Raw genomic sequence first — 72089 nt, forward strand, 5'->3', positions numbered from 1 at the left:
CTGTAGAACTCCCTTGGGAGCTAGAAGAATGGAGAGCATGTATTGCGTGATGGCCTGGAGGACAGCTTTGGTGAGGACCAATCGACCTGCGAAGTTAAGGTCTCTATGTGTCCAATGATGACATTTTTTTTCCAGGCTATCTAAAAGCTTTTCCCAGTGCAATTTCTGCCAGGGATTGTCAGTCAGCAGAACGCCAAGGTATCTCGAAGGGAGGTTGCATCTTCTGAAGCCTAGGATGGTAGAGAAATTTTTCTAAACAACTAGGTGCGTATTAAAAAGGAAGATAGAGGATTTTGAGAGATTAATCTCCATACCTGAAGCTTTGCTGAAGAGATTGAGAATACTTTTGTATCCCCTAGCTTCTTTAATTGAGGGTGTGCCATGCAGCATTTTATCATCTACAAACTGTTGATGAGTTGTTGCTGAATTTGAGGGAAAGGGTTGAAGTCCTTCAATGATTCCTTCCTCTTTAGCTTTTCTGATTAGTCTGCTTAAACCTTCCATTAAAATTACGAAAAGGGAGGGGGATAAGGGATCACCCTACCTCAAACCCCGCGAAGGAGAGAACTGGGTTGTTGGGGCTCCATTAACCAGTGTTGAAAATCTTGTGGATTTGAGCAAAGCTAGGATCCAGATTATCCATTGCTTAGAAAAACCGAAGGCTTCCAAAATAGATTCCAAATAGTGCCAGTTTACCCTATCATAAGCCTTTGATAGGTCTAGCTGCATCATCATACCTGCTTTCTTCTGCGATTGAAGTGTGTGAATCATCTCTTGTGCTAGTAAGATGTTGTCCAAAATCTGTCTCTCCTCTACATAGCCTGATTGCTCTTCCGAAATTATACCTGGAAGAATGGGTTTCATTCTATTGGCTATGAATTTGGAAATAATCTTGTACAGGACATTGCATAACGCAATCAGTCAAAAATTTGAGGGCGTGTTAGCCTCCTCCTCCTTTGGAATAAGGGCAAGGAAAGTAGAATTGAGGGACTTGAGGATTGAAGAGGAGCGCCGTGAATCCTCCACTGTTTCCCATACTTCTAACTTGACTATCTCCCAACAAGCTTTGTAAAAGTCAATGGTAAATCCATCAAGCCCTGGTGCTTTACCATTTGGCATCTCTTTTACAGCCTCTTCCACCTCTTCCAAGGAGATTTCTCTATTTAAAGCTATGTTTTGCTCCTCCATGATTAGCTTGGGGATGGAGGATATAATCCTCTATGGCCTCCTCTCTGTCGATCCCAGGTTCTTGAGCAATCCCGGTGAAGTGGGTTTTCAGAAGGTTGGAGATTTCTTGATGTGTCTGTATAGTGGTTCCTTGTTCGTCTTTGAGGCTGAGAATTTTGTTAGCCCCTCTGTGGTCAATGGCAGATCTATGAAAGAATTTTGTGTTCTGTTCGCCTTCCTTAAGCCATTGGATTCGAGATTTTTGCTTCCAAAGTGTTTCCTCTTGTTGGCATCGTAGTTGCCAGTCCTGCATTAGCTTCTGTTCTCTATTCACAGTTTCTTGGTCTATGTTACCTTGAATCCATCCTTCATGAATTTGTTCCATTTGCTCCTCCAGTTTCTTTTTTTCCTTGAATATATTCCCAAAGACTTCATGATTCCAGACTTTGATTTTGGCTTTGATGTGTTTTAGCTTAGCCTGCAAAAGATACATTTTGGTACCTCTTAAGCCCAACGGTTCTTTCCACCATTGCTCAATTTTCTGAATGAACTCAGGATGAGTGAGCCAGAACTTTTCAAATCTGAAAGGCTTATTTCTAGGAGTACCTTGGATTGTTGCAGTCATTGTGATGGGCCAATGGTCCGACCCTCCACTGGGAAGAATTTTCGATTCAACAATAATACCTTCCAGGAGAATGCTTTCTGTCACTCAAAATCTGTCCAGATGAGAGGCTATTTGCCTTTCACCTCCCCTTTTGTTGTTCCACGTGAAAGCGCCGCTCTTGGGGAAAAAATCTACCAAATTGGCCGATCTAATGAAGTCTAGGAAGGCTTCAGAGTCTCTGTTGAGTTTTCTGATACCTCCTCTCTTCTCTGTGAGTGAAGTGATCATGTTGAAATCACCTCCAAAGATCGCCTTTTCTTGAGGATATCTTAGCTGTAGGTTAAAAAGAGTTCTTAGAAATAGCAGTTTAGCCTCTAGCTTCTGTGGGCCATAGACATTGGTGCAAAGATAAGTTTTTGAGTTCCCTACTACTTGGATTTCTATAGATATGTAAGATTTTGCTGCCTCCGAGAAAAGGAGCTGGATTACCTGTGGATTCCACATAATGACCAAGCCACCCTCCCATCCATTGCTTGCTGTCTCCAAGTATTCCATGCGTTTACCTAATTTTTTGTTGATATTGACCACCATATTGCTTGAGCACTTAGTTTCTTGCATAAAGACTATGTCTTATTGTTCCTTTTGGACCTTCTTCTTTAATAAACACTGTTTTGTTTGGCTATTTAGCCCTCTAGCATTCCAAGAAAGAACTTTCATTTTAAACAGAGTTTAAGAAGGTAGTGAGAACGCCTCAAGGGCTTTCATCTTACCTAAATTTAAGAGCATCTGTCCCAGTTCTTGTAATGCCTCATTGTTAGTCCTTCTTCCTCTTTTTTTCCGGTGTTTGGAATTGGTGGAGGTTTGATGCAATCCCTGCGTGCGAACCCCTAGTCCCTTTGTTGTTCCCAAGCACTTGCTCTGCAACTCCATCTCTGCCTGTTGCTGTGTTATGAATATGTCATTGATTCTCTTTACCTCTTCTTCTGATATATGCTCCATTCCCTTCTTTTTCCAGTTTTCAACCATATTTGGTAGATCCATACCTTCTTGCTCTAGTATGTCGCTTAATTCCATATCTTCGAGTCCCATTTCGTTGGTGAACATCTCTGAATCCTCTTCTCCCCCCTCCATGGTTTCTTGAATCCGAAGGATGATATTTGAAGGGTTTACCTCCGGATCCTTCATTTCTGGTGTTGTTGTAGGCCTGCTCATTTTCGTGGTTTCTTGTTCTTCATTATTGTCCTCTGCTTCCGTTTCTGTCTCTAATACTTCAAATGCATTGCTTGTATTGCCATGTGAAGTGCTTGCTTTATTTTGGCGTTTTTTATTTGCTCTCTATTTGGCTTTCTGTCTTGTGAAGACTTCCTTGTTCTTCTCTCCTTTGTTTTCCTTGTTTTCCTCTGCCGCTTTGTTCAGTGGGCACTCTCTGATTAAATGACCATGCTCATGACACTTTCTGCAACGGAACGAGATTTGCTCATAGTCTATGGCTTGGAAATAGTCTTCGTCTTTGTATTCCAGCCATAGGCCCTCATGCAATGCTCTTGAAACATCCATCTCCACACAGATTCTAGTACAAGAGGTATATCTTTTTTGTAATGTCGTTTCTAAGGCCTTAATGAAGGTCCCTAACTTGTTGCTTATCTGTTTCAGAGTTGCATGTCCCCAATAATCAATTGGAAGAGAAAAAAGGCGTATCCATACTGGTACCTGCTTGAAAGTTTCCTTTTCTGGTATGAAGTTGGGTTTCATGGCCTTATGTAAAGACCTGTGGAGGCAAAGAAATATTGTCCTTCATCGCATATCTGATCCTTGTCTTCCAGATTTGAGAAAACAACAGTAAATAAACCCTTGGCTCTTAAGTGCAACCTTACATCACCTCTGGGTTTCCATTGTTGCTTTATCCACTAGCACAGTGCTCGCTCTGTTGGCCAGAAACCCATGAACCTGCAGATCATTGCGTGTTCAACCATGTGGTCGTGGTACGACTGAATTTCGGATCAGAAATCACAACCCTAAGGCATGGACCCTGGATTTTGTCCCAGTGGGTGCTGACATTGTTCCTCCCTGTTCCTCTTTATCTTGATTTATAACCTCTTCCTCTACCACTGCCTGTTCCTTCTCCGGCTTGTTTCCTTGTGAAAACTATCCTTGGGAAGGATTCTTGCTGTCTTTGTGCTTTGTACTTTTGCTTTCACATTTTCCTTCAGTTTTTTGGTATCTTTACCTTCATTATTCCTCTTCCCCCTTGCTGGATGGATTCTCCTGATCTAACTTCTCATACCCTATTATCTGCACCCCGTCCTGTGTTGTCTTCTTGTTCGTCATGATCTGTTTGAAAGATGGGGTCCCAATGGACCCCGCGTTTTCCATCTGTCGAGTCAGAGTTTGCCCCCTTCTGTGAAGCTCTGCCACTCTGGCCCTGCTCTTCTCCAGAGTTAGTACTTAGTTTGTTGTAGAAACTGTGATCTTCAAACCCTAGTTCCCACCAAAGCTCCCGCCTTCATCTCTCTTCAAAATACTCAACCATCCTATGTATAAAATTGTTATTGATACATGTTTATTTGTTTGTTTTTGTTTTTTATTTTCTTTTGTAAATGGAGGAATCAACAAATGGTTTGATTTCATTTTCACGTGACACAAGATCGATTCAACCACTATGACTATAACCTCAATATGTCTACATATGCCCCTTCCGCAAACATGGGTTAATCAAGGAGATTTGAACTGTGGATCTCAGAGTTTACATAACACTTCATGACATGGCATTGCCAATTGAATTGCCCCCTGGGGACTTTATTTATACATGTTGAATAAACACTTTAATATTTATTTTTCTCATTGTTGTGATGATGAATGCTAAAGTAACAACAAATTAACCTTGTATAAAACTAACTTTCTTTTTATCTACAAATTTGATAAGAATCCTACATAAATTTCAATTACGATCAAAGTTCTACCATGATATAACTTTCATACAAGGAGCAACAATACCTCAATAGTTCTACCCAATTATAAATCAACTTATATCCTTAAAAACTCCATTAAAACTTGTAATTGGAATTTTAACTTTTTATTAGAGATTTTTTTAAGGATTCAAATATTATACCTATATATAATACACTAGGTGACTATTCTCATTTGAAAAATCATACACATAGAATGTAGGATAGAAAAACATTTAATTTATTATTAAAACTAATAATATTTTGAAGTATTATCAATATAATCATATTTATGTAAATAATAGGCAAATTTTTAACTATATATATATTTTTCAAGAAAATCACCATAATGATGAAATTTTGCCCCTACAAAAATCCATGTTTTTTTATAAGCGAAAGAAATATATAGCAAACTAACACAAACAAATACCACCAACAAATCACGAATTCTATGTCCCACTTACATATGGATCAAAAAAGAACTACCAACAAAATCTAACCCCAAAGCTAACAACTTTATGTCCCACCAACATATGGATTAAACAAAGAACTACCACCAAAATCTCACTCCAAAACTAACAACTATTAACAAAATCTATCTCCCACTAAAACAATCCAAATGAACAACTAGCAACAAAATCTAATTTGACAAATCATTTGATCAAACAAACTTAAGGTAGATGTTTTAAGGTCAACGCTTTTGGCACTACTTTACTTTTGATATCACTTTTTGTGGTTCATCATTAGGACTAAGATGATGGACCACAATAAGTGGTTCAAAACAATCGACTTTAAAACATCTATTTAATTTATTGAGAAAAGACTTTGTATATAAAGAAGAGCAACAAGATGGTAATAAAGAAGAGGAAACAAACTCTTCAGTACGAAATCAGGAAGCAAGGTCAGTATGGGAAAGTGGAGACAAAGACTCAAATGTGAGTCTTGCATGTCAAAATAAATAACAATCAAGTCATACCTAGGTTTCCTTAAGATTAATTTGTTGGAACTGCAGAGGTTACCCATGGAGACGAGGACCTGGGTTAGGGCCTATTGCAGAAGATAGAGTCATAATTTGCCTCATAGAAACACATGAGCATGAAGGGTGCAAGACACCTCTGTTTGAAGGATACTGGAAGATGGCAGTGTGGAACAAGGCAACAGGGAATGACAAAGCGCACAGGGGTATCGTGGTTTTAGTAAGGGAGAAAGAAGGTCATCTCATTCAGTTAGAAAAAGAAGACTCAAATAAGTAATTCGTTTGGTTTAAAATATTAGAAAATGGGAACCGCATTAGAATTGCAACATGCTATTTTGCGATGCAAGTTTCAAAAATCTAAAAAGGTAGAGGGCTTGACCACAAAGATCCATTTGCAGCCTTAAAAGCGAATATTGCAACTTATTCACAGCTAGGTGAAGTCCTTGTAGTGGGTGATTTTAATGCTAGGACTGCAAGTGAGCAAGCTAGCATTCTTTGTTGTAAAGATGATTCCGACCCTATTTGGCTTACAGAAGAGAGTAATCATTAGTGGGAAATAATTTTAGAGGACAAGGGCTACAATCTCTTTGGTGAACAATTGCTTACTCTATGTGGGGCCTTTGATTTATTCATTTGTAATGGCTTGACTAGATGGGCAAAGTCTGGTAATTTCACTTGCAATACCTACAATGGAGCAAGTGTAGTAGATTATGTAATTTGCTTGCGTGGTTTGTGTGAAAAAATGGAGGAATTTTGATTGGAGATCAGTTGTGGGACTTCAAATCAGATCACAAGCCAATTTATTTATGTTTCTCTTGGACTAGAAAGAAACAAGTAGAGTAAAAAATTCAGCATGTCCAACAAAACCTCCCACAGTGCAGAATTCTTTTGACCCTAGAAAATTGTAATACCTTCAAAATGACGCTAGAGAGGCTCTTCGAGAAGGAGAAAATCACAATTCACAGCCTTCATAGTCATGAATTAACACATTTAATTCAATGCGCACTTGCAAAGTGCAAAAGAGCAAAAATTAAGAAGTCTGAAACAAATTGCTTTCTGGTTAATGCTTGGTTTGACGAGGAATGCAAAAAGGCAAGGAGAATGTGGAAAGAGTCAAACAAGGATAACATAAAGCTCAAAGCTTACAAGCAGTTATTAAGCAAGAAAAAGATCGATTTCATGGTTTCAAGGAGGGAAGAACTAATCTTCCTTGGGAAAAATAATCCCAAATTATTTTGGAAGGAGCTCCAACTGGAAATAGTATTACAACTTCTAAATGGTTTGACTATGCAAGACAACTCTATGAGTAGGATCCCAAGGGTGACCCTCCCCCCTTGGTCAACACTGATACTAAACTCTTCACGGTGCAAGAGGTAGAGATGGGTATCAAGAAGTTGGGTGTTGGAAGTAAAAGACTTAGCTGAACTCCAAGGAGAATATCTAAAGTGGGGCTCAAAGATTCTTGGACCTCACATTACAAAAATTTTCAACAACATCATAAAACAGGGGCTCCCCACAGATTGGACAACTAGTCTGGCAATACCTCTTTTCAAGAGCGGTGACGTCAATAATCCCTCCAATTATAGGTCCATCGTGATAAACCCTTTGTTTGCAAAGCTATTTGGAAGCATTCTAGAAAACAAAATTAGCAAGTGGGTAGAAGAAAGAGATAAGCGTGCTAAAGGGAAAGCAGGTTTTAGACCTAAACATTCCAGAGTTATCATTGTATAACTTTAAGGCACATCATTGAAAAAGTTTGGGAGAAAAAGGAAGAAGCCTTTTGTTGCTTTGTTGATTTCAGAAAAGCATTTGACTCAGTTCCTAGAGATCAGCTTTGGCACATAATGGAGGAACTTGGGATTCCTAAACATTTGAGAGGAGCTGTGCATAGGTTGTATGAAGAGGAGAAAGTCAAAATTAGAACTTCAGCAGGCATTTCTAAAAGTTTCAGAAGCGATATCGGGGTCAAGCAAGGTTGCCCATTGTCTGCTACCCTTTTTGGTTTACATATCAACAAGATTGAGGAGTGGTCAAATTCACAAGGGAGTGATGGTATCTATTTGGGCAAGTTTGTTATAAGTCTTCTTTTGTATGTAGATGACCTTATTCTGATTGCTAAATCAGCTCTTGGTTTGCAAGAGCACTTACTATCCCTTGAGCATTTTTGTAGAAATGTGGGGATGCAAGTCAATATCGGCAAAACGAAAGTAGTGGTTTTCTATAAGAAAAGAAAACATAACCAACATAAGTTCTACTTTGAAGGCAACATTCTAGAAGAAGTTGCGGATTACAAATATCTCGGAATTGACTTCAACAATAATTTAACCTAGAATGGTTGTAGAAAGAAAAGAACTTTGGGGGTTGGAAAACATTTTATGCCCTTCAAAATAGGTGTAGAGAGACAGAGTTATGGAACTGGAAAACCACTCAAATTCTTTTTGGGCTTCTAGTAATTCTGACAATTCTCTATGGTTGTGAACTATGGGCCAGCAATACATCCGACGTGCAGTGGAGACAAATTGAGAATATTCAGAAGCGTTTGATTACAAACAAATTCAAGATTAAAAGTGCCTCTTGTTAAGTGAAACAGGGACTGCTCCTATTGAAGCAATTGTTATGGTGCGAGTCATAAGGTATTTAAAAAAATTGAGCAAATGGAAGATGGTAGATGACCTAAAGTTGTCTTTAATGACAAATTGTGCAAGAGAAAAAATAATTGGAAGCAACAAAATAACAAATGGTTTAGTAAATGGGGTATTTGCTTGAACGCGTGTCCCATAAACAACAAAGAGATAAAATCTTTTGTTATGGAAAAGTTCCACAAGCGTACTTGGGATAAGGAGCTAGGAAGAAAAAAAAGGTACTATATTGAAGTGTTTAATCCCACTCATAGTTATCAACCAAAAGCATACATAGACACCAATATCTCTTGGAGAGCCAAAATTCTTATTGCTCAGTTAAGGACTAATTCTCATCAACTCCGTTGTGAAACAGGGCGTTGGAAAAGGCCAAAAGAAGTGTGGGAGGAAAGAGTATGCATTTTTGTTCTTCCGGAAAAGTGGAAACAAAAAAACATTTCATTTTAGAATGTGACGCCTTCAAAGACAACAAGGAAAATTATGCAGATATGTTGGCAGCTGGCTCTTGGGATAATCTATTTAGCGAGGGGTTTGTCGAGAAGTTGAGAGTATTTATTTTGAAGCTTCACAGGAAAAAGGCCGAATACATCAAGCAAATGAAAAAGCAATCTGTCCCATAGATAAACGTTAAAATAATTTCTTTCTTTCTATATCATAAATCACATAAACCTAAATTCAAAAACTTAAAATAATTTAACTTTGCTAATTTTGATTTTTTTCAAACCTATTTTCTTAATTTAAATACAATCTTACTCTTCCACATTTTAATCATCCTTTTTCCATAAAATCCTTTTTGATTTATACAATCTACACTATTCTAATATTCTAAAATTTGAAATGTTACATCCATTATGCATTCAAAACATTTTAAACCCCGGAAAAAGACAATGACGGCCACAATTTTATCAGCGCAATATGGTACTTAGAATGCGTTATAAACTTAACCGGAGTTAACCGGAGTTGTGGGGGAGGTTTACAGGCGGCGGCCGCCCATTGGTTTGATCGTAGATGGTATAACACGTCAAGTTCCTGGAATTATTGCCCTTCCTTTCGAGTAACCTCGTTTTCGGTCCTGTCGGCTCTCTTGAAAACTAAATTTTGCAGAGATCTAGTGTCTCAGAAATCAGCGGGAACGGCAGATTATATTTGCTTTTGTTCGTTCACTCGACGTTTACAGAGCATTTACAGTTTAAATCATGGGCTTGCCAAGGGATGCTCGAGACTTCTGGGCAGCCAAGAGACAGTCCTTCCTTGTTCCATCACCGCACGAAAATAATAATAATGCCTTACAAAGACAGTTAACTTTCGAGGAGGAGAAAGTCTCGCGGGCGAAGCGCTGCACCGATGGTAATTCATATTGTTAATCCTTACTATTTTTGTTATCTTTCTTCACCATTATTTCATCTCGAAAATATAAATTGTTCGGGGCACTGGTCCGATTGCACTATTTTTTTTGAATATTGGATTTAAATTGTGCAGTTTGCCTGTTGAGTGGAACCATGATTTATAAAAACCCTAATTTTACTTTGTTTTGTAATTGATGGCCTCCTTGTGCTTTAGTAGAGGAATAATATCTCCGTTGTCTTGGTCGAGCTCTTACCAGGATGACAGACACTTTCATTTACCAATTTACAACTAAAGAAAGCAATCACGGGTCCACTTTGCACTGCACTATAGAGAGAGAGGGGTAGGGTTGAAATAGGGACATATATGTTGTGTTATAAATCAAGTGGTTTTTTTACAGAGACACTCCATCCTCATAACATCCCTGGCATTCTATTTTCTTATTTGGTTTTTTTGGTGATTATAAAAAAATGTAATGTAGTGAAATTTTTGTGAAACATTTTATTTTGAATCTGAACACTTTAAACTTTGGAAGGGCAAAAGCCAAGGAGAACATGCATAAGCATGAATTTTGTAAAATGACTAAAGAGCCTTTGGCCCTCTTTTGATTTAATTTGTATAGTGTGGATGATTGTGTAATCCAGAGACCTGTCCATATGCTCTCAGTGTAAAGAATTCCAAGACCATTGGCCAAATTTATTTAATAAATAATGAAATATTTGTTGTGGTTGATTCTGCTGAAGCGTAGGCGTTTTGTTTTTGTGGTATATCTCTTCTTGTTTTTTTTATTTTAATTGCAGAACTGCGTGGTTATTTCTGTGGAATGGTTTATTATTTTGGTACATTTACATTTTTTTCAATTGAATGACAGAGAGTGGCTGTTGCCTGTTTGGTGCTGGAATTTCATGTGTACAACAATTGTGAAGAAATTCTGCTGTGTGAGAGAGATATTGCAGGCTATATTTCATTGCTAATTTAACATAATCTGTTTGTCCAGGCACTGTATTTGGACGGATTAAGGCCAGGCGCAAGTTCTGGTTGATATTGACATAACAGAGACCCCTTCATTGTGACATCTAAGCCCAGTGTAGAACCCACTTTTCAAACCAAACAAATAGCCATTTACATCTATATATATATATATATATATATTCTGCTGTGTGAGAGATATTGCAGGGGCTATATTTCATTGTTACTTTAACCTAATCTATTTGCTAGGCATTGTATTTGGACGGATCAAGGCCAGGTGCAAGCCCAGTGTAGAACCCACTTTTCAAACAGAACAAAACAAATGGCCATATATATATATATATATATATATATCCCCGTTGTGTTGAGATCCGAGAATTGGATTACTTAGCCTGGGTTCTTGAGTCCTTTGCAAGTAAGATAGCCGTTTCCTGACCCTACAATGAGAGGAGAAAAAAATTAGCAAAACTAATATGGAACAGCCAAAATTGCTTGCTTTCTTTCTTTTAATTAAAAAAAATAATACCTTTTGTGGCTGGTAACCCCACGGGACTTTGACTGTATATATAAAAGCACACATAGATACTTCATACTACATAGGCCTCATATCTAACCGAAGATTTAAACATGGCTTGTAGGAGAGCACCGGAATGGATTTTCTGATAAACTTATTTTAGTTTATTTCATGTGTGGCTTAATAGACTGTCACAAACAGTCCTGATTTTAACTAGTCTTTTCATTTCAGAATACAGTTATTTAATTCTAGTAATTTGCTTAATGTAGGTTATTACCAAGTTGACACTCGGACAAAAATTAGCTAGATTTAATGAAGTTTAACCTGAACGATATTCGATTCATTGGTAGTTGTTTGTTGTTTAATATATGAATCGACCTATCTGTGTTTCAAGATGACAATGGAATAGGTAAAATTATTATTTTCATTATTATTTGTTTGTAGGCGACTGATAGTAATGGCAGGAATGCAGAAGGAGTAAGGGAAGGGGTTAAGGCAGCTGGAATAGCATGTGTAGCAAGCGCTATACCTACGGTGAGCTTAACTGCAGTAATTATGGCTCGTAGGTAATATTTTTGTGTTGGATTAACTGAGGTTTATTTTTGCACCCTTTAATGTACCACAAATCATAGATGAGCTTTATTTCATTATTTTGTTGAAGATAGATAGTAAAAATTTGAAGCCCATGCAAGAGTCTGGAAAAAGAAAATCCATTTGTTTATAATTTTATGTAAGAGCAATTTAATTGGGATCAGTGGGGCTGTGGGTGTTTTAGCAGGTAGTTTGCACTCCCTGGTACATTGCTTTTTGTTGAACAGAGGTAGACCTGAAAAAAATCAAAAGAGAAACAATTCTATTTGTAAAGGATGTTTGAGTATCAAAGATTCAGTACATGGCATATGAGCATAATGTTTATAGCTACTGCAATCCTTCTTTTAAGAATTTGAAGTATGCTAGTGCCTTGTGGATATTCAAAGCATGGTATAATTGTTTGACATCTGTTTTGCAGTTAATTGGCGTGCGTGTCATTCCTTGGGCAAAGGCAAATCTTAACTATACTGCTCAGGCTTTAATTATATCTGCAGGTGCGTCTCTAGTTTTTTTTCCATTCTAAAAGGCCTTAGGCAGATAATAGTCTGGTTTTTCAATCTATTGTCTGCCTATCTTTCTATTTGTTTGCCTCTCAATTTTTTTTGTCTATCTCGATTCTCTTTGTCTATTTATCTAGTGATATAATTTTATTTCTATATCTATTTTACAAGTCATAATTTTCCATATATGAAACTGTGAATGCAACTGCAGATAATATTTTTAAACATATACAAATACACCCCTCGTGGAAACTCAATGGATGCTTCCCCACATTGTAGATGGCATCCCTAGTAAACCATTCGGCGAAGACTAGTGTGCCTCACCCAGGGGGGATTCAAAACGGGCACTTGCTGGCAAGGAACTAGCCATCTACAGCAACATTGACAACTCTCAATTTGACTTGATGGCAGATATACAGTCCGGCAGACTTCCTTATCTCTGTTCAAAACACATTGCAGTACCTTGGAACATCACTGGACAGACCAGCAGCCTATAGGCCTTCACCTGCTGTTGGCCTTGGTTTCTTCTCACCTTGGCTCTACAATTATTCAAAGTTTGAAGAGAGAGGGCACTGTATACATGAGAAGGGGTACATAAAGTTGATATTTATTCAAAATTATAGTTTGTTCTTTTCGATTTGCAATTGTAAACATTTGATAGTTTAGTCTTGGCCTCTGCAACTCAATGTTGCATTAATCGTTATCGGGATTAAATCGGCGCGAGGAAAAAATCGGAATTATCTGGAAATTATTGGAAAAAATCGGTAAAAAATCATTTGGTACAATTTTTTTTTTTTTTTTTTTTTAATATCTTAACCATCTACAACATAAAATAAATACATTGACACATAAATATGATAATAAAAACTAATATATAAGATGTTTAATATCATTTCTAGCGCTAAAATCACACATAACATTGAATCATGTCCTGAATAGTAAGTCCTGACTCCTGAGTCCCAACTTAGCCTCAAAATATCAACAAAAAATATGATAATGTATCTCATCATGTCATAATGTCATATACAATAAAATGAAAGTCTAATCCTATTGATTTCCTCTGCCCCTCTTGCGAGAAAATGCCACATCTTTGGTGCCCGTGCTGGTGGAGATGGCAGTGGAGTCTGATGTGTTCTAGAAGCTGAAGAACTAGAAGTAGGAGCTATAGGAGGTAGACCACGTCCTCTACTGGTGGCAGTGGTAGCCCGGGCAGGCGGTGTCACCTCCTCCTCCTGTTCCTCCTCCACCTCCTCCTCCTCCTGCTCCTGCTCCTCCTCCCCCTCCACTACATCCTGCACTAACCAATCATCAGCAGAATCCATGAGAGGCCTCTCGGCCTCAACCCTCCATGCAGCAGTGGTGTCAATCCCATCCAATGAGATGGCATCCACATCAGGTGTCCTCTCAAGTTGCCTCACCCACAATTGAAGATTGTAGTAGATGTAGACCATGTCATTAAGTCGCTGGTACTCCAACTTGTACAAAGATCATGAAATAATAATTAATAATTATAGAAAAAAGATTGTTTAATGAATTTAAAAATTTATTTGGAAATTTGCAATATTTTAAATGTTTAAGTGTTAATCTGTTGCGCTTCTTGTTGTGTATTTTTTCAAATACACTCTAGTTGCGCTCACATCCTGAGGAGCTGCATGTTTGGCTGAGGATGTGAATGGCAAGCTTTTGCAGAAGGGGTACCCTGCCACCATACATTTTCCACCATGCATCTACAACAAAATTTCAAATAAAATTTTAAATAAACATAAGAAAAAAATGGAATTTTAAGAGACAATGAAATTTGAAACAAAGTTACAAACTAAAAAATACCTAGCATTCTAATCGTCCTATCATTGAAAGCCATCTCAAAGCCAAATGTGCCACCTGCCATCCTATATGTCTCAATTTGTTTAGAGATCTCTATACGTTGTTCTGGAGATCGCACCATCTTCTGGACACAGGATAAGAATCCATCCATGATATCAGCATCAAAATCAAACCCACATGCATAAGAAAATGCAGGGTTCAGGAAAAGTCCAGCAGCGTGAATGGGACGATGGAGTGTGTTGTTCCATCGCTCATCAATCACTCCCCATAGAAGGAGTTGTTTCTGAAACCCATCATCTCCCTTATCATCATAGTAGGCCCGAATGGCTTATTTGGCCCTGTCCATGGCTTCATACAAATAGCCCATTGCGGGCTTCTCACCATCAACCAACCGAAGAACCTTTACCAAAGGTTCAGTAACGGCGCACACCTCCTGCACTCCCGCCCAGAACTCTTCCTGGTATGAAACTAGTCTACATACGACATCTCCTTCTGGTTTGCGGCTCATTGGCAAAGCACGCCACTCCTTTGAAAGAAACATTCTCTTCACATCCCACATAGAAATCAAGAGGGATTGAAGAGATATGAAACTGGTGGAAAACCGTGTAATGGCGAGGCACACCAACTCTTTGTTGTTGGTGAATCTTCTCATCAAGTTAAGCACAGATGTATGATTATATATAAATTTTGTAATGCTTTTTGATGAGTCAACAATATCTTTGACAAAGGGAATTTTCCCTATGTCCTCTAACATCAAATCAATACAATGGGCAGCACAAGGTGTCCAAAATAAAGTAGGATGCCTGTCCATAAGCATCCTACCAGCAACAACATAATTTGCAGCATTGTCCGTTATGACTTGGACAACATGTTGTTCACCCAACTCCAAAATAAACACATCCAACAAATCACATAAAGTTCTTGCATCTTTGATTTGTGCAGATGCATCAACAGATTTGATAAACATAGTCCCCTTGGGACAACTAACCAAGAAGTTTATAAGGGTTCTCTCCTTTTGGTCAGTCCAACCATCTGACATAACAGTGCATCCTGTTTGTGCCCATGATGCCCTAAAATCCTCCAATCTTTGGGTGCAGTCACGCTTTTTATTTTGAAGAATCCGGCCTCTGAAATCATGATAAGAAGGGATTTTGTACCCCGGGCCAACACTGGCAATAGCATCAACAGTAGGTTGGAAAAATGGATTATTCCTTACAACGTTGAAAGGAATATCACTCTAGAGGAGAAATTTTGCCAGCAACTTGTCAGCTTGTTCTTTCTCAGTTCTTTTTAGCATTGAACCGATAAATGGCTGTGAACCAGGTGTGGTTTGAAGAACAAAAAATGATGATGCAGCTATCGGATTGGCTGATGCTGCAGTAGAACCAGTGCCACTTGGCCCACTTCCTTCAGTTGACCTTTTTAGTTGCCTTTTGAGTTTTTATTTGGCCACTCTATTCTGCTCTAAAGTTTCCAATGCTTTCATGGCTCTTTGGATAAGTCCAGGAGTTGTATTTATACAAGGCTCCACATCATGTCCAGGGATTTTTGCAAGGTGAAACTTTAACCTGTACACCCCCTCGGACATAGGGTGGCCACACAACTTGCAACTCAAGTTTACTCTATCATTCAGAGCATCAGGTACACCATATTCCCAGAAAGGATCCAATTTCCTTGGCATGTTTGTTTTTGAACTTTGAAGTTGCAAAATTGAAGTCTTGAATGGTGTTTTGGTGCAGTTGTGAACCTATGGGAAAATAAGGATTAGGATTACAATTTAGCATTTACAAAATTACAAGTTACAAATTTACAAATTACAATTTAGTATTTTAATTTTTAATTTTTACATTGATGATTGTACAATGAAAATCCAAGTTACCCGTAACCCAACCTAAAACAACCATTCCAAAGTTCAAAGTTTCAAACACAAATTACCCAACCATTTCAAACCCAAGTTACCCAACCAAATGGCAAAAACAATGAAAAAAAAAATTGGTTCCCATAGTCATACCAAGTTACCCAACCCAAAACAATGAATAAATACAACAAAATCTTTAAAAACAATGAAAACAAAAGAAAAATGGTGCCCATACCAAGTTTCCCAACCAAAAACAATGAAAAACATACAAAAACAATGTTTTTAAACAATGAAAACAAAAAAAAAATAATCCACATACCGTTTCTATGGAGAAATCAGTGGTCTCCTCTTGATTTCCTCCTCTAAGCACTTAGATTTGGCAAAAAACCCTCTTCAGCTTGGTCTCCAAGAGCTCCTCCTCCCTCTGCGCGCGACTGTCCAAATGAGCGCATGAAAAAACCCAAAAAAACGTTATAAAACTATGCTGTCACGACCCAAAAAAAAAATCCGGCGATTTTTTCGTTTAATTATCGCGATTTTATCGGCAGAGGGAAAAAATCGTGATTTTTTCATTTTATCGCGATTTTCACAACACTGCTGCAACTCGACCACTCTGCCAAATTTGACCCAACACTTACCAATTTCAACATCTCTGTGCCAATTATGCGCTGAAATAGACTTCATATTTCTCAACCAATTACTTAGTCCATCTTTGTATTTGTCACTATCATGAGGCTTTTATCTCCACTTTATCTTTGACTCTAAAAGGGTTTCTAGGTCATCTTCTCGATGAAAGGTTCTTTCCATATCCTGTTTTGGATTCTCTTTTTTTCTCCCTTTCTCCTCTATCTTTATGCTTGTCAGCGAACACTTGAACTAAATCCTTCTACTCACATCTTTAAATTATTGAATCTAAGTTTGTCTTCATTGATCTCATTTTCTTTACTATCTTGGTTTAATTTGGATCATGACTATGGATAATTCCAATCAACAATGGCTCGACACTTGGGGAATATCCAAGTCTTGTTTTTACGAGACTCACCTTAAGAAAACAACAATTAGACTTTGATACCAAATTGCTCTATTTTCTGGTGGGCGAGTCACATCCACCCATGTATATAAACCTTGGATTTTGTTTAAATCAGAGACTATGCCTTGTTAATATAATAGTCTAGATATCTTTCCCTATTAAACATCAACAAAACATAGAAAAAACAACCATACACAACATTCATCATAGAGTATAACAATATTTTGAATGAGAACCCAATTGGGGAAGAAACACCAATTTATTAATAGTCTAAGAGTCTGTGAACCATCGATTCTTTACAATTGCAAAGGTACACAACCTTTGGGATTCCACTTCCATGTGATTACATTTACAATCTTGGGCATTCTTGGTGTTCAAATTCATGGCCTTTCCTTTCCTCAGGTAAAATCCTTTTGCTCCTCTTCAATATCCCTTTTTGTTGAATGTGATCCCTGATCAAATATCTTAGTCAATTGCTCAAATTTCAAATTCAATAACTATTTTTGTTGAATGTGACCCCTTGATCAAATATCTTAGTCATTTGGTCAATTTCAAATGGGCTAACCATTTCTCTTTTGATTGGCCAACCTTGATCCCATCTTGCAGTTGCTTTTCTCATTGGCCATCTTTAAATGTTAGTTACAAACTATTTTGTTGAATGTGACCCCTTGATAAAATATCTTAGCAATTTGCTCAATTTCAAATGGGCTAACCTTTTCTCTTTTGATTGGCCAACCTTGATCCCATCTTGCAGTTGCTCTTCTCATTGGCCATCTTTAAATGCTAGTTACAATTGTTCATCTTTTTCTTTTGCGCTTTTAGTTACTCCACTTTTGGCAATGGACACCAACTCTCTTGTTCACATGTTTCTAATCCATGAATGCTACATAGACATTTTGGTCGTTGACTCCTCTATACACTGATGCAAAATTGTTGATAAGGCTTGTCAAAAATTGTTGTTGTTCATCTTATCTAATTGGTCTTCTATCCTATCATCAAGTTATGCACACTGGTTAAATCCAGTGTTAACCAGTGTAGTCAATGACAAAGGAGGTTTATATTGTCTCTTTTGGTTTTCCTTCAATTAATCAACTTGGCCTAATCAAGCTTCCTCAATAGACTATCTCTAATATTTATTTATTAGACCAAATATTTTTATTAGACTATCTCTAATGTAATTTTTTCAATGTCCAACTAGTGGTAAAAAAGATTGGTCAATGGGACTAAAATTACATTCACTGGCAAGAACTTGTGGAAGTGTGCAAGGCTACTCCACTACTCCAAGAGCATAAAGTAAGATAACCTAACAAATACATGAACCATGAACATGAGTGGAAAGAAATGAAATAGAGTAAGGGCAAGGCAAATATTGAGGTGAAGGACCTAGATCAACATTAACATCAAAAATAGAAATAACAGTAAAGGTGGATTTAGAAGGGGCATGCCTATTTTCATCTATCACTGTAGAGGTACATATGTAAGGTTCGATGATGTTGTTTGGAGGACACTTAGAGTTGAGGGGGTGTTGTTGTGCATTCTTGTGGGGAGCCCTAGATTGAAGCGATCTGTCTCACGGTTCACCTAGCATCAAAGGTTGAGGGGAATAATCTTCAAAGGGAGTACTTGCAACTTGGTAGGATCTTGTATGGAGTGAATGTAGCTCTAGGGATTCACAGAGTCAAGATGTTTGATAATTAGGTGGGACTTATGCTAATATTTGGAATAGGAGCTCCTCAAAAGTCCCCTGGATTTTAGTTGACTCTATGGGAGGGAGGGTGTTTGATAACAAGTTCAAGGTATTGATCTAGAATTTGAAGTGATATGAGCCTTAATGTGTTGCTTGCTACAACCAATGGACATGACAATAGGGAAGAAAGAGGTGCTTTGCTTGATGAGATATGGATGTGGAGGCCTTTCTAGGATTTGAGATTTTTTTTGAGCACATACCTCAAAAGAGCTAGGCGTCATTGGTTTGGATATCAAAAGTAGTTGTAGACAACTTGTTGAGTATTGGTAGTGGCAATGAAATCTCCCTCTAATCTCATAATAGATTTGGCATTTGAAAATGAAGTGCTACTTAGACTTAGCCTTATGTAAGTGATATAACTGTGAAGTCCTATTTGGAATGGGATTTGGTGATTTGTCTTAACCTAAAGTTGATGAGAACACACTTTGAATTGGCTAAGGGGGATCTTGAAGTCGTGTATCCTATGTCTCCTCGTAAACTCAAGTATGTCATTAACATTGTCTCTCAATGGTTGAAGGTGCTTGGAGTAGAATGCCATTGTAGCGTTGAGGCCTTCGAGTGGGTGATCTAAATAACCTAGATTTATTGTCTATAGATATTCTCTCTATTGAACTTGTTCAAGTCTTTCATCCCATGTCTCCTTTTAAACTCAAGTATGTCATTAACACTATTTCTTAGTTGCTAAAGTTGCTTGGAATAGAATGCCATCATAGTGTTAGGGCCCTTGGGTGGGTGATCTAAATAACCTAGATGATCTATAGGCATCCTCTCTATTCACTTGGTTCGAATCTTTCTTAGATGATAGGGGGTGATTGGGAGCATCCAAATAGTACATGAAAAGGGGATTCAATTGTAGATGTCAATTGGCGAAAGCAACATGGAAGTCTATGCAAGGCAACAATGCCTCGTTGTTATGGGGCATGTAAGCAATATCCTCAAAGGAACAAAGAATTGGGTAGGAGTATCTCATCCTCTTTGAAGCCAAGTCCTCTATAACTTGGATCCTATGAGGCAAGAATACAAGTCTATATATAGTCTTTGAGGTGTAAAGGATGGGGATCAAATTCTATTGAAACAATGGCTTGAGGAATTGTCTGTTGGTAATGGATCACACTTTGCAGTAGAAGAGTTTGGTTTCTTAGTGTTAGCTAGTCAGTCCTAACTCCTAAGTAAAGTAAGTCCCCTAACCTTGGAGACATAAAGAACAATGGGCTTGATGATTGTTTCCAAGAGGTGCATATTGGATGAGATATTTTGGAAGTGATGTTGAAAGCGCTATCTCTCGAGCACGATAAGGGAACCATATGCCTTGTTAAGTTGGGGATGGAAAGCATGCCTGAAGTTGAATTGTGGCCGTGAAAACTAAAACCCCAAGTATGTGTAGGCTATCGTGATCTTGATCTCTATCTTGTTTCCTCAAAAGTTAAGTGATAGCTTGAGAGAGTACTCTTAGACACATTGAAGATCATAACATTAGTTTTATCGTGGATAGCCACCTATTGTTGAAGGTTACAAAAATGGGATAATGCTTTAATTTGTCTCCAAAGCTTCTAAGGGATGAAGCTAAGAGGATCACTTCACCAACAAGAAAAGGCAAGGAGATCAAGTTATGATGTAGAAGATAATTGTCACTGTACTATATGTGTTCCTTGAGAAAGGATCTTGACTCAGCAAGATAATACTTAACAAGTTTAGGGCTTAGGGCTGACAACAAAGGACAACGTTGCTTGACTCCTATGGTGTGCACCTACTGAAATATGAGAGACAATGAGTGGTACGAAGTTGATCACGAACCAACTCATATAGTCTGATGATGGCAACCAAAAGGGTCTCTAAAATGGCAATGCCTAGGAAGTATGTCTAGAATTACATGTGGTGAAGGCTAGAAGGAAGCTAGAGAGACAAAGGAAGACAACATAAACAATTGGGAAAGAAAAATGGGGAGAAGGTGGATTTTGTGGACTTGGAAGGGGATTAAGAAACAAAAACTTTAAAAAGATGATATTTTGCCATATTTTCAACACGGAGGGGTATAAATCCCATCGTTGTTTGGTAGAGCCAAATAATGCCAATAATAAGCTTAATTGCATAAGGAGAAGACCTACCTAACCTATTTGTTGATTTGGGGTAGCATCGGATGTGCTCTAGCCATGAAAATTGGTGGAGAGGCTAAAGCACATGAGATCTCCAAGACCCAAAAATGGTTAGAAGGTTCCAAAAGTCATGGGTCAAGCCAAATCTAATCTTAGCCATTGATTAGAGATTTAATCTCGGCTATTGAAGGACCAACAAGAAAAGTATAAGAGGAGGCTTGAGGGTCAGTTGGAGAATATACCAGAGTGATCAGTCATTCATTTTGCTAGAGCGGGGTTGCTAAGCAAAAGTGAATCAGTGATCAGCAGCGAGGGGTAGTGAGTATTGGACAGAGAGGCAGAGACAATACTGAGAGACCAGCGCAGAAGTAGGGAGAGCGAGAGCAGCAACCAGTTCAGGCCACACAGAGCTCAACAGAGACAACGCAGAGGCCAGAGGGGCTGCGTCATCCACGCAGACGCTGTTGGAGTGACGCAGAGGGTCCCTTAGGCTGTGCAGTGCCTCAGAGGGCTGTCGTAGAGGGTCCTGGGGTTGATGCAGGTCAGCAGGATGCTGACACAAAGGCTAGAAGGGCCAACGCTGAGCTTTAGAGTCGCCGGAGAGGCTTTTGTGGGACATGTTTTCTAAATACCTGTTTCCAAATATAGAGGTATTGTTGCCTTGTATTTTTCTCTGTTGGGTGAGCCGGTTAGGCACCCAATTATACTCAAGGAAATACTGCATAATAATAAACCCTCAGAATAGCTGCACTGGTTTTCCCGCATTGGGTTTTTCTGGGGACATTTGTCCAAAAATAACGGTGTCACTTGTGTGTTGTTTTCTTTCAGCTGATGATCTATAGATGTTGTGACTGTATTGTGTTTATTTCAGTATTTAAATGTTTTAAATAACTTGTTCATAATTTACAAGTAGAAGAAATAAACCAACAGAATACAGATTAATTTTCTAATGGATAGACTTAGAAAATTCAACACTATTGTGGGAATTGAAATCAATATATGGGATTTTAATGTTGCTTATGAGAAACAAGGAGTTTCGACAAGTACACTGGAGAAGGAATACTGCGTTTATGACCCACCGCGAATGCCATGGAAATTGTGTATGGTTATCATCGATAGTTGATTTTCAAACATTTTGTTAAGTACTAAGATAATTCATGAGTTGAATTTTATTGAGATTACTACTTTGAATCTATATGAAATTTCATGGTTGCAAAGGTTGACAACTTATTGGTGAATTATTCATGATTGCCTCTTTCAGTATTGGCCAAAATAAAGACCAATCTTATATGATGTGGTTTTTATGCGTGTTTTCCATTTATTCCTTGATAGCTCATGGGAGTCTCTCAAGAAGGGTTTGCATGATGGAGAGGCTTATATGTGTGAGGTGTGGTTTAGCAAGTAAAAGCACTCGTTTAAGCCCTCGAGGGAAGAGGACAAACTGTTTATGTGTAGCTTATTGGTAGTGTACTTTGGGATGAATGATTTTTAACAAAATGCTACAACAAGGTTTGTTAGCGAATGTTCCCAAAGGATTTTAAAGTCATAATAAAATTAGATGTGCTAGTCCCAAAGTTATCACAAGGATATGCAATCCTTATGCCACCATAACTACTAATATGTTCACCACGCAAGTGTGGAATTATGCACTACATCCATCTAATTAGAGGATTGGAGATTCATGATTCATTAACCTACAAATTGAGTATATGAATGAATTAGGGGATGAAGATGTAGATTAAGGAGGAGTTGGATAGAATATTAATTAGGGAAGGCATGATTCCTTGTTTGGTGCCAACTTTGTTAGTGCTAAAGGAAATTAAGTGGTGAATATTTGTTGACTTTAGAGCTTTGAATAAAATTACATTCTAGTATTATTATCTATTGTTTTGAATAGATGATATGTTGGAATATTTGTTAAGTGGAAGCATATTCTTTGAAATCGTTCTCTAAACTAGCTCATATTCTTGGAGGGTGTGTTGAGTGGGAAGACGAGATTTAAGTTTAATGATGGTTTTTATGAATGGCTTGTGAGGTCATCTAGGCTTTCAAATGCAATGGGAGAACATTAGTAAGTTGCGAGAGTATGATAATATCTTGATTTCTAGTTGGACAATTGAAGAGAATTTACAACACCTTGTTGTTAATCCTTGAGGTGTTAAAGAACAAAAGGTTAGTTGTTAGAGAAGAGCAACCTTTGCAATGATATATTAGTGTCCTGTGGGATTTGTGATATCTTTTGAATGGTTGAGCATGGATAAAAACAAGGTGAAGGTGATACTTTACTTGCCTACACCTTAAATCGCTACAAAAGTACAGATCATTCATGAATTGTGATCTTGTTGAAACTTGAAATTAGTAATGCCCTCAAGTGTAGTGTTACTGCATGTTGCCCTTACAATCAGATGCTCTTTCATACAAATTGTACATGTACATATTGTGATTCACTAATAGTTGAATGGAGCATTTTATACCAAAAGGGTTGCCAATAATATAGACCTCCCTATAATTTTGATTTTTGAAGTTTGAGAACTCACTTCAGGTTAAACGTGCAACAAGTGACTACAAAAGTAGGTCAATGGGACTAAGAGTACACCACGTGTGTAATAGAAAGCAATTCCAAGACCTATGACCCTTGACCAAGACTCCTCCAAGACCAAGTCAAACTTCTCTTCTTCTTGCAATGGCAAACCAAGTCAATCTTGTCTTGTAGCAGCAACACTTCCTCCTTTGACCTTGACTTTGGACTTGCAACCTTGAACTGCAGTTTCGACTTGCAATTTTCGTCGTCGTGCATGCAACTTCACACGTGTGAGGAGTTGAAGGCAGATTTAGGAGGCTTCTTTCCTTCGCTTGCTTCAAATCTCTGTCCTTATGAATTCGGCTTGCTCTTATGATTGTTTAGATGTTGATTTCGTCTCTTCTTGAAGTATGCAATTATTCACTTTAGAAAACCCTAATTAGAGTTACACCTGTGAGAGATTTTTCACCCAACACTGTTAGGATATTCCGACACATAGGATATAGTTAAGTTCAACTTGGTCTAGTATAGAGTTAGGTTAGAGTTAGGTAAAGTGTGTTTCTTTACCGTTGTACATTTTGTAACTTACAATCCGACGGTCACGATATGTAGTGATCCGACGGTTCACTCTCACCTCGGTATTACCGACACTTGATCCGTGGCTTGACACCCGATTGGTCCATGAGTTCTATTTAAAGCGCATGGAGGGTCATTGTTCGGGTAATCCGTGCATGAGAGAAGCTTATGTAAATTTTCATTCTTTGATTAATAAATTGCCTGTAGTACCCACGTTGGGACAGGCCGTGGACTGTTTCTCTCCTTGCACTCTGAGGGTTTTAACCACGTCAAAAATACTGGTGTATTGATTTGAGATCTGGTTGTGAGCGGTGTCCTTTTGGTATTCTTTCTGTGGAACTTACCATGTAAATTCCTACATGGTATCAGAGCTATTTGAGGGCCGCGTCCGTTGGTGATCCAAATCTGAAGCCGGTAGAACTGCATGCGGCTGTCGTTTCCTAGATCTGCTGTTTCTGACTGCTTTCGGGCCGAGAGGACTGCTCTGTTGCGTTCGGAGCATCTGTTCCAGTGAGGGACCCCTTTCGTTTCACGCGAAAAGGTTTCCGGTAGCCCTAGCTGCGTCATTTTTCAGATCGGGATGTATATAGTGTTTCTTTTGCAGTTTATTGTTATTTTCTCTCTGCTTATTTCGGTCTCAGTTTATTTAGCCTTTTTTTTTAACCGGATCTATACCTTTCATTTCTGCGTATGCTCTTTGCCCTGCGACTCTGTGCGATCTGGGCAAATCAGAAACAGAAAGGAAGGATTTTTCTCATGCGTATGCTCTTTTCCCTGCACCTTAGTGTGATCTCGGAAAATCAGAAACATTGAGAAAAATATTTAGTTTTTCGGCTAAAGCTAACTTTGAGATTTTTTTTAAAAATTTCTAGTTTTTTGGCTAAAGCTAACTTCGAGCCGCAAGGTTTGTTTTTCTTTGCATATTCGTGTTGGGTTTTGTGTTTTGTAGGGAAAAAAAACTTTCTCAAGGCAAGCACGCAAACCAAGGCCCCCCCCCCCCTCTCTCTCTCTCTCTCTCAAATTTTTTGTATAGATCAATTGGTTCAAAGCTATTTTAAGAGAGTAGAGGTCTTGGGTTCAAGTCTCCATTTTGTGGGGGCGGATTTTTTCATTCCCGCACATTCGCGCACTTTGCTGGCAACGTCAACAATTTTTTTTCAAAAAGCCATAACTTCTTCATCCGGAAGCCTTTTTTTTTAAAACCGCCTATTTTTTCGAGATCTATCCGTTGGAACACTTACTTTCAGCATCTTCAGCTTCAGTTTTTTTTAAAAATGGAAAGTCCATGCCAAGTCATTCTTGACAGCACTAACTACTTCCAATGGGTAGAATACATGGAAGATTTACTTAGAAGTAAAGGTCTCTTCAGAATAGCCACAAACCAAGAGAAGAAACCAAAAGATGAAGACAAGGCGGCAAAATGGGAAAATAGACAAGATCAAGCACGTGGTTTGATAGGGATGTCTATTTCTCCTGATCTTAGATTCCACATTGCAGGACTTGAAACTCCTCATGAAGCATTAGAAAAACTTGCTAAAGTTTTTGGGATTAAAAATGAAATTAGAGCCCATCAACTTGAAAATGAGCTGCTTACTTTGGATCCTAATAATTTTTCTTGCATTGAAGATTTCTTGTCCAAATTCAAGACCCTTAGATATCTCTTGGAAGGTGTTAAAGTTAAGAAAGAAGATGGTAACCTTATTTATTCCATCCTTATTAAGTTGGGACCAGCCTACTCTGTATTTGTTTCCACTTTCCATTCTACAAGGGAAGCTTTCATTTGTCAAGGACAAGACTACAAGGCCCCTTCCTTTGACTCCTTTTGTGATTCCTTAATAAGAGAACAAGAAAAACTCTTACACCTTGGTCTTCTTAATCTTGGAAACTCTTCCACGAAAGCGTTAGCCGCCCAGCAGCAACCAAATTCAAAGAATCCTAAGAAGTCATATCCTCAAAAGAATGGTCCTAAACCATCTCAGCCTCAAAATGAAAGATCATTTCAGCAAAATGATAAGACCAATAAAAACAAATGGAAGAAGACTGATAGACATTGTAACTTTTGTAATCGAGATGGCCACTTAGAAGAAGAAGCCTTGGAAGCCGCAATGAAGAAACATAACATCCATGTGGAGCCTACTTCAACTTCAACTTCCGGAATGGCACTTTCTGCATCTCATTGTCAATCATCTCGGTCTGGTTATGCATTAAATGTATCTTCTTCTTCTTCTCATTCTCATGAGTGGCTCATTGATTCTGGAGCCTCTTGTCACATGGCCAAAAACCAAGCCATGTTTTCTTCTTTAAATGATTGTAACACCAAAAATATATATATTGGTGATGATAGATCTCTTAATGTTGTAGGGACTGGAACTGTTCATCTAGACAATGGTCAGTTTAATGATGTATTATGTGTTCCAACCTTATCCTGCAACCTTCTATCTGTCTATCAGATAACTCACTCAGGTGAAGGTAAAATTGTTGAATTTTCACCTCATGATGTTGTAATCAAGGATCTAAAAGATCCTAAACAGATTCTAGCTACTGGTCTTGCTGATGATTCCAAAAGGTTGTATAAGTTTCACAACTTTGGGTCATCCAATCTTCCCTCAGTATTTGTTGCTCATAATGATGAAGTGAGCAAACTTTGGCATGAGCGATTTGGTCACTTAAACTATCGCTCCCTTCAGCATCTATGTAAAGAAAATATGGTGACAGGTCTTCCTATGGTATCTTGCAGAGATGGTGTTTGTTCCGGATGTGTACTCGGAAAACATCATCGGGACAGTTTTGACAAACGTGCCTCTTGGCACGCCTCAGCCCCTTTACAGCTTGTGCACAGTGATTTATGTGGTCCTCTTCCTGTTGCTTCATTCTCTGGCTGCAAGTACTTCTTGACTTTCATTGATGATTTCTCCAGACGCACTTGGGTATACTTCTTAAAACTCAAGAGCGAAGTATTTAACACTTTTTTGGCCTTCAAAGCCTTTGTTGAAAAACAATCTGGACATCAAATTCTTAAGCTAAGAACTGATAATGGTGGAGAATATGTTAAAAACACATTCATCAACTTTTGCACCGAAAATGGAATTCAAATGCAACATACTGTTCCATACACTCCACAACAAAATGGTGTAGCTGAAAGGAAAAATCGCACCTTAAAGGAAATGGCTAATTGTATGCTGCAATCTAAAGGACTCAGTCTTAGTTTTTGGGCCGAAGTAATTAATTGTGCAAATTATATAATCAATCGCACTCCTACTAAGGTTCTAGAGAATATCACTCCAGAAGAAGCTTGGAGTTCCATTAAACCAGATGTAAGTCACTTTCGTGTGTTTGGAAGTGAAGCATGGGCCCATATTCCAGATGAAAAGCATAAAGCTTTAGAACCTAAGAGTGAGAAATGTACTTTTTTTGGATATTCTGAAGATGTAAAAGGTTATAGACTTATTCCATTTAAGTCCAAAAATGTTATCATTAGAAGAGATGTAAAATTTGATGAAAATAAATCGGCCTGCGAGCCTAGTCCGGCGGATGTGCCACCTCTTCCTATCTCTTCTACTTTTGAAAACCTTTCTTCTTCAGATGATGAAAGCGAGGATGATAATCCTCCCCCACCTTCTCAGGATCCTCAACTTCCAAGATGGGTCCGTGCTACTCGGGATGCAGCAGGTGATCTTGCCGGTGATCCTACAGATCAGCGTCGTACACGTTCTCAGTTTGAAAGAGCCTCTTCTTTACTGGCTCAAGCTCCAGTAAATCATGATCCTGACACTTTTGCAGAAGCTTCAGGCCATCCACATTGGGAAGCAGCTATGAATGAAGAATATCATTCATTAATGACAAATGATACATGGGATCTTGTTCCTCTACCAAAGGGACGCAAACTTGTTAGATGTAAATGGGTTTACAGAACCAAGTATGGACAAGATGGGAAAGTTGATAAACATAAAGCTCGTCTCGTTGCTAAGGGCTTTTCACAGGTTGAAGGCATTGACTACACTGAAACCTTCTCCCCTGTTGCCAAAATGAACTCTATCCGCCTTGTTCTTTCCCTTGCTGCCTCTTTAAAATGGGAAGTCCATCAGATGGATGTTAAATCTGCCTTCTTGCATGGGGACTTGCAGGAAGAAATCTATATGGAACAACCCATTGGCTTCATACAAACAGACTCCAGCCTTGTTTGTCGACTTAAGAAATCCCTTTATGGCCTCAAGCAAGCTCCTCGGGCTTGGTATGCCAAAATGGATAACTTTCTTTTAGAATCTGGCTTTTCTAGGTGTCATTCTGACAATACTGTCTACACCAAGAAAGTGGGCAACTCTCTTATCATCCTTGTTCTTTATGTTGATGATCTTATTCTTACTGGTAGTGATCCCAACCTTATAAACCATGTGAAGTCCAGCCTTAAAAAGAAATTTGAAATGACAGACTTAGGACATTTACACTATTTTCTCGGTCTTCAAGTCTTGCAATCCCAAGAGGGTATTTTCCTTTCCCAGTCCAAGTATGCTTGTGATATTCTTCGTCATTTTCACATGGAAGACTGTAAGCCAACCCCTTCTCCCTTTCAGTCTGGAGTCAAACTTTCAGTCTCTTGTACTTCTCCTGAAGTTGATGCTACCTTATACCGTCAACTTGTCGGAAAACTCTTGTATTTAACCCATACTCGTCCTGATCTTTCCTTTGTTGTTGGCCTTGTTGCTCGTTTTATGCAAAACCCCCGTGAAAGTCATTGGAAAGCAGCTAAAAGAATACTTCGTTATGTTCGAGGTACAATACAGTTTGGGATTCATTACAGTGCCAAAGCAGCTCCTCTGTTAGTTGGTTTCACTGATTCTGATTGGGCTGGTGACCCTGATGATCGGAAGTCTACTGCCGGTTATGTCTTCACTCTTGGTTCAGGACCTATTACATGGGCTTGTAAGAAACAGGCTGCCATTTCTCTTTCGTCAGCAGAAGCAGAGTATCGTGGTGCCGTGGAAGCTAGTAAGGAAGCCTTGTGGCTTCGTCAGATCCTATCAGAGTTTGGCTTTGAGCAGCAACATCCAACCACACTTTGGTGTGATAATCAAAGTGCCATTCAGCTATGCAAAGATCCAGTCCAGCATCAGCGCAGCAAACACATTGAACTACACATGCACTTCATCAGAAAGCTCATTCATGACCATGTTCTTGAAGTGCAATATTGTCCAACAGATGATCAGGTTGCAGACATCTTCACAAAGGCTCTCACAGAGGCGAAGTTCACTAAACTTCGATATATGCTTGGAGTTCAGGAAGTTGTCACTAAGGGGGGATAGGCTCTAGTGCCTCCTTCCTTCTCCTATTGTGTCATATTTGTAAATCCTTCAATCCTATCCCAAGTTGTTCTTAAGGGGGGATGTTAGGATATTCCGACACATAGGATATAGTTAAGTTCAACTTGGTCTAGTATAGAGTTAGGTTAGAGTTAGGTAAAGTGTGTTTCTTTACCGTTGTACATTTTGTAACTTACAATCCGACGGTCACGATATGTAGTGATCCGACGGTTCACTCTCACCTCGGTATTACCGACACTTGATCCGTGGCTTGACACCCGATTGGTCCATGAGTTCTATTTAAAGCGCATGGAGGGTCATTGTTCGGGTAATCCGTGCATGAGAGAAGCTTATGTAAATTTTCATTTTTTGATTAATAAATTGCCTGTAGTACCCACGTTGGGATAGGCCTTGGACTGTTTCCCTCCTTGCACTCTGAGGGTTTTAACCACGTCAAAAATACTGGTGTATTGATTTGAGATCTGGTTGTGAGCGGTGTCCTTTTGGTATTCTTTCTGTGGAACTTACCCTGTAAATTCCTACAAAAACAACCTTCTAAACCTTTGATCTTCCTTTCCTTTCTCTCGTCTTTCGTGTTGATTATTCCTTGTCTTCTTATGCCCTTATCGAACTTCTTGCTTGATGTACATTGTTCAAAATGAGGCCGAGGTCTATCTTATATATATATGCTTCTTGAAGTGGTCGAGTAGCCCTACTAATAGACCGACTTGTCACTTAGAGAGCTGACTTGATCTCGTTTGAAGGCCGACTTGTGTTTGCACTATGACGAGGTCTTGGAGGGCCTTTTGACTCTAGATTGGACTCAAATAAATTTTCTTTACAATATGTAACATGCTAAAAAATGGTCTTCCATACATGACGATGATTCAATTGACTTGTAGACTCAATGACAAGTGCTAACCCATGCCTCAAGAATGACAATAATAAATTTATTTTTTCTCTTTAGAATAAATACATAAATGATTACATATATCATTATGAAGAGTGATCCTAGTTACATATTTGAACACTCCCTCTTAGCTAGGGAGGTATTCATAATCCATACAAGGTACTTGGACATTCTCAAACTGAAGAATTCTCATAAGAAGAGTCCGATTGGTAAGCCATCTCATAAGCTAATTCCTTAGCTTATGCCAAAGCATCTCATCATATCAACCAATATTGTCACATAGCAATGCCTTGACTAACAACTCTATCTCTACCTAAGATCAAAGCACAATACTGGAAAGACCAATGACTGACAAACAACATCATCATTGTCTCTCAAGGCACATACCCTACCTGAGTGTTCATAGGGTATGTCCTTTTAGGATAGTTCCTATCTTGGAATAACACATCCTCAAGGAATTTCCTCTTCGACTACACTTACATCTTGGATGCCCTACCACATCCTCAAGGAGTATAATAATCAATCTCAAATGCTTACCCAATCCTCCATTCTTTCTTCACAATATGAAGACAAGAATGACGTGTCTATCTCTCCCTCTCAACTAGGGAAGATATACTCATTCCTATAAAAAGAATATACCTAAGCTCCCTCTTATCTAGGGACTTGTTCAAGTTCCCTCTTAACTAGGGACTTGTTTTCGACAACAACTTTCTGCTCTTTGGTGGAGATCATGATAATTTCAGTTGCTCGCAGGGTTTCTCCTTTCAATATCATGAATTTCATCTTCATCTTTTTGGAACCTTCATCTTCTAGATTTTTCTTTGTTGGGCATAGACTATCCATCACTTTCCTTCAACGAACCATACAGTTGAACCATCAGTCATGTCATCCTTCTTTCCATCGAAAGTGATCTTCTAGTCGACATCTAACTTTTCTTCCTTTAGCTACCTCTCAAGTTATGTCACTTTTAGGATCTTCCATCCATTCTCATGAGTACTAATTGTAGGTGACATCTACAACTCTCTTTCGGTAGCCCTGTATCAACCCAACCAAATGTTGTTCAAAAATCAAAATGAATATCAAATCAAAGTTACCTTTTATGATGGCCTTTCATCATGACATCTGCTTTGCACATTCATGAACACATCTCCAAGACATTCAATGTCAAGGGTCTCCTTCCTTTGCAGACTTCATCAGAGTCTTTGTAATTTCTCTATGGAGATGTCATAGCCAATTCTTCTAGTCATAGGATGTTGATCACTTATCTTATGTGACTATAGTTGCATCTTTCACGAACTCTTCTTCCTTTCTTCACATATTTCTCCCCAGGAATTTCTATACATAGTTTCTCCATACTTCATATTCCATATGACGACATATTATGTTGATTTCATCTTGTCAATATGTGAACTAGTTCAAGACATATGCCTTCATGCATCTTTTCAAGGAAGAGATCATGCTTATGAGATAGAGCATTCACCCATGCTATCTGCAACTATATGATAACATAGCTTTATCAAGTACATACATACCTCTTTTTTCGTTATGGTCATCTAGACTTCCTTCGGCAACTTCCTTTCCTTGCTTGAAAGTTCTTCAACCACCTTGACATGCTGCACTCCTTTGTCATCATACCATCATCTTTCTAAACCATAGATCCCATACAAGGTGGAATGTAAACTATCAACAAGACCATTTCTTTTTCCAAGTATAGGTGAACCTTCTAATGAAGATTCCAATAGAGGATCCTGCAAATGCTCTTTCCTAATGATGATGATGTATGATGAAATCTTTCAATCTTCTATCATGCTAGATGACTTTCTTCCAACCATATGTACTACTTATGCTTTCAATGAGGTTACCATGAGCTACTTCCTTTTTATGATGACTGCTACAACCATGTAGACTTCTACTTTAGCTATCCTTTCAAGCTTCTCTAATGATGTCAGGAGCTCTTGCTTCAATTATATGCTTTTAATATGATGCATTCTCCTAATATGATTCATCTATCTTGCTTACAATGCTCTCTACCATGATAGCTATTTTTCACAAAAACTGAAAAGAACTTAGTGAAGGGGATTATCTCAGTCATAGTAGAGATCTTTCACTTCCTCCTTCTTTGATTTCTTCTTCTTAGGTTCTTCTACTTCTTTGGTGACATGGGCTTCATTCCTTTCTTTCCTTTTCTTGTTTTCCTTCTTGAGTTTCAAACAATCTCTCGTGAAATGCTATTTCCTGGCAACCATAACATTGGATCTTTGACATATCGATCTTCTTCTTTTTTTGAGGACCAAACTTCCCAAACTTTCCTTTTCTCTTAGCCATGGTATCAAATGCTTGAACTTGTTTGCTTGGTCCTAGATCACTTTTTGCCTTCAACCTGGTTTCTTCAATTTTACACAATGACCAGAGTTCCCTAAATGGGGTGGCTTCCTTCTTTCCATAGATGCTTGATATAAGTTTCCCCATTCATCAGGTAGTGCATTGAGCACCACAATGGTATCTCTTTGTCGGACATTATTTCTCCCAACTCTTGCAGATGGTCTCGTATTTGTGATACCTTCATAAGATATGAGGCTATCCTTTCTTCCTTTGATACCTCCATCTTATATATCTTGGTTCTCAAAGACATTACTTCTCCTGCAATGCTTATGTAGAATAATTCTACCAGCTTGTCATAGATGTCTTTTGACTTCTCCATTTTGCTACATAAGGGATGAGAGAATCCTTGATTAATTTTATAAGGATTCTTTGAGCCCTTATTTCCCTCTTCATATACTTCGCTAGAGCTTGACCTTCTTCTAGAGATGTCCTTCAAATATGCTTGTGATGAGATTCTTGACTCAAATAGAGGGAGAACACCTTGATTCCTTTCATGCTGATGGCAATGCCTCCTTGAAATGGAGACTTCAAGAAGCTTCAAATGTGTAGTCTTTTTTTGAGTGGAGGTAGGGTCTTTGAGGTCTTTCTTTTCCTTGTATGATCTTTCCAAGAATGCTTCGAGTGTAGAACCCTTCTTGAATGAGTTAGGGTTTTGAGGCCTTCTTAGTTCCTTCAAGATGATGAGTGAGTTAGTCTTTCTTGATGGTTTCCTTGTACTCGACCCTTGTGTATCCCTTCTTGATGGTACGATGTCCTATTTGATGTCTTGACTCTTGACCTTTCTTGGCACTTCTTTTGATGGTCCTTCTTCAAGCTGCCTTTCCTTGTCTTGTCACCTTAGCTCTGATACCATGTTGAGAAAGTCACCTTAGCTTTGAAGGACATCTCTAGAAGAAGCATTGTCATCTTCAAGAAGGCATCAAGTTGAAGATATCACCATCGAAGGAGCATCTTCACTTGACAAGTATCCTTATATCTATGACTGAATCTACTATCAAAATGACTTCATTCTGCAAGGAGAGCAATAAATTAGTTGGGTCATCAATTTTGGAAGAAGAGGACAAATTTGATCCTCATAGAAAATGAAGTCATTGGACATGTTAAGGGTTTAATTGTCGAACCACCAAAAGAAGCTCAAGCTCTAGCGAAGTATATGAAGGGGGGAATAAGGGCTCAAAGAATCCTTATAGAATCAATCAAGGATTCTTTCATCCCTTATGTAGCAAAATTGGAGAAGTCAAAAGACATCTATGACACGCTGGTAGAATTATTCTACGTAAGCATAAAAATCTAGGAGCAAAAAATTAGATGATTTCTCTAACTTTGATAACTGTTTGATGTATTTTTATTTAACTTGATTACAATCTTCTTTCGCTTGATTATAATTAGTGTTCTTATCATCAAACAACTACCAAAACAATAAAGAACAATGAGACAAGAGGACACAAGATATAGGCGATCAACCAGGGCCAAAACCTCTCCACTTGAGATGAAAACCCATAAGAACTCTTCTCTTCTTATAGAACTTGAAATGACGAATTCCAAGACCTATGACCCTTTACCAAGACTCCTCCAAGACCGAGTCAAACTTCTCTTCTTCTTGCAAAGTCAAACCAAGTCAATCTTGTCTTGTAGCAGCAATGCTTCCTCATTTGACCTATACTTCGAACCTTCAACCTTAAATTGCAGTTCGACTTGCAACTTTTGTCCTCCTAGAATGACCGCAATTTCGCACATGTGAGGAGTTGAAAGCAGATTTAGGAGCCTCTTTCCTTTGCTTGCTTTGGATCTCTCTCCTTATGAATTCGGCTTGCTCTTATGATCATTTGGATGCTGATTTCGTCTCCTCTTGAAATATGTAATTATTCACTTCCTCTGGGATATATATATATATATATATATATATATATATATATATATATATGTCCTCCTTGTCATGTTCCGGGGGGGTCATTGTGGCACGTGTTGAATACTCATAATTTTGTGTCCTCCACGTCTCGTGTCCTCCGGTCACTTGACTTAGTCCTCCACAAATGTGCCCTTTAATGGTGTACAAGGATGGCCACATTAAATAGGTGAAATAAAAACAAAATATTTTGAGTTGTGCTCTAGGAGAGTGTGCCGATAATAGTTCTATCTCCTTGATAAATGTGCAAAACAGGAGCACTCTCTTGGATGAGGTAGTTAACTACCTTGAGATCCCAAAACAATGCCAAAGATAGCAAAGTTAGTTAGGGTGTTTTCTCCAATGCAATAACTAACTTCTCCCTAAAGAAAACACCATAGAAATGTGTGCAAAGGTTCACTTTGGTTTTTATACCCACCCAAGAGAGGGATGACCTAGGAGCATGTTCAAAGGCATAGATCCATGTGCAAACAACCAATCCTTGTCAAACCATGAGCCTTAAGTGGGATGGCCTAGGAGAATGTGCATCTAGAGAATGTTCTATTAATAAAGTAATCAAAACCATGTATGTTAAGGAGAAACCATGTGCCAAAACCATGTATGTTAAGGAGAAACCATGTGCCAAAACCATCGATTGATTGTTATAACCATGGGCACAATCAATTGTGCAAGTGAATTAAACTTCCACCATCCAAAGTGTAGTCATTTGTCTACAAGGTATGTGTCCCATGGAATTGTGTACAAGAGGGATGAGAGTGCACCGCCTCATGAAAAAAAACATGTTTATCATAGTACACCATGCGAACAAGCGAAGGAGCAACTAATAAACAATGAAACTTGGGGAGACCCTAAGTTGATGGGTTTCTCTCTCCATACACAAAGGGTTGATGAAATGTGTGCTATGCTAAGCAAACTGCTTATGAAACTCCTCCAAATGCTAGATACAAGTCTCCAAAATAAATGATGATGCCACAAGGTGATGTTTTGTGAAAAATATGTATTAAACCAACATATATGCATACATATTCCCAGCACAACCTGCATGGGTAGGGTCTATAATAAGAAATAATTCTTATGGTATATGATGGGGTGACACTTGGTTCCATATGGGGGGACAAGCGCTCTTTGTGAAAAGTGTATGAAAACCTTAGATTTCTGTTACACCTGCTGAAATGTTACAAAGGAAACATGTGGCAGGATAGGTCAAGACTCTCACCCTGAAACTCATGTAGTTCACATGCTCAACTTACAAAATCTTTTAAATTTGGCTTTACAAAGAAGGGATAAGCGAAAAAGCCAGAGGGAACATGAAATAAACAACTACAGCTACTCTATTGCTCATGATATTGATCTTATTGTTCCTATCCTACTCTAAACTAGGAAGAAGTAAAATGGCAGGTGAAATCATATAACCAATGCAAACGTGCTAGCATCTTCTCAAGGCTGAAAAGTTTTCCCTTGTTTTTCTGGTAATGAACTTACCAGAACAAGTCTACATCAAGTATCATCATATGTAAGATGGATTCTCCATCATAACATGGCTGAAAAATGGAGAAGTCATGTAAATGGAAATGAATATAAACAACATCATAAGGGGAACATGTGCCACTACATGCTTGCTCTATCCATTGGTGGATAGTGTTGATATAAAATCTGCAATGTGAATATGGAAGCCAATCAATGAAACATCTCCGTGATCCACAAATGCACCTCTCGAAAGGTTGATGATCTATATACTCGAACAGTTGTCCCTTTTTGGCTGCCATGAAAATCATCCACCATACCCTCAAGCGTTCAGGTGGCTCCAATAAAAGTCTGCAGCCACTATCTTTGCTGACTTGCAAAATTTTTCATCTGAATTTTTTAGCTCATGATTTAGGTCTTGCTGCGTTCTTTTTGACTCCTTGAAATTTCTGCAATCAACCACAATCTGAAAATATTGCTGTCCCATCTAATTTACAGCCCCAAAAGCACATGCTTCAGCAAATGTTTTGCACTTCTTTGATTATCACAAAGATGTTGTGGGCTGATTTTTTTTGCATTATTCATGAAAGAATATCTGTTTATTATTCATGCAAGGTTGCCCAAGAGACAAAATATCTGCTGTTTTAGCTGCTGATGTTATTAGCTCGGACAGGTGCTTCTGCATAGATTAGGTGTCAAGAATGAAGAAGATGTCAGAATGTCATGGACCCACTTCTCTAAAAGTGGAGGTGTTGATCCTTGCATGTATATATAGCACCATGATTGAGACATGATACATGAAGATTGAATGGTCCACAAAGATGATGCTGAGGAAAAATTGGCCTGAACTTGGTGAAATGGCATAATATTGAACTGAAGAAATGTGGAAACCTCTATGTATCCAGATGCTGGTACCACCATGATGAGGAAAAATGAATCTCGTATTTAACACTAGTTCTAGAGTGCAATTCTGGAAGTCAACAGCAAGGTAATTTTCAAGGTCCTTTTATAAATCCTTAGCAACATTGACCATATAAGTTCCCATGTAGCCTTGTAGGGTTCACAGGGCAAACCGCCAAAACCTATGGCTTTACCCTTGGCCATATTATGATATTTTAAGGTGTTATAGAGTTTTTATCGACATGTTTCATATCTTCTAGGGAAAGTTTACAGGGGTTTGCTTGAAAGGACCAGCTCATTCTTCTTCAGAGGCAATGAGGACATTTTTGTAATGGCCCACAAACTTAAAATTTGAGTGTGTTTCAATTTTCATGGACTCCGTGTGTTCAGATTTATGTTTTTGTTTGAGAACTTAAGAAAAAAAATATACCATTGGTTTTCCTAGTTTCAAAGTTCCCTAGAATATGCTTATCTTGGGCAAATTATGAATGTTCATTTTGCGGATCATTATGCATTCATTCCAAAGTTTACTTGAGGTTCTGTTGAAGAAACTTTATGTTGCATGGACACTTTTCCTAGAGCAATAGGAGTCTTGGTGAGTGATGAAAATATAATTACTTTTATTATTGGACAAGATGCCTCTCTTAGATGGCTGGACAGAAAATGGACGATTATCCAACCAGGATAGATAATAATTTATTTGGAAATTCCTCTTTGAATTGTTGGGACTAGATCTTCAACAAATTTGGAGGGAAGCTTAAAATCGACCTCTCCCAGGATCAAGGATGGTTTTGGTTTCTTGGTGTAGCAGGGAGCAGAATTCAGTAGCACTGAGCTTTGCAGAAGTAGAGTATATGGCGGCAGGGACAACCACATGCGAAGCTATATGGCTTCGGAAGTTGCTAGTAAGCTTGTTCAGGTAGAGGATGGAGGCAACCAGTGTCTACTATGATAATAAGAGTTGCATTAAGCTCTCTGAGAATTTAGTGTTTCATGATAGGTCGAAACACATAGATATTCAGTGTCATTTCATCAGAGATTGTGTACAACATGGAGAGATCCAGCGATTGTATGTTCCCACGGAAGAGCAGGTTGTAGATATACTCACAAAAGCTCTAGGGAGAGATAAGTTCGTCTATTTAAGAGAACAAATGGGTATGGTGGAGAACCCGTTTCAGTGGTAAGGACAAATCATTTCAGATGCTTCTCAGTTGCTGTAGTTGCAAATGCAACAACAACAATGAGAGGGAGTTGCAGTGTTGGCAGCAGTATGGCAGTGTCAGCAACAACACAGTTGTAGCCATCAGAGCTGTGTAGTGGTTGGTGGGTAGTATGGCTAGACATCAGCAGTGTGATAGGAGGTGATACCGAGACAGGGTGTTGTGGCAGGATGTGTAGCACTAGAAAGAACACAATCCTTGCTAAGAGGGAGTGTTAGTTTCTGTAGCATCGGATGTGTTCTAGCCACAAAATTAGGTGAAGAGGCTAGAATACATGAGATCTCCAAACCCCATAAACTGTTTATGGAAATTTCACCTAGAGATGACCTAATTAGATTATTAACCAATTTTTTTAATATTTCCTAAGTCTAAACTTAGTAAAACTGGTTAATTAATCAAAATTAATTAAGTCAAGGTGAAAATTCTCTAGAAACTCACACGGATCAATTCAGAAATGATCTGAGCTGTCAATTAAGATTTAATCTTGGCCGTTATAGTCCCAACAAGAAGATATAAGAAGGGATCGATGTGGTGATGAGTGTAGATACTTAGTTGCCCAGGCAGTTCGATTTTCTCAGTAACAGAGACTTAACAGAGAAGATAGAGCGGGAGGGTGAGTAGCAGGTGGTAGAGGAGGTCAACAACATTCCAGGAGGAAGTATTCCAGTTCCGGGAGAGGCAGTGAGAGGTAGGCCGAAATTCCTAGAGGTTTTGTGCAAGCACTGTGTAGAGGTTGACGCAGAAGGATCTACGTGTGGCTAGGGAGGCAGTTTTAGGGGCAAAAATTAGCTGTGGGGTGAGAGAAAATTCTCACAATAATTTTGCTAGTATTTTTCCTCAGATTAGATTGCCAGTAGAGCATCTAAATTATTGTACTCAAATTTGTTGCTGGAGAATAATAATAAAACTCTCATTTGCTGCACTGGTTTTCCCAAGTTGGGTTTTTTTCTGGGGGCAATTGTCCAAAAACAATTGTGTTGAATTTTTGTGTTTGCTAGAATTTCTTAGTTTCCAGTATTTTATTTTTCTGCAATATATTTATGGTGAAAATTGTAGTAGTGATTTATTCATTGTTTGCTGTAGCAAATAAACTGCATAATTAAATTTACAACTAGGAGAATAATTTCCAGTTACTGCAGTAGATGAAATTTTTACACTTTGGAAGAGGCCTTTTTCATGTAATTTCAACCATATAAATCTGCATCATCTTTAGTTTTCTGCATGTTTGTAACAACAATAACTAGACTCCTTTATCATCCATTTTAGCGCTCTTGATTCTCGTATTGACTCCATTTTCCCAACTTGGATAGGCACTAGTCTCAATTCTCCATCAACTAATATTTTCTATGCTACAATCTTATGTTTTTCTAGAGCTAACTCTTCACTTCACCTTGAGCCCTCATTGCCTAGTCTTAGTGATGCTAAATTTAATCTCAGGGATACCCCTCTTGGGCTTCCTCAAATACTTTGCAACTTGTTTCTGCCCTCTCAGAAGATAACAATATAAGTTGGTTTTGATACCTCATTAAATATGCAAGTAACATATGCATATATATATATATAAAGATTTTTAATGTGAATATATAAAGATGTCTCATGTGTTAAAGTAAAAATTAGATTATAATGGTCAATTAAATATTATTCATCGACATTAATAAAGTTACTTCAACTGTAGGTTATTTTGTGTTTTTATGCTTCATTTCAATTTAGTGTGTTTTTTGGTCTATCCCAAATTCATAAATTGAATTGACTCGACTAGCTTGTGACCCTTTATGAGAAAGCTTTCTCATTATGTATGTAATCTTGATTTTTCCCCTATGTTTTCATGTTAATGTCATAATGTATTAGAGTTTAGCATTCTCAAAGTTGTATCAAGAGTTTTGGGCCTTTGAAATTCTCCACTCTTGTGACTTCAATGAAAGAGAAAGTTCTCCACTCTTGCAACTTCAATGAAGGAGAACATTCTCCACTCTTGTGACTTCAATAGTATGGGTTCCATGAAATTCGTGTGACTGTAAAGACCTAGGGATTGCTGCTAGTATATATAGATTGAGCAATCACTAGCATGACACATAAATGACCAAAGGCTTTTAGATCATTAGAAACCAAGATTGATTGATTTTTGGTTCTAAAAGGTAGATCTATTAAAATTTTGCATATTTTCCAATGATACGTGGTTACTATGACTATTTAGAGCTAGTATCCAGGTGTTCTTACTTCGGAATTCGAGGGAGGGAAAATGAACATTTTCATCTTTTTACTCTATTTTAGTGTATTTTTTTTCCTTTTTAAGTTCTATCCATGGCCTCTTTACCTAGCATTATGCTAGAAGGTAGGTAGAGGTTTCGTAGCAAGAACTACTATATGTTAAAGCATCGTATGTCGGTCATATTTCAGGTTAGGTGCTTAGCTATTGTCGTCCTAGCTAACGGTACCCAACCATAAGTTATGAGTAGAGATTGGGACAAGTTTGATAAATGAGATAGGGAAAAAATACTATTGCTTAAATTATTTATGATAGGTGAAATGCTTCTTGAGGTCTCGAGAAGGAAGACTTTAGTAGACATTTGGAAGCATTTGAAAAAAATTGCACGAGACTTCTGACAAGGGCATAGGCTTTTTCTTGAAGAATATGTTGTTTTCAATCACAATGGATGAGAGTGCAGCATAAGAGCACATACTCAAGATCAAGGATATCAGAGAAAAATTGTCTACCATTTGTTAGAAGATGGAAGAGGACACTGTGGTAATCACATTGCAAAGCTTACCCTGTCTATATAAGCACTTTTACATCACCATTACAAATGTTAACTTGAAGATCGATGAGATATGCAATTTGCTATTACAGTAGGATATGGAAGAAATAATTTGGTAATAGTAGTGAGATAAAGGGTTCATAATAGACCTTTGCAGCCAATTTCAAGGGCAAAGGAAAATGGGAGAAGAAGAAAGGTCAAGGTAGTGGTGAAGATGCGGTTAGGGGTTAGAAGAACATCACATGTCACCATTGTGGCAAGTTGGGCCATATGAAGAAAAATTATAAAAAGAGGTTCGCTAATTAGAAAACCAACCATGGAGGGCTTCAACAAAAGTCTTATGTTGCATAGCATATAGAGAAGCAATCAACCTTTTATGCGTTCATGTCCAAGCGAACAACATATCAAATCAAGTCGTTTGCCTGGCACATCGATTTAGGTGCATAACAAGACTTCACCAACAAGAAAGATTGGTTCATGGAGTATATTTCTTGTTCTTTATGGAGTATGCTGTTTGTCCTTCCAAGGATTCAATGATATTCAATGGTGGGTGTTATCATATTTTTTACTCTGTAAATTTATTTTTTGAAAAAACATTGACAATGGCACTGTCAGCGGTAAATTTGTAATAAATAGGGAAAAGCATTGATAATGGGAATATTAGCATTATGGTTGTTTTGAAAGTTTAAAAAATGCACTGATAATGGGAATATTAGCGTTATGGTTGTTTTGAAAGTTTAAAAAATGCACTGACAATGGGCTTGCCAGCGTTATCGTGAATTTCAAAATAGAAGCAGGAAATTGCGTGGACAATTAGGCTATTAGCACCAAACGATGAAAATTCAAAATTTGTTTTATATTGCACTGACACCATCCACGTCAACGACAGAGCAATCATTTAGCAAACATGTGTTGATGATTCGAATGAGTGAGGTCACGTGATCTGTTGATGGTTATCGCTGTCGAGAGATAATATGGGTAAGATTCATGATTACTAGTGAGATTTTTCATAGATTTTATGTCAGTTCGTTATTATAACGTACTTTGCCATGTCCTGTGATTTTTACCCAATTTGGTAACATTCGTTAACCCACCTCTTGATTGATTTTATTCCTTACGCCTTATGAGTGTAAGTTGTTAGTCTTCCTTGGAGATCAAGTGATCGAATCGCAAGCTCGAATCTTGTGTTCTCGTTTAGCAGTGGAAAATATGGGAAGAAGTGGGAAACTGAACAGGAGCGAACCCAAGGCTCCCGATTTGCTTGAGATATATCCGGAGATCCAGCAGCGATTTCAGGCGGCAGGATGGGTATAATTTTTCAAGTAGTGTAGCGATTTCCATGACGAAGTTGCCAGAGCATTTGCTTAAGGATTCAACGGCCAACAGGTGGTCGTAGGAGGAATTACCTTTCAGGTAACAAAGGAATTGATTGCTGAGGTTACAGGTTTGCCTACAGATAGGGAGAAAGCCTTTAGAAGCCATGTCTTAGCTGGAGTTGATGTACCTTTCTTTTTGAAAGACGAATTTAAAGAAGCTAACTGGAGAGCAAGGGTGCATAGATCGTGGTTAAAAGATGAATGACATTGTTTGCTTCGAATCACCCAGTCCTATTTCACCTTGTGAGGGATGCTACAACCGGGTCAACTTGTACCACTTCAGATTCTTGGCTCATATTACAGGTCAGTTAAGAATTAACACCCCTTATTTTCTATTGGAGAGTTTAAAACACGTCTGCTAGAGTCCGAGCTAGGATGGATGCATCATCTCATTTCATATACCACAAGAGCTTGATAAAATTATTAATTGAAAGTCAATTAAGGAGGGCTCAAAGAACTTGGGAGCACTTTTTGTTTTGGGGAGGGTTTCAATCTCAGCTTGCGAAATCAATGAGAGGTAGAAAAAAGGGCAGTAAGAAGAAAACTAGCCAAACACAACCTTGAAGCAAAAACTTCCTCCCATTGGACCTCCTCTGTACAAACAAGGAGTCAGAAAAAGACTGAAACAACCCCTCCTTTGGTTCCTCAGTTACCCATGGTTTACACCAGGAAGCGTGATAGGCTCAAGAAAAAGCAGGAGACCCCTCCATCTATTGAAAACCTCCTAACAAGTAGTCAACTGAGTGAGAAAGCTAAGGATAAAATAATTGAGCCTGAAGCCGGACAAACCTCTTTAAACAAGCTAAGATTAAACATAAAATTAAAGCAGAACCTTGAACTAGCCAAGGAATTCATAGATGTGGATAAGACTCCTCTGAAGGACATGATCATAAACAAGGAGAAGGCTACCAAATCAAAAAGGCCAAAGAAAGCGGAAGATTCAAAGAAGGGAGCTACTATGGAGACTTGGAGGAGTAAAAGACAGAGGATGGTCAATGTGGATATTTGGTAGAGGCATCTAACACCCGGAGCTAAGTTGATGTTTGTTTCTTCAGTTTTGATCTTTCGTTGTCGAAATGAAATTTTGATCTATAGACTGACAACCCACTTATCAACATTTTTCACGACATAATTAAAAGGGCGTTGACAGTTTCATTGTCATCGCATTTTTGACAAGTAGATAGATAAAAGCACTGACAGTTGGCCCATTAGCGAAATTGTCCTTCTCCGGTTTGAAAAAGATAGCAACGAGACTATCAACGCTATCAAAATGGAAAGCCCAAAAGGAGGAACCGTTCAATAGAGCAACGTTTTTGAAGGAGTGATAGAGCACAAATTCTAGCAAAGAAGGCATAATGTGATATTCCCACTTAGCAATATTGCTAAGGGAAATATCAATCTTGCCCAATTTTGTCTTATTTCATGTTTGCACTTAGCAGATGTAGGTTCAGAGGTCCTACATGAATTTTGGGATTAAGTGGGAGCCTAAACATTAGAAAGGAAGGGAAATATTGCGTCTCTAATGGAGTGTGGGGGCTACCCCATGGAGAATTACGGTCCACATGTGGAAGACACTCTCATTGGAGCGAAGTTGGTGGGGAAAGTCGAGCTGGGCCCACATGGGCATCTTGGAGGCTCTTTGATAAATAGAGCAAGAGGCACTCATTTTGGTTATTCATTCATCTATTCAAAAACTTGTATTTGACATGGCACGCTTGAGCGGAAGCCAAGTTTGCAAGTGCTGTTTAGCACACAAGTGTCTCCAAGCGAAGATCTCAACCCTTGCTTCGGTGGATTTCGAGTGCCAACCCAAGGAGGGAGTTTCATCATTTTCCGATTGTTGTAGCAGTGGGAGTGTGATTTTGCGTGGAGGAGTCACTAGCAGCATCGTGGGGACTGCCCAGTGCTTGGAGGAGACACACTTGGGAGTTGAGGGGTGAAGGGAGTTCGGGTCTAAAACTTGAGGTGGAGTCTAGGGAAGTGTTGTGGGGGCTTTTGCAACATTTTGGTGGAGCAACACACGCAACCTCTGCTATTGGCTACATCTTTTGCTTGTGGAGGAGTGGCAAGCATTTGGGGTCAATTTTGGAGCGTGAAAACTAGGACAAACTCTTTTTGGGTTTTTGACAAGGACCTCAGAAATAATTTGGCAAAATTTTCTAGGTAGATTTGAGGGGTCAAACAGGGGTCCCAATTCAGGTAACAACTGGAGGAGCTGGGGGAAACTTGGCCGAAATTTTGAGGTCAGCATTTGGCCAATTCCTTCTTGGGTTTTTGTGGGTTATTGGTGGATAGGTTGGGGTTAATTTCCCAGAATTTTCTGAGCACCAGAGGAGGCCCTAACAACAGATCTTCACATCCAACAACGTATTTCTGGGGAGTTTAGCGCAGATCCAGGAGATAGAGTAGCGACATATTTGAGGGGGACTTCTTATTCATTTGGGCTTAGCTAGCTTGCCTTGAGCAAGCCCAGGTGCACTCTTTCCAGCACCTCATTGTATCCTCTTCATATTATAATAAGATGGTTCAACAACACAATTTTTGGCATTAATATGGTGTTTTGATGCTTAAGTATTTTTCTTTGTTTTTGGCTATGTTTCCTTTGTTTATCATTGTATATTTCCATTAGGAATAATACACAAAAGATCAGTCACTATTTTTGAACCTATTTTCCAGCTGCATTTGAAGTACATTGTTATATCCAAGGTTACTTGGGAGCGGGAGCGGGAGTGACATTTTCAGAAGCTCTCGGTTTGGGAGCAATTCTGGGAGCGTTTTTTATATAATATATATATTTTTATATTTTGATGCATATAAAGCATGTAGAATGATGAATTAGATATAAAAAACATAGATTGAACCATATAACAACGATCATCTAGAAGTTATAATTTTCATCAACCACGTCCACAAGTTAGTAACATAGTAACATACAACATATTGAGTCTCATGATTCATCAATCTTAAAGTTTCAAGCTTTCAAAATTCAATATATAACATTTATCATTATTGATCACCAAAGTGGTAATTGTAAGCTAAGTGTAACCATTACAACAAATAATATCTAACATGAAATGAAATGTTATAAAATGAAATGAAATGAAACAACTTTCAACTTTCACGAACCATCATATTCATAATTCATTACTAATGAGTTATAATTGCCAACTTCAAACTTCAAACTTAAATTTTCATATATTGTTTACAAAAAATATCATAATAAATATGAAAGCCAATAGTTATAAAAACTACTAGAAACTAGAAAAGACAAGCAAATCTATTATCTATTGCTAATGCTTGGGCCTCTTGCCGCCACGAGAAATGTCTAATTTTTTAGTCTTGTTGCAAAATCATGATCTTTGTCGTTAATATCACCCTCTAAGCATTAATATCCAGAGGTATCTTTGTCATTACCTCTGGATCTGTATATTGATCTTTGTCATTAATATCACCCTCTAAGCATTAACATAAGATAGAACAAGCATAGCATGTCAAGTCAAGATTTTGTTTGAGTGATTGGTACATTTTTAGGAGGGTCATGATAGATTAGTTCGACAACCAATGTCAGTAACATCAAGATACATAGAGGGATTGGTGCTCTTGATTAAATATGAGTTCCATACCCTAATACATGACAAAGTCCAATGGAAACATTGCGATCCCCCCAATCCTGAAATCTTGAAAAATTGACAAGTCTGCTGAATTTTGAATGAAATCTAAAATTCTACTTTCTCCATATGAAATCCACTGAGGTCGGAACCACTCTCAAACACCCTGAGTCATTTCGTGGTAATGTTAAAAATTTAAGTAAAATGATGAAAATGAAGATTAATATGAATCACATATCAATACTAGGCCCATAGGCTTGATCATTAGGCTGCCCCACTCAAAACTTATTTGTTTCTTTGAAAAAAATTTGCATTTGGAATATTACTGCAATATTTTTTTGCAGAAAAGACTAAACGCTCCCGAAAAACCAGGGAGCATTTTTTTTTGCCGGGAGCACGCTCCCAACTAGCTCCTAAGTCATTCCCGCTTGGAGCGCGAATTGGGAGTGGGGGCGTGAAGGGGGGGGTGGACCTTGGTTATATCTAGATACAGATAGGTTTGGAAGATTTTTCATATGCATGTATTTGATCAAATACACTGTTATTTTTAGATTTTGTAATTAAGATATGCTAGAAACATGTTGTAAGTTGCAGTGTTTCCTATAAAGACAGTTTCTAAAGAATGAGAAAGGGTTGGAAATTTTTTGACAGAACTTTGATATTTTGTGTACAGTTTGACATTAATATAAGCTACTGTGACCGGTGTTATTTGTTCAGAAATTCAGAGATTCTTGTGTGATGGTTTTCCGGTCTGTCTTCTAGTAATTGTTATCTCTTTTGTTTCATAATCTTTTCCCATATGTCTTCTACATTTTGGAAATTAAGTTATTAAAGCTGAACTCTGTTTACCAGCTCAATTTTACTAATACCAAACTACTATATGTTTTCCACTTAGATATCTTAAACAAAATTCATTAATTGCTCCGTTTTTTGGTATTTATCCCTACTTGCTTCTATCACAGCTAAATGATAAATTGTCTAAGAAAGTTGTTGTTACCTTGCTTCTGTATTCTGTTCATATAGCTTGTAAGCAGTAACTTCTTGTCAAACAGACTTCATGCCTGATGGTTTTTTCTGTCCTTTTCCATACCAACGTTGCTCAAACCCAATTAGATATAGTCAAAGTGATGAATACATAACCAGTCATTTTGACTGAGTTATAGAAGGGATCCCTCTTTGAATTGAAAGGGCTAACTTTCAATCCAAAAGAGTGGTCAGAGGTTACCTTATAGTTTTTCCAGCAGCCAGGGTTTTCTCTAAGTGATAACAGTGGGGAAGAGTACATTGTAGTTGGAAAGGGAATGTTCAAATTTCCTTTGGAGGGAAAATGTTGATTTTCCTAAATGTGGACTATTTTCTAGGTATAGAACTGAATCTACTATCCGTTAGTTATACTATGAGATGCTACCCTCAGCTAAATGTTAACTTTAGCAATCACAAATGCTACATGGGTGACACAGAGACCGTGTTCTATTTTCAATCCCTGAGATGGACTTAAAAGACTAGGAAAACTTAGAGCACACATAGGAGGGTGCTCAAAAGGCAAGTGACTCTTACCTTAATTCATTCATTTTTTTCCAACATAAAATATCTTCGGTTATGTTATAAAGGTTCCTAGTTAAGAGTTTCTTCAATCTTCTTCAAAGATACATCATACTCATCTTTCTTTTTTAATTTTTTCTTAATTGAGTCATGATATTTACAATATGTGTGACTCCTTTTGTGGCACATTGTTCTATTATGATTAGCTACTACTATATCTGTCTATGACTTATGTATACTGTAGTTTGGCTTAGCTATATGTATTGAATTGGACTTTTGCGATTTGATCAAATTACCATAACACATTTGCTGTAATTGTAGTCTCCTTGGGACTATTGGTTCGGGCAATTTGGCAAAAATACTCACATACTGCTATTACCATTCTTTTGGATAAGAGAGTTTCATAAAGTAAAGAACAGTAGGAGTTATGTTACTAGGGCCGACCACCACACTTTCATGAAATACACATTGACTATGTTGTGGATGAAGAGCACGCATGGTAGTTGAGAGTCGAGACACACCTTAAACAGATGGTAAGATGGAGTTGGATGTCATGTGATTGGTTAGACATATTAAAGTTGAACAACTGGACATAGGCTTGCAGTAAAAATTGGATATACAGGTTAGTTAAGCTAACAAAATATTGGGGAACCATTGAAGAGTAGACATGACCATTGTGTAAAGGAGCCTCAAAGCCATTAACGAGGGCATCTACGATTGTGTGGTGTCTAGTGTCTACTATACAACATAGGCTATTGGCATTTAAACCATGTCTTACAAGACGATATAATCCGAATTGGATTAATCCTCACACATGGAAAATCCAGTGAGTAGGAAGAGATCTTAAAACTTACTTGGGGGTTTGCTGATCATCTAGCAAATTGGTGGTCTAAATTGGGAGATTTGGGTAGACTTCCAATAGTAACTTGCTCTCATCCACTACAGGATTTGATAAATGTTGTTAGTAATGAGTTTTATGACACTAAAAGTGATGACAAATTCACACATTGCTAACATGTTCCTCAGTTAGTCTCTTTGTAACTTGCAACAAAGAGGAGTGTATTTCGCTGTAGATATGCAAAAATAACTTTACACTTGCCAAAATGTGTAAAATATGCTCAAAAGGGTGTACTAATTCCTTGGCTTAGATCTAGAAATTATGCTCTTTTGTCAAAGGATTTACTAGCACCATGCTAATGATAAAACAAAAAGAAGATTTTTTTTCAGATTTTATGAGTAGGGTGGTTGATGGAGTGAGGCTTACCTTGGCCTTTTACTTACCACTTTTTTGGGTTGAGATTACAGCCCTCTCTTTGTCAACTTTTCTTTGAGGACTTGAGATGAATGAGGAGTTTGGGTTGAAACAATTCCACTTAACTAGTCTCGAATACCTGCCAGAAATCTGGTTCCACTAGGAGGATCTACTCATTTGAGATGCTCCAACCACTACATTCACAATAACACCAATATCCCACATTCTTGTTGAAGATTTCCCCTCGAGGGCTTGTCCAACTAATGAATGTGTATTTTTGATGCTAGCCAAGGGCGAGGTGAAGGCTTTGGGCCTAGATCTCCCCTTTCGCATGACCATCTGTCCCTCAATGGATCACTATAGCAACTTTGTGATAATTAATAGTACCTGCATTTTATTCTATTAAACACAAATTATAGGCTAAAGCTAAAGAAAGAAAGAAGAGAAAAATCAACCCAGTAACACAAGTATTTGCAAAATGGTTTCTTTATTGAATGGCTTAAATGATCCCACAGTCAACAATAACTTCAAATGGGAGGGAGAACTAGCAATCTATAACTTTCTTTCAATGGCTAGTTTTCTCCATCCATGGACTTGCAATAAAAAGCAATCTTTTTATGTAGAGTTTGCCCACTTAAGGGTTCGATTTGACTTCACAACTGTTGAGTTTTGGGTAGCTGCGAGAGGTATTCTCCATCTACTCAAGTCAACTTAATAAAAGAAAAAGAAATTAAACTTAAATTAATTTTCTTTAAGTCAACTCCGGAAGTTCAAGTCAGCCCAGCAAGGAGATGTGCCTCTTGGGCACCACAAGAACTCTAAAAAAGGACATCTGATCTCAAGAAAACTCGGTTGATCCGAGGCATAATATCTAGAGAAAACAGAGCCTGAGGAAGAGGAAATCTTGTAGCATGAAGAGCAAGGATCAAAGGTTGATTGAACATGCATCTTTCTGATTTGAAGTAGAGACAGAGGACAGGACAGGACAGACCTTTAAAGACGAATTTGTGGAAGATTAACTCGTTGAATAGAGGATGAATTTGGGGCTCATCTTCGCTGATCTGAGGCCAATCTTGGCCTGGTCTGAGGCCTGTCATGAGGTTGATCCAATCTTGTGACAGATCTGAACTTCTAGGCTGAATTTCGGGCCCCTCTTGAAGCCAGTTTCTGAGGTGAAAATTTGACCCTGTTTAGGGCAGACATGAAGCAAGTTTTGGCCCTGTTTAGGGCAGACCTGAAGCAAGTTTCAAGAGGTCATCTTGAGGCTGATCCTAAGGCCATTTTTTGTGTTATTTTAAGCTTACCTGAGACATAATCGGTAAGGGCTCAGACAGAGCTGGTAAGTGCTCAAAACAGGGCCTAAGGAAGGGTGATTGACCCAGGTTGACTTGTAAACTATTAGATTGTACCTTTGCTGAATTGAACAATTTCTCCTAGAATTTGGGTTTTCTCTCAAGTTTGGGTTTCCCACGGAAAAATACTGGTGTCTATTGTGCATGGTTATTCTACTGTGATCTTTGTTGTTTCCATTGCATTTACAGTTGAGTTTTTGTGTGTAATTGCTTAATTATTTTTTAGGGATGTGCAAACATAATATCATATATCATTGGAAGTAATTAGCAGGTGGAGAAATTAGTGCTTGTCTAATAGCACTAGAAAATCAACATGGTATTGGAGCTTTGTTGAAGAAAGGCCATTGAGAACGCCCCTTGAAGACACCTATTCTGCAATCTGATCTGTGACCAGAAGGCAAGATAGCTGAACCTTAGGATGATGAGGGAGAAGCCAAGTATAAGATAAATTGGGCCCGCTCTCTAGAGCCGGAGGGAGCTAAGGAGAAAGCCTCCCTAGCCTATTTTTTTATATAAAGCAATAAATTCCAATGATGAGATTCACAAGTGGTTAATGATCTTCAAAGGTTTGATATGATATGATGTCATCCTATAATGAATCAATGTCAAATTCTTTTCAAGGGACAATGATTGGTTCCATGACTACAACATGATAATTTGCACATGAAAGGTTTGTTGGACATGCAGAGGGTGTTGATGAAATTTGAAAGTCTTAGGGTTTGTAAACCCTAGAAGTCTAGAAGAATATGACTTGTATTGAAGTCATGGTACTAAGGGTTTGTGATACCCTAGAACGAGACCTAGAGTACCGAATGCCAGTGGAGTTTGTACTTGGTTCATCTTCTTGTTAGCATGAAGATGTCCTAGCTTAGTTGAGCCTTTGGTGTCGCTGAATAACTTGAGGATGAAGAAACCCTAGCTCATAGAATTCATAGAAGGAAGGAAATAAAAGCAACATGCATTAGTAGCTGATGATGAGGACGAGGATGAACATTTCTACCTTGATGGGGTTGAAGATGGATTTCAGTGATTTTTGCAAGAAGGCAAGGATCAAGAAGGAGTAGATAATTCCCTACAATACCTAGATCAAAAGATACATACTTAATATCTTTCTTCCTTGATTATTATTACTTTATTTTTGGTCAGCCTCTTGTCTTTGTACCTTTTTCTTGGGTATAATTGTTTCTTCCATGGCCTCCTAATGAGGTTTGTAGGTACATTATGAAGGCTTCCAAGGCAATGATTCTGGTAGTAGATGGAAGCATTCGTAAGAACAAAGCAAAGTTTGTGGGAAGAGGATTTTCCGAAGATCGGGCATAAACTCAACAAGAGTGATTTGTGTTTGAGAGGGAGAAATTGTACAAACATCTAGAACTATGTCAGATGACTGGAAGAGCTTCTAGTTCAAAGGCAACATGCTAACAAGTTTGGAAGGATGCCATGATGGAGGAATATCAGTGCCTCATGAAGAATGATGTGCGGGAAATTGTGCTGAGATCTGAGCGAAGTCAGTGGTGACTTCCAAGTGGATCTACAAGATCAAGCATGCGGTAGATGGCAGTATATAAGATTCGTGGCAAGAGGTTTCTCCCAGAAAGAGGGAGAGGACTATGAAGAGACATTTGCTCCAGTCGATAGGTACACTTCTATTATAACTATTATTTCTATTGGTTCTATTATGGGTTGGAAATTGCATCAGATGGATGTGAAAACTACTTTCCTCAATGGAGTGATCGAGAAAGAAGTGTATGTAGAACAACCTTAGGGCTTTGAGGCACACGAGAAGGAGTCTCATGTTTGTAGACTGAAGAAGGCCTTGTACGGACTCAAGCAGGCACCTCGGGCATGGCATTCTTGGATTGATGGATACTTGATAGGTCTTGGTTTCACCAAGAGTGATGCTAATTTCAAACTTTACTACAAGGTTGTTAAAGCTGAGCCTGTGATATTGTTGTTATATGTTGATGACTTGTTTTTTACAGTAGCAGAAAGTGTCATTGATCAGAGTAAGAGGGATTTGACCCCGGAGTTCGAGATGAAGGATCTAGGTTTGATGCATTACTACTTGGGAATAGACGTCTTGCAAAAGATGGGTGAGAACTTCCTTGGCCACGTGAAGTATATTATTACGATCCTTCAAAGATTTTGGATGATGGGCTGCAAGTCCATGGCCACTTCCATCGTGACCAATTTGAAGAAGCTGATAGGCTCTGACTCAGATTTGGTGGATCCTTCTATGTATTGACAATTGATTGGATCCTTGATGTATCCGGTTGATACCAAACCTATTATTTGCTTTGAAGTGAACACTCTAATAAGCCAGTTCATGGTGGAACTGAGGCATGTACATTGGATTGTGGCAAAGCATGTGTTGAGATATCTACGTGGTATAGTCAGTTATGGTTTGAGATATGTCTCAAATGGTGAAGTACAACTGCAGGGATACATAGATTTTGATTGGGCAGGAAGTGCTGAACACAAGAAGAGCACATCAAGATGTCGCTTTAGTTTGGTATCTACTATGATATCCTGGATGAGCAGGAAGTAGACATTTGTCGCACTCAACACTGCAAAGGTTGAGTATATTGCAGCTAGTCTAGCGAGTTGTGAAGCAATGTGACTTCGGAAGTTGCTCGCAGGATTGTTTGATCAGTTGTTGGAGATGACTGTGATACATTGTGACAATCAAAGCTGTGTGAAGCTTTTGGAAAATCCAGTTTTCCATGACAGGTCGAAGCACATTGAGATCAAGTACCACTATATCTGAGACATGGTACAGAAGGGAGCAGTGAGGCTCCAATACATTGATATGGACAAGAAGGTTGCTGACATTCCCACAAAGCCTCTGTCTCGATTGAAGTTTGTATACTTCAGGGACAAGCTTGGAGTGGTTGAGAATGCCTCCCTCGTTGAGAGGGAGTGTTGATGTTGTAGCATCAGGGCAGACATTCTCCCTAGGTCAAAGGTATTGACTGGGTGTCATGTAATGTTTTTAAGGAGAATGGCCTAGATAGCATCAGGGCCTGGAGTGCTCCCCTAGTTAGAAGTTCCTGACCATATTGCCAAGGGTTACTTAGCTAGTGGGTAGAGTGAGTGCCTCAAAGCATCGGGCAAGTATTTTTACCATTCAAGTGCCATGTGACGACATGGGGGAATGGTAAATAGGCCCAGGGTTTCACCATTGGTCAAGGAGAATTGACCTAGTTCCAAGTGACGACTTGGTTAGTTGGTGACCTAGGACTAGTTTTGTTTTACCTCGGTCAGGGGGAACTTGACCATATTGCCAAATGGTATTTGGCTAGTGGGTGACTAGATCCTTTGCATTATGCTGATGCAGGATGCTTTCCATGTGCCTCTAGAATGGAACATGAAGTGGATGGATACATTGGCATAGCAAGCTCATTCAATCTTTTTTTAGGATGGAGAAAATTTTCAGCTAAGCGGACATTTGTGGAAGTGAAGGTGAATACCTCCCTAGTTAAGAGGGAGTGTTGATTTTTTGGTAGCTGCGGGAGGTATTCCCTAGCTACTCAAGTCGGCTTAATAAAAGAAAAATAAATTATATTTAAATTAATTTTCTTCAAGTAGGCTCCAAAATTTCAAGTCGGCCCAACAAGGAGACGTGCCTCTTGGGCACCACAAGAACACTATAAGAGGACATTTGATCTCAAGAAAATTTAGTGGTTTTGAGGTATAATATCTAGAGCAAACTGAGCTTGAGGAAGAGGAAATCTTGTAGCATGAAGAGAAAGGATCAAGGATAATTGAACATGCATCTTTCTGATTTGAAGTAGAGACTGAATTCTATGTGGAAGTTAATTCTTTGAGTGCAGGACAAACCTTCTTTAAAGACGAATTTGTCGAAAATTAACTTGCTGAACAGAGGACAAATTTGAGGCTCATCTTTGTTGATCTGAGGCCAATCTCAGCCTGGTCTGAGGCCTGTCTTGAGGTTGATCCAATCTGTGATAGTTCTGAACTTCTAGGCCAAATTTCAGGCCCCTCCTGAGGCCAGTTTCTGGGGTGAAAATTCTGCTCTATTTAGGGCAGACCTGAAGCAAGTTTTGACCCTGTTTAGGGTAGATTTGAAGCAAGTTTTGAACGTCATATTGAGGCTGATCCTAAGGTCATTTTATGTGTTATTTTAAGCTTACTTGGGACAGAATGGTTAAGGGCTCAGACAGAGTTGGTAAGGGCTCAGAACAGGGCCTAAGGATGACCGATTGACCCAGGTTGACTTGTAAACTAACAGATTGTACCTTTTCTGAATTGAACAATTTCTCCTAGAAAATATTGTTGGGTTTTCTCTAGAGTTTGGGTTTCCTAGGGCAAAATACTGGTGTCTATTGTACATGGCTATTCTACTGTGATCTTTATTGTTTTTATTGCATTTACAGTTGAGTTTCTATGTGTAATTGCTTAATGATTTTTTTTCTGGGATGTGCAAACATAATATCACATATCATTGGAAGTAATTACCAGATGCAGAAATTAGTGCTTGTCTAATTAACACTAGAAAATCAACAACTCCGCAAGTAGTCCAACTTTTCGGAGTTGTCTAATGAGGCGGAGGAATTGCCTGGATGGCCAAAAGTGGCTGGAATCCGGGCAAAAAATTTAAAAATTTCAAAAAATCTTGTAGAGGCAGTGTTTGAATCGTGTTTTTGATGGTGGAAATGGATTCAACACCATCAAAAACGTCTAGGACAGCTAAAATTTTGAAGTTTAACAACTATAACTTGGATTTACAAAAATCCTTGCTGGATTTTCTCTAAATAAGACTGGAATTTCCATAACTTTCTGGCAACTCCTCCGCCTCGTTAGACTACGCACAACTTTTCAGTTGCTAATGCTCTGGAAGACTAAGATTGAAGAATAGTAGCCTCTAGAACCCTAATGTTCCACTTGAAAGCCCTAATGTTCTACTCAACATTTGGGTAGTAGCTCGACTTGGCCCTCTTGGAGCTCGACTTGGTTGAAGATGATTTTTCTATGATTTGCAACATCTAGAGACTTGTCCACAAACTAATCTCCTTGGTCCAAGATGCTTGCAGTGTCCACTTTATCGCTTCAAACGATTATCCATCCAACGACTAGTTGAGTTGACTTTTTGTGAATAGTAACTCGATTTTCCACCTTTTATCTTCATCTCCAACATCTTGATGACTTGGTCCACCTTTTTTGGTTACTATTTGTCTTGATGTTACTTGTGATAAGCCCTATTGTCTCCCAAAGTCCACTGCACTGTCACATCATCACGCCCAAGTGGAGGATCTCTAATGCCTTGAGGAATTTGAAGAGTCTAAGATATAAGTTTTGTTCCTCTCCTTCTGTAGACCAGTTTTGATGTAACACATGCCCTTGTTCTGCCACTTGGAAACTTGTAGTACTGGTTGACGAACTTTGACTGGCCATAACTTGACAATATCTTCATTGTTTGGAAAACTTTTACGTGGCATGTCATCCTCATCAAATTGCACAAATTGGGGCCAAGTTGACATTTGGACTTTCAGGACCACTTGCATTGGGAAATGTGAATTGACTTGGCAAGCCCGAAAAGTTGACAATGTGATATTGCCATGTTGAGAAACATCTAAGAGATATTGCGCCAAGGCCAAGGCCACGGCCACATAGGGACTCAATAGACTCATAACCATGCAGTAAGACATAGGTGCACTCAACATGGGTTGGATTGTGCCCTTACACTAGTCGCCATCCCTACAAAATAGGATCCTCTAAAAGAATGAGTCCTCAAGTAAGCCCATCCAAGGTCTTCCAATACTATCCAGGATGAAGGGCACTAGAGATGAACCCACAGTGACCATCCATGGTCCAACCAAACATAAGGTCTAGGATACCTAATATAAGGCCTCACATGATTGCAAGGCTTTAAATTGTGACCTTGGGCTTACAGTGGTGTGAAAAATGCTGCATTGATATATCTGTACCCCTGTTGATATAAGGGTAACAACTAGCAAGTGGGGTGATCCATAAGCATATATCGAGGGTGTTCTAGGGTGCTTCCTCTCAGAGCATGCTTCGGGAGCAATGTGGGGGGGGGGGACGATGCACTTCATTGCGGCTCAAGATAGTCCTAAATGATGGCCTAGTGTTAAAGATAGGTTCCAAAAGAGATAAACAGATAAACATCTTTTGTGGGATTGCAAGGTGGCTAGAGTGTTTTGGGATTGGGTTACCATTGAGTACGCTACTATCTTTGATTCTTTGTTTCTCCTTCATTGAAAATGGGTGATTTTTGGCAATAGATGGATCATTGGGTTGGCAGGATGAAGCATATGGGGTATGATATTCTTGAGTGGCATCTCTTTGTTGAAGACGTGATGTACTAATGGCAATTCAATGCTATTTTATTTGGGGGAATCAAAGTTTTCAAATCAGATCTAGCAATTCAGATTGCAGCCATGATAGGGATCTTCATATGAGATAGAGATTTTGTTGATGTTGGAACCAAAGCTGATTGGTTGGCACCTATCCAGGGAGGGGAAGTTTTCATAGGGAGGTATTGGCTTGATGATGTAATTTGGATGGTGTATCTTTTGTTCATTGATGAAATATAAGATGCATCTAAAAAAATGTTTGATTAGTTTAGTTGGACTTTGAACCGCTTTCACTCATTAAAACCTCTATTGCTGATATCACTTTTTATTGTGTTAATGCTCATACATTTTCTATGGGTGTTTCTAAGCCAGTTTAGTCTATCTATAGCTTGTGCTTCCCTCTTTTCTTTTCCATTAAGGCAGTTCTCTAGAGTAAATATTTACTGTCTGCTTCTTGTGAAATGTCTTTCCTCTTCTGTGCATGTATTTTGAATTTCATTGATGAGTAGTATTTTTGAATCCTCCATGTTTCATGTAATGTATGGCTTATATATATATATATAATCAGCGAATTATGTTTTATTTAGTTCCCTTCTTGGCAGAAAAACATATGGAGAACAGTTTATGTACCTGTAATGTATTGTGCAAAGGACTGTTATAGGGTTATTCATTTTAGCAGGGAGTAATGTATGAAAGAAATAAGATTTCGAAATGCTCACTATATCTTTATGTGGATCGCAGCTTCTATTGCATCTTACTTCATTGTTGCAGAGAAGACTATTTTGGAATGTTCTCGACAAAACACTATCCAGCAGTACAAAGATCTGCAGACTGAATAACCACCTGAAGAAATATGTTTGATCTCTGAATTGCAGCAAGTGTTTTCATTACTCCATCGACAGAACTAGCATTATTGTTGCTCTTTTGCAGATGTCAAGTGTTGTGCTTATAACCTGGAAGCTTTTACTTCCAAATCTTTAACTTCTGTAAGAAGTCTAGCGTTTTGAAGAACATTAATGTTTTTATGATATGATTTCTGGTAATTAAATATTTCAAATCTGCAATTTTGGTGATTTGCAATGCACCAGAATGAATATTACTTGTTTTCAATTTGCAATGAATTTTTCACCGAGTGCAATCATGAAGCAAATCACGTGTTTATGGTTGGCATGTGTCTTTTGTTTTTCATATTTTTTATGTACATTCAATATTTTCTTTATATTAATACAAAGGAACAATGATATTGGCACTATGATAACATAAATGGAACCATGAAGGATCGATCATCTTTGGCATTCTTCAGCATGTGATAGGAATCACAGTGGTATTCGAAGAGAAAAATGTAAGCATGTTTTTGTATTTATCACCCGGAGTTTGCTTGCATACTTTGTGTTTAAAATCTATGTCTGGCCTTTCATCTCTAGAGCTAAAATCTCCGCATGTATTATCTATGCAACTTCAATTTACTTTTCTGAAGAGGATTATAAGTTTGGTGGTTGCATTGGTTCAACAGCTAGTAAAAAGACCTTTTTCAGAAGTAGATAGCTAGCTACACACTGACAACGCAATAGGTTGGCGAAGAGCTGAGGGACAAGATACATAACTACCAAGGAAATAGTAAACATAGATCATAAAGGGAATTATGCCAAGGGCAGAGGAGGCTAACGAGTTGAGAGGAGTATTATGGGAACTCAAGCCTCAACTTTTAAATAAGACGTAAGACTATATATATTTTCTAATTTGGAAAATGGATTTCAATGTTCTTTTTAGGAACAATTCCATGTCTAACTTGCTATCCCCATCGCTCCACCTATTCATGCGACATCTTATAAACTCTAATAGAATTGAGGAATTCGAATTGTCGTCCAATGGATTGTCCCCACTATTCCTCTGTGATTCTGCAGGTACTCTCTCTCTCTCACCATGAATAAGCAAAAGCAAAAGCAAATATATTTGTATCGTGCTCATATGTTTTTACACCAGCGGACTAAAATTGCACAGATAAATTGTTTTTTAGAAGAAGATAAAACGAAAATAAACGTACGGAGCTGAAATTTCCCTTAAATAACAAAGCAACCATTGTACACAGTGATCAACATATTTTAAGCAAAAAGACATTAATAACTTCTCAATTAACTAATTTGCATATGAAAACTTACATAGATCTTGTAATTGAATACTTGCCAACTTGAAGCGGTTTAGCAAATTAGATGTAGGGTTTGTTCACATCCTAGGTGTTTTCATGGTGAGGGCTGGGTTGAAAAATGGGTGAAATAAACCGCTCTTTTGATCAAAATACATCTCAGGTTATGATATCTTCAACGCTTTTCATGTTAGCAATAACTAAAGGATGAACCAGTGCAAAGAGTATCAGGGCATGCTATCATGCTTCTTTATGTCTGTGATAACTAAAAGATGGATCAGTGCGAAGAGTCTCATGTCATAAGATCTTCAACACTTGCCAGTGCAGAAATTCTTGACAGAAGCCCATAACTAATACTAAGAACAACTCCTTGAGTAAGCACATAACATAACCACAACCGAGTTAAAGGACCATAGCTTTGTATTTGTATAGTATTGATACAATACATTATACTGTTTGGTATGTTTTTCTTTTCTCCTCAAGGAAAACTTCATAGGATAACCCCGCTTCTTTAGAATATTCAAATGGAGTATGGCTCCTAACCCCAAGGTCCCATGTGCAAGTGTCAACCTCAATGCTAAAGTAGTCCAAGAAGCGTGTCCATAAACTTGGGTCCCATGTCTTGATGCACATGCTAAGTACTAATGGATGACACTCGAGGGCAATAAATCAGAAAATACCATGCTCTAAATTTTCATTTGCTCCATAGGGCCCCCCATGATCATGCAAACCCAAATAAATAGAACCATCCATGTCCAAGATGGATCAGTGCGAAGAGTCTCATGTCATAAGATCTTCAACACTTCTTGCCAGTGCAGAAATTCTTGACAGAAGCCCGTAACTAATACTAAGAACAACTCCATGAGTAAGCACATAACATAACCACAACCGAGTTAAAGGACCATAGTTTTGTATTTGTATAGTATTTATACAATACATTACACTGTTTGATGCACATGCTAAGTACTAATGGATGACGCTCGAGGGCAATAAATCAGAAAATACCATGCTCTACATTTTCATTTGCTCCATAGGTCCCCCCATGATCATGCAAACCCAAATAAATAGAATCATCCATGTCCAAATGATCATTCTTATGGTTGCATAAGGTTGGTTATGGATCTGGAAGGAACACCACAACTAGAGAACATTCAAACTGAAAATTGGTAGTCATAATCTGTGTTTGACTTCCCTCAATGATGTTCTCTGTATATGGTGGAGTAGAATCATCAATGAGAAGTTAGAGTAATGGTTTTCCTAAAAATGACAATTATCCATATACTAGTAATCACAAGCCTCCTCCGGATCACACTAGGCATGTTTCTCTTGTAGAATCTCCTTTGATGAAAGTTTACATATTGCTAATGATATTGTTCTTCATAATATCTTGCAAAATTACTTGAGCCTCCTTAATTTGATGGAAATTTTGCTCGAATATGCTGCCATGCTCTTAACATTGCCATTCAATACTATTATGACATGTTTCTCAATATTGCCATTATTTGGTTTTGGTAGGGTATTAAGGTTGCGAATTTTAAATGGCCTTTAACTTCCTTAATATTGATTAGAATCACTTATGATCTGAATCTGGAGATTACATATCACTTTGCTTTTAATGACATTAATTCTACTGCAATCATATTCATAAATAGAAGATAAATGACATTGGTAGAAGTCCTTTGAAGATTTCGGGCCCCAACATGAAATGGCTATAAATATTTATTATACTTCTAACACAATTACCAACCACACCAGAATTGTACCGAGTTTTCAATTTTTTTGAGGTTGCCCAAAATCATCCAATTTTGAAAAGAGTTGATGTAGAATCATTTTTTTTTGTAGCATATTTTTGACACTTCAAATTTTATTACTTATCAAGTATGGCCATTTTTTTTTAAATGTTAGTGATTTGCATGCCGGTTTTGAAAAGGGTTGATGCAACATCAACCCTTTTTTGGGTTTATTTTTGATAATTTAAATTTTCTTTTATGAATACATTTTTTTTAAATGTCGGTGATTTTGAAAAGTGTTAATGCAACATCAACTTTTTTTTGGGGGGGATGGCATATTTTTGACACTTTAATTTCTCTCATTTTAATTATGTATTTTTTTTAAATGTTTGTTATTTAACCATTTTTCAAGTTGTCTTCTTTCTTCTTCTCGAGATGTTTGGTTTTTTAAAGGGTTTTTCAAGTTTGTGTTTTATATTTTTCCTTACAATATTTTTTTGTAATTTTTATTGTTGTTGCAAAGTTTAAAAAAATAATAAAATTAATATTTTGAAGCTATGATTTTTTATATATTTATGTATTATTAATTAATACTTCAATACACAAACTAATTGTCATTAAAATAATAATAATTTTAAACATTTGACAAAAAACTACACATTATTTGCATATAGACGTAATTACATCGAATAAAAGTTTTTTATAGAAAAAATGAAGAGAAAAATTACCAATTTTTATGAAAATTTTATGAATTTTGTCTAAATCATAACATTTGAATTTTTTTTCCAGAATAATGACTCACATAGAATTTTAAGTAAAACTAACAAAATAAAAAAATATTGTTAAAAAAAACAACTTAAAAAAATAAATCAAAGTAGCAAATTAAAACTGAATTGTTAAAAAATAAATTAAAACATTATTAATATATAAAATCAAAATTTATTAAAAAAGGTTGGAATAAGATTTTTTTTTAAATAAATAAATAAATTCAAAATAATTTAAGAAAATAATTTTTTAATAAAAATTTAAAAAGCTATCTAAAATGCAAAAATAAAATAATTGAAATATATATATATATTTTGAATCAATTATGAAAATCTATAATATAATATATATTTATTTAAAAAATACAATAAATAAATATTAAAAAATGTTAAAAATCAAAATTAAAAAAAACCACATTTTTTTTTTTAAAGTTAGCATAGAAAATTTATATTACTAAGTAAACGAAGAGTACAAAAATGACAGTTGGTTTGCCATATTGGGATCCAAATGAACTACAAAAATATACTGTCTTAATCCCACTTTTGTCCAAGAAAACCATCAATTTTTTCTATTTCTGGTACCTCTTAAAAAAACTCAAAAAATTGACCTTTCTTACCACTACTTTTCAAAGGTCTGTCTATCTGAAAATCTTGATAGCTATAGTCTATAGACCTGGACTTAACAAAAAAACTGTTGTCCTTCCTAATTATGCCTCCCATGACATAAACATAGTCACGGTCGAGGAGTAAATTAAAATCCAAAGGGCCCTGGACGACCATCACGTCGAGATAGACGATTTTTCCTCCCAAAGAAATTGGCGACTTTGGAAGGATCCCTAAGGGTTGATTGGTTTCTCTGTTAAAAGCTAACATATTCTGGGTAACAGGCACAAGCTACAGAGAACTTAAAGCTTGCCAAGTAGTTGAGGACAAAATACTAACAAATGCGCCTTCATCTATGATTGTGCCGAGTATGGGTATATTATAAGCCTGTACCGTGATCTGAAAGGGCACATAGAAAGGAAGACGATATCCTGCTAGTCGACTCTAATCCAAGAAAGTGACTAAACTACTTGGAGAGGGTGCCATCAGAATGGGAGGGCTGCCCTCTTGTGTTACGAGAACAGGAGGATCCCCCCGTACTGTGGGAATCAGAGGATTTCCCCCCTATACCGTGGGAGTAGGAGGATCGCCCCCCTACACCCTAGGAACAAGAGGATTGCCCCCTAATCCTTTGGAATCTGAAGAAACCAGAAAAACTTGAGTGGTATGAACTTCACTGTCTACAGGATAGATACGATCAACTGAAGGTGGAATCGGGTCAACCATTTCTTCAACCAATGGTTGGTTAGAAATGGACTCATGAGATTCATTTTCAGAGAGAGTGGGATTGACCGAAGATGAGTTCTAATCAATCACTTGATCAACTAGTGGAGGATCAAGGGAAAGCTTCTGATAACCAGTCAGAAGACGAGGTTGAGAAGCGGTAAGGTTATCCAACACTTTTGAGGCTTCATCCATACAAGGACAAAGGTGAATAAGATGATTCCCTTCACATAACCTACAGGGAAATTTGAATTTTCCCTTTTTCCCATGGGCTTTATTGTCACTAGTTGAAGGTTTATCACCAACATGATCTCCAGAGGCTGATGACAAAGGTCGATGTGAACCTGTGGACCACACTTCTAATATCTTGAGAATACGAGGACATTCTCTAAGAAGGTGGTCACCCTTACAAAGATTGAAAGAGAATTTCACTTTATGAGGTTGACTGCAAGGTTTCTCAACATCAATTGAATCAGTAGCATCGACTGCTTGGTTGCCCCCTTTCTTATTTTTCTTCTTCTTATCCATCTGGTTACTATCTTGCATGTTTTCACCAGACGAATAAGAAGAAGAGAAGACTGATTAGGCGAAGAAGGCAAAGGGTCAACTTTAATATCAACTAGAGGTTGATATGGATCAGGTGGAGAGGAGCTCAGTTGAGGAGCAGTTTGGACATTCAGAACCATAGGGGTAAAAAACAACCAAACTGATAAACCAATGGTAAATCCAGGAAGGGACAACATCGCCAGATAGGGAAAACCAACATTTCCAAAAGAAGGAAAAGGACTAGGATTCCTGTCAGAGGGTTTCCTTGGTTTGTAGACTCAGGAACTGTTGCCATTAGTCTCAACCTAAGATCTACTAAGGAGTATTTTCACAGGCAAGATATTATTCTGCGGTCAATTAATTTTAGAAATTAACAACAAATAAATAAAAAAGGGTAACTAGGCATAAAGGTTTACCAAGCAAACATGAACTCCAATATACACCTTGGCGAACCAAGGATTTAATGTACAACATCCAATCTCCCCGAATGTTGTGTTCGGTGTATCATGATATACAAGGCAGCAGACTCAGTTACCTATGGATGGATAGCAACCTATAGATGATCCAAATTGGATCCTAGAACACTCTCTAAGTTTTCATGAACTATGTAAAATTCATGCCAAAGTTTCAAAGTCTTATAAAGATCAAGCTTATCAGAGATATCCTCGTACATGTTGCAATTTGTGATCAACGCCGAGCAACGAGGACCCTCGGTCAAGCGCGCAGACCGTCGGACCATGGTAACGCGTGCTATCACAAATTAGCAAAAACCAGAGGCCAGTTCGAGAAAGGGGGGCAGTTTAATCGCATATCGTAGGGCAAACCCCTCAAAGAAGGAAATGGCCGAAAACACCCAGACCCTAAAAATCATAAAATACAACGGATCTCGTTCCGATTTCGTTAGAAACGGGGTCCCACAAAAACCGGCAGAATATTGGAGGGGCTTCGAGCAGTAAGTGGTTTCGGCCGAGTTCCACTCGATGCCACACAGCGATCGCCACGCGTCTCGACGGGGAGAGAGAAAACCACTCACATCGAACGGGTAAACGTCATGCAACTTAGCCGCTCGATATGAACGATGACCGTAGGATCTGGGGCCCCCAGATCAACAACGGAGATGCGTTCCGATGACTGGACTTGACGAGGTAAACAAACAAAGTTGTATAGGATTTGAAGTTCGATATGGACGATGCGTTGGCAGAAGGTTGCGTTTCGCGGGCATTCTTGGAGTAACGGAATAAACAACCATGTCCAAGAGAACTGAAACTCATCTGTTACGGAATAGGTGGCCACCTCCCTGTGAGGCATTATATAGTGATGGATACGTAGAGCAGAGGAATTTGAACGGACAGAGGTAGGGGAACCAGAATGTCGGGAAGTAGAATCGAACAGTCAGAAAGTAGGGTGGCTTTAAAGCCACGAACTAACAGAGAAAGAAGCAAGCAGTAAGCGAGTTAAGAAAACTAAGAGTAGAGATCATAGAGAAGAAGTCGAGTTGACTTGCAGAAGCAAAGGCAGCATCAAGACATAGACAAAGAGAGTCAGAGAGTCTGTGTACTCCAGAAAGGGTTTGAGAGGTTGAAGCGAACTCCTCTGTATATGCCTATCATGTATTGAGTCTCATATTGGACTCATACCATTGTGACCAATAGAGGTCGAGATTCAGTAAGGAGAGTTTGTGTACTCCAAAGACTTGGGGGATCCAAGTACAGTCTTGCTGATTTATATCTGTTGAGTGAGACTCAAATTGAGCTCACTGTTGTAAAAAATCTGCTTTGAAAACATAATAGAGAGGCCACCACTGAAGGCTGGACCAGGAGACGTAGCCCAGGAGTATTGGGTGAACTCCTTATTAAACTTGTTGTGTTTATATGTTTGCCTGTTGTGTTTTCTTTAACTGCTTCAGTGTCTGTGTATTTCGCAATCTTATCGATCCGTTGCATAAAATAACATAGACACATCCATGCACATGAGTCTGTAATACCTTATTAATTGTCTTAGATCAATTCCGGATCAATAGAGGACTCCCAAAATATACGCAACGGTACGTGAGAGTGCAGTTCGTAATAGTGTTTTCTAATGTGTAATCGTTTGATGAAAGCGTTCCCATATACTTACCATGCGTGGAGTGCCTCTGATATGCCCGAAAGTACTGGAGAATGATCATATGCACTTCTGTACATGGAACAAGATTTCACTCCTAGGATACAACGCTGGAAAATAACGATAACTTCTACGTTTAACGACACCGAAACAGGTCTCTAGCCTACACTTCTAAATGTTTGTGTTAAGTTCCAAATGCTCCTTAGATTAATTGACATAAATTTTAAGTTGATCTTTAATTAAATTTCGGTTTGAAGGTTCAAAGATCAATGTCACCTGAACACCTATGATGCAACTAGCATGAGAAAAGGATTATTTCTATTTCGATGAAAGCTAATCTAGTAAGGGAAGAGATTCAAACAATGATGCAACAAACAAAGATTTCCTAACTAGATCTTTCACTTTCATTTTCCAAATACAACCACCAAAAGCAAAATGATTTTAGTTTTTTTTCAATGAATGAGAATGCACTCGATGCACTTTTAGTTTTCAATCACTAAACAATGTAATCTATGTCCAATGATAAATCTCAAAAAATGACTTTTCAATGTAATGTGATCTAATGCACTTTACGAAAAGTAAATTATGAGATGAAAACTAAATGAATGAAAAATCAATTTCCTTATGACTGCAAATGAACTACTATTCCTCAATAAACATAAAATCAGTATTTTCCCACTCATACACGCAATGAACAAAGACTTTAATTGACTAAAAGTATGAAAGACTCTGAATCAAGATGACATTTTTACCACTTCAAGCATGGGATAAAATTTTTCACAACACAAAGAAACTGAAGGCAAACATATAGGATTTGATGGACACAGAGCAGGGAAATTATCTCAGAGATCAGGACACACTAGAGTTTCACTAGAAACCCTAAAAATTCTCAATTTGAAGGATCAACACTACTTAACATAACAAAACCCACGCTGATAGGGTCATCAACACTACCTTTCATACCTAAACTCGTGCTGGCAGCGCTACTTTACATAATAAAATCAGTGCTGGACGAGAAACTGTACCAGCACAGGCAAACAGTGGAAGACAAGGTTTCCAGCGCGACTGTATTGGAAAAATCTGCGCTGTCAGAGCGACTATGTCTGATAAAAAGGGCAATGGGCAAGAAATTTTTAGGAAAAACAAGTAGATCTTGAGCAAAACCCTAGACTTGATACCCTAAATGACCAACTACTTAGAGTGCAGACTCAAAGGAAATCAAACCAAGGATCATTGAAAGGCCAAACTAATCAAAAAGGCCAAATGAAAATGGAGGGTTGAACGGGCTATAAGCTCCCCAGTGGAGTCGCCAATTTGTTATATGGGCAATCCCTTCTACGGATAGAAGTGATCCCTCTAGTCCAATGAGTGGATCTAGTAACAACCAAAACAAATACATGCAAAAATCTCATAGTTTAAATTAGAATGACAAGAGAGAGGAAATATGACCTACTTCACTCCTATGCGGTTGCTTTTCACTGTCGATATCGATCTCCTCACTTCCAAGCTCGATCCTCTCTATTCTATTGTGAACGAATACCTGCAAGAGAGGTCAAACAAAGGAAAAAAAAGGAAAAACATAACATATACATTCTAATGTAAACCATATGACAGAACACGGAGCATCATACTAAGCAAGTAGTCATTTACACACTTATGGAAAGTAAACATGCATTGTATTAATAATAAATGCAAGAGGGAAGCATATAACCACTGCTTTGATGTTGGAAGCCTCCTTCGGGATGGGTTTCCAAGTCCAAGCCAAGGCTTCTCAAGCTCTCCTTTCTCCTTCACAAATTGGCAGCAATTAGGCACAATTTAGCAGTAGCATGACGAATCTATTCTAACCAACCATTTGAGAGTGTAAGGGAATGCACTTATAGGGAAGGAGAGGGAGTTAGGGATCCACAAAAGGGGGAAGAAGGCCCACATCTTAAGGGGAAGATCCCTAAAGGTAGGATCAAGGACTCAAAATGGGAGAACTTGACCATATCCTTATTCAACAATAACCAAATTGCAGTTATCGAGGCTTCTAATAAGAGAAGCTTCTCCTCCATTTTTGGAGAAACTGCCTGAAGAGTATACCTAGAGGGGATAATATGGGGTACAAATGGAGGTACATAAGGGAATAATGTAATAATGGGATGGACCATAGTAATAAATAAGGTGGTTAACCCGTATCATGTAAGGGACCACAAGTAGTTAGTAATAATGTAGTGGGCCCATGGTATTAGATAGATGGTATGAGGGAACCATGGTAATGACCCATGGTATGTATGAGGCCTATATAGAGGCTAGAGACTCCCCATTGGGAGATGCGAATGATTATTGTATGAACAGGCATAGGGCTTGTGGAGTGTTCTCCTTCCTTAAGGAGTGAATGTATGGTGTTTCCCTACCTTAAGAGTTTGATTAATAAAGAATCATTTCTATCTATTTCAATCTTGTTATTCTTGGGTTTATCTCTATTATCTTATATTTCTGGGTTAGATATATAACAAGTGGTATCAGAGCACTTTCTTGGGCAAAAGTGGAGAATTTTTATTTATTTATTTTCTTATTATTATTTTTTTGCAGGAACTTTCTGGGGCGGCGAGTTTGCAGATCAGATCTGTACGTTTTGGGGAAAAATCTGCAAAATCTAATTGCAGATCTGGATTCTTTGTGAAAAAATACCTGATTTAAAAAAAAAATCGGCCGAATCGAGTCCGAATGAGGGAGATATTGTTGATTTAAAAATCAGTGGTGTTGCAGACATTTTTTCGGGGCAGCGAGTTTGCGGCATAGATCTGGACGTCTTGGTGCAAAATCTGTAGAGTCTAATTGCATATATGGATTATTTGTGAAAAAATACCCAATTTCAAAAAAAAAAAATAGTCGAATCAGAGTCCAGATGAGGGAGATATCATTGATTTAAAATCAACTATTTTTCAGCAATTCTTTGTGATGGCGGGACAGTTGCAGCGCGAATAGGAAATTCTAGTGCCTAGATCGAGATTTCTACCACACGCGAAGATGCAGAATGGTTGTTCCATTTCCGAAAACATGTCATAATATGGATTCTGAGCAATATTGACGGAATTATGGCCATTTCAAATTTTCGCCAAGTAAGTGAATTTTTTTCAAAACCCTCTTCATGGCGGTTCTATGTTTTACAGTAAAAGATACTGGTCCTACTATTGAAGAATACATAAAAGCAAAAAAGTAATTATGGGCACATCATTGAAGATTTTTTGTAGTGGGTAATTTTCAAGATGAGGCGGCCACATGGTGGGGATTACTTAACCAAAAGAAGTGTTCCAACTTGCCCGATGAAGAATTTGAAAAATTACTTTTAGATAGATGGTTTCATGCCAGAAAACAAGATAATGAGAAACATGTGAGGTTATTTCCTACTGGTATCTCCTTATTGCAGGTTCATGGATTGATTCAGAAGGAGAAGATTATTGTGTCTATAAATCCTAGTTGTAAGTAGAATCTTATAAATGTCAATTTGGCAAAAAAATTGCAAGTCCCAACAAAACAAATGGAGAACACACAGGTTAATAATGAGGAGGTGCAAGTTTATAAAGATTTGAAGATTTCTATGGACAAGTATGTATTGCATTCTAATTTTTACGCTTCAGATATGGCTAATGCGAATGTTGTTTTGGGATACCCTTGGATGGAATTGGTGGGTACTATCAATATTAATGTGCAGAAGAAATTTTTGAAGCTTTGGTATAAAAAGAAGAAAATTACATTACAAGATATTTCCATCAATAAATAGGTAGAGTCCACGGAGGCTGAAGCAGAATATGCTCCAGGGATTGACACATCAGATGATGAGCCCTTGATGGTCGAAAACCAAACACAAACATCAAACTAGGTACAGGTAGAGTCCAAGGAGGTTGAAGCAGAAAATGTTATAGTTACAGATACATCAGATGAGGAATCAGTGGTTTAAGTAATATTGGAATATAAGTAACAACAAAATATGCCACAACATGTACCGGCTACCAATCAGGCTCCATTAGATGGTGAATTAAAGAAAAAGACACTATGGGTTAAAACTTCAGCATATCACCACCCACATCACCCCGCAAGAAAACAACCAACAAGATGGCAACAAATCAGCCACAAGGACAACAACCCCGGCATGACAAATAGCGTGGAGCGATGATCCACCTACTACACATCAACACAAAAGAGCCGCAAGGGTCAACCTCCATCTTAAGCGCGCGAGGCACCAGCTAGATCGATGGTTCACCTTTCTCTAGGATGGCTAGATGCATGTGCATGGTACCAGTGGACTACTCTTTTGAGTAGATCTTATTATTTGTGTTCTTGCCATGTTTCGGGGACGAAACATGTTGGGGGGTGGAATGAAGTATATCTAGGGGGGGATAATATGGGGTACAAAGGGAGGTACCCAAGGGAATAATGTAATAATGGGATGGGCCATAGTAATAAATAAGTTGGTTAACCCGTATCATGTAAGGGACCACAAGTAGTTAGTAATAATGTAGTGGGCCCATGGTATTAGATAGATGGTATGAGGGAACCATGGTAATGACCCATGGTATGTATGAGGCCTATATAGAGGCTAGAGACTCCCCATTCAGAGATGTGAAGGATTATTGTATGAACATGCATAGGGCTTGTGGAGTGTTCTCCTTCCTTAAGGAGTGAATGTATGGTGTTGCCCTACCTTAAGGGTTTGATTAATAAAGAATCATTTATATCTATTTCGATCTTGTTATTCTTGGGTTTATATCTATTATCTTATATTTTCAGATTAGATCTATAACAGAAGAATGCCCACATCTTAAGGGGAAGATCCCTAAAGGTAGGATCAAGGACTCAAAATGGGAGAACTTGACCATATCCTTATTCAACAATAACCAAATTGCAGTTATCGAGGCTTCTAGTAAGAGAAGCTTCTCCTCCATTTTTGGAGAAACTGCCTGAAGAGGATCAACGCAGATTTTCTTATCTTAAAGTCGCGCTGCCAGCGCTAGTCACTAGTTAGACCAAAGGGTACTGACACACATTTGCCTGCTAAAAGTAGCATTGGGCTTGGAAATAGGGTTTTTGACAAGCTCTCCCAGAATTACTTCAAGGAATTTCTTATTCTTTTCTTCAAGGATGCTCTGATCAATGTTTTCCATGGTAATTCATTGACAGCTTTTGTCGCTTTGCGACATTTTGGGCAAAGTTTGACAGCTCAAGGTGTGAGACAGGGAGTGCGACAAATCACTGTATAGCACATTGTGTTACCCACAACAATTTTTCCTTGGAAATTCACATTGTATCACCCATGATTTTTGTCTTAGGAAATATATTGTTTATTACTAATACTTTTTTATTTTTATGTTTGGCAGTACATTCTTTATTGTTGATTTTTTTTTTTTAATCTTTGGTGATATATTATTTATCGCTTATAATTTTTATCTACGATGACAAAAGCTATGTAGGGAATTTTCCTTACCTTATTTTCCTAAAATATTAAACTCGTGACTATCATAAAACCCGTGAACTTTCCCTCATAATCCATTTCCATCCCCTTTACTTGCATATATTTTACCTTGTGCTAATAATTTGACCAAAAATGAATTTGGGGGAGTTCAACCCACATATTTCTATTGGGGAAACTCAACTTTCACCTAAATCTAGCCAGGTTGGAACTATAGAAAACACATGCATCTCTAACATTGCAACCTAGTGCTCTCATAGCACACGTAAAATACCCCTCCTAAATTTTAAATAAAATTCTCTAATCGAAACATAATTCATACAAACAACATGCCCGAATTTTTCTCATGCATCTAACAACAAATTTCAAATTTAAAAGTGCACCTCACTCAAGCAAACAAAACAACATGCAAGTAAAAAGTTTACACAATGTAATTAACATAGTAAAATATAATACAAAACTCATCTTTTAATGGAAGAATTGACTACCTACATAAAAGGTTACGTTCTTCCCAACCATATGCTCATTGTTCTATTTCTCTCAATAGAAAGCCACCCACAAGATGGATTTATGAGTCTAGAAAAAGGTATATCTCTCTTGGTTGTCCACTATCCACACACAATAGCCCAAAACCAAGATTTTTACTCCAATAGAAATTCCAATCCACCAAATCTCTTTCCCTTGAACCTACACAACCCAGGGAATGGGATGCCCTTTTCTTCCATGCAGCCCCTCAAGCTATCCCACTTCCTTCAGGGATCTAGTGCTTGGTCAGCTATGAAATATCACAATTGGGGACTCCACAAATTCTTATTTGTTTTGGGAGTTCTCACATTAACATTCTCAAGGAAATTGAGTAACTTTCTAAACTAGAAACACTTAAATGCAACCAAACTAACAATCACATACACACACCCAAATTTTCAACATAAACTAAGCACCCACAAATTTGTTTTTATACACAACATGGCTTGTGCTATTTTTCAACACCCAACTCACCTCTTTTTCTCCATCTCCAACTTGTGAAAATTGTCTTAAATTTCTACTCAAATTTCTTGTTTACTTCCTTCATGCATGATTTGACTCTCACACATTTTCTTAGAATGATTGTACCCATCCGATGCTATCAAAGATAATTAAGATGACTTTCACACCTACCTCTTACATGCAAATAGTTAAGCCATACTTTCTTATTCAAGGAATGGAATTTAATAAGTAAAAGAGGCATTATATGAATATTAAAAAGGTAATCTTTGCACATAATTTCTTCATTTGACCCCTTTCCTTCTCTTGTGGAATCATAGCCCCCAAAATCATCATCCATATTGTATCCCACTCAATGATTTATTTTATTAATAATTTCAATGTACAAAAAGCTCTTGACCATATTGATTAATACATGCTCCAACCCATAAAAAATTGGCTCGTCCGTCCAACCATATTTTCACAATTACATTATAATTTACAAGGATTAAAAGTGGAGATGTTACATAAATAAACAATTGTTACCATGTGAAGACATGGATATGTAGACACATTTAAGCACATGGACACCCATAAACCATATGGAAGGATCAAAAGTCCTTACAATAGTTATATCTAACTTAATATGGTCCTTTATTATCTTCTTTACAATTGGAAAATGGCCCATATAATTTACCTTAATTTTAAATCAACTTAACATCATTATTTTCTTTCTTTTCTACAATTAAAAAATGTTCCATATAATTAACCTTGATTTTAAGTATTTTCCTTGAAATTCTCTTTAAATTATCACAACATACTTTGTCTTTAGCTCACTATTGTTATTTCAAACTATAT

The 72089-nt window shown here is 38.0% G+C and overlaps 1 protein-coding gene across 1 annotated transcript; it reads left to right on the top strand.

The window, feature by feature from the left end:
- The first annotated feature begins 9324 nt into the window (after positions 1 to 9324).
- Positions 9325 to 57339, top strand: LOC149257339 (early nodulin-93-like). Its single transcript, XM_089414047.1, has 4 exons — positions 9325 to 9678; positions 11631 to 11692; positions 12168 to 12243; positions 56943 to 57339. Exons 1-4 carry the CDS (start codon positions 9528 to 9530, stop codon positions 57038 to 57040), a joined length of 387 nt encoding a protein of 128 aa, XP_089270173.1. The 5' UTR covers positions 9325 to 9527; the 3' UTR covers positions 57041 to 57339.
- The last annotated feature ends 14750 nt before the right edge of the window (positions 57340 to 72089 follow it).

Source organism: Pinus tabuliformis, chromosome 6 (genome assembly GCF_031772625.1).
Source record: "Pinus tabuliformis cultivar Carrire ecotype Pingquan chromosome 6, CPIR1, whole genome shotgun sequence".
NCBI lineage: Eukaryota > Viridiplantae > Streptophyta > Pinopsida > Pinales > Pinaceae > Pinus > Pinus tabuliformis.

What these genes read in the sequence shown, in the direction of transcription:
- LOC149257339 (XM_089414047.1), top strand. Translation starts at nt 9,528, where the DNA reads ATGGGCTTGCCAAGGGATGCTCGAGACTTCTGGGCAGCCAAGAGACAG. An exon ending in GGCGAAGCGCTGCACCGATG is followed by an intron (nt 9,679 to 11,630) that starts GTAATTCATATT and finishes GCAGGAATGCAG; the next exon opens with AAGGAGTAAGGGAAGGGGTT. An exon ending in GGCTTTAATTATATCTGCAG is followed by an intron (nt 12,244 to 56,942) that starts GTGCGTCTCTAG and finishes TGTGGATCGCAG; the next exon opens with CTTCTATTGCATCTTACTTC.